This window comes from Protopterus annectens, chromosome 3.part1 (assembly GCF_019279795.1).
Source record: "Protopterus annectens isolate FY-2018-M chromosome 3.part1, PAN1.0, whole genome shotgun sequence".
Classification (NCBI taxonomy): Eukaryota; Metazoa; Chordata; order Ceratodontiformes; family Protopteridae; genus Protopterus; species Protopterus annectens.
In genome coordinates, this window is record NC_056732.1 from 697,204,488 (window position 1) to 697,276,576 (window position 72,089).

The window sequence follows — 72,089 nt, forward strand, 5'->3', positions numbered from 1 at the left end:
GGCATGAAGATTGGGTTATCCAACAAAATCCATCTAATCATCAAAAAAGGCTGAGAAAAGTGCCTAACACTCACCATGGGGGATCTATGGGGAGTTTTAGGCATCTAATCATCTTATTTTTTTAGCCACAAGAGACTTTGAGTCCAGGTATAGGCCTTTATTTCTCTTTATTTTGCTTTTATATATTTTCGTTTTTTTTTTCTTGCTGAGGCAGGATGCTAGTCTGGGAGATGCCACTGAAAAGAATTTTTGAGGAGAATCAGTGTGCTGAGAAGGAGAATATTGTGAATGGGGGTACATGGAATGTGTGCATGTGTGCGTGTGTGGTGGAGGAGGGGGTTCAAATCCAATCAGGAATAAACATATTTACCAGAAGCTAAGGAGACATGTGGTTAGGTGGTAAGAGTGCAGGAAAATAAATTAAAAATAAGCGAAGCAAGTATGTTTAGAAATAAGAATTTTCTAATTGTTATTGATAATCATAATGCAGGATGTGGAGCTAAGGTGGTGATGTCACTGTTTCATAGCCCATTAAAGGTGATTACTCACATGATTAAAGTAAATGGAGCATGGCAATGAATTTTATGGCAGGGTGGTATAAATGGATTGTCGTACAGTTCAACTAGCTCGTGGTCTGCATGAAATAGCACTCAGGGCACACATCACCACACCAGTCTTTTTTTTTCAATTAGTATAAATGGATATGAATGGTTAGATGAGAATCTGTGTGCTCCCAATATGGATGGCATGGAGTTTCTAGACAGGCTCTAGAGGAATTTGAGGGATTTATGGAAGAAGGGATTTGGACAACTTTGCTAGGGAATGTTAGTTTGGTTGCCACAATCAGCTGTAAGCAGTGGTCAGAGAAGGCTCTAAGGTCAACAGAGACCAGGCTGAAGACCTGGAAGTTGACTGGATAAAAAGTACAGCAGTTCAATGAATTACTCTGGGCTCTAGCGCCCCAAGAAGAGGAGGAAATAGGTTGAGTTGAAGAAGTATGTCAGCGCCTGAAAACAGCATGTGTTAGGACTACAGAAAAGATATGTGGCCGAGCCAGGTATGGAAATAAGGTACATAAGGAAAGCTGGTGGTGGAATGCAGAAGTCCAGGAAGTCATCAAAAGAAAAAAGAAGTGCAGGAAGAAGTGGGAAACAGAAAAGATTGACCATGCTAGGAAGGACTACTGGTTGGCTAAGAAAGAAGTTATAATAGCAAAGAATAGGGCATCTGAGGCACTGTACCAACTTCTGGAAAGTGACTCAGTAAGGGGCACAAAGAAACTATATCAGGTTGCAAGGCAAAGACAGAAAGATAACAAAGATAGTCAGACACCCTTCATAAGGGATGCCAGCAACAACCTGCTCACCAGCCCAGAGGGCATCAAAGGCAGATGGAAGGAGTATTTTCAGCAGCTTCTGAATGAAGAAAACCCCACAGAAGCTGTACTGCCCCAGAAACAGCCTACAATTAGAGAAGAAGAGGAGCCCACCCTAGAAGAAGTAAGAACAGCACTAAGGAAGATGAAGTCAGGAAAAGCAGCAGGCTCAGATGAGGTCACAGCAGATATGATAAAGATGCTGGGTGAGATGGGGGGAAATGGCTCCTGAGGGTACTAATAGCAGTGTGGAGAGAAAGGCATATCCCAGATGACTGGAGAATAAGCATACTCATGCCAGTGTACACGAACAAAGGGGACATCCATAACTGTGGGCAGTACGGAGGCATCAAACTCCTGTTACACTGCATGAAAGTTCTGGAGAGGATGACTGATAAATAGATACGCAGAGTAGTAGAATGTAAGATGGAAAATGATCAGTTTGGATTCAGATCAGGATGCAGCACAACTGACCCAAAGTTTGCATTGAGACAGATACTTGAGAAGAAGCTAGAGATGAGGAGAGAGCCCAACTGGGTATTCCTAGATTTGTAGAAAGCATATGACAAGGTCCCAAAAAAGCTGATCTGGGCAGTACTGTGGTGGTTTGAAGTCCCAGAATCATTGGTAGAATTAGTGCAGGCTATGTACAAGGACCCAATGACTCAAGTACTAACAGTATTTGGCCTCACAGAGGGGTTTACAGTGGGTGTGGGTGTACATCAGGGTTCAGCTCTGAGCCCACTGCTGTTCATACTGGTGATGGACTACATTAGCAAACAGGTTGGAGGGGATGGATCAACAAAGTTGCTGAATGCAGACGATGTGGCAGTACAGGCAGACTCTGAGCTAGAAAGGATAGGAGAATGGAATGCAAATCTGATGGCACATGGGATGAAACTAAGCAAAATTAGACAGCGGTGATGGCAGCAAATTGGGGAAATCAGAAGAAGCTGAGAATAGAGATAGAAGGGAATATAGTGGAACAGGTAAACAGCTTCAAGTATCTGGGAGGACTAGTTGAGGAAAAGGGTAGTCTGAATGAAGAGGTCAAAGCTAGAATCAGAGGGGCTGCAGCCAACTGGCATAGAGTATCAGATGTAGTCTATGACAGAAGAATGCCAAAGAAGCTGAAAAGTAAGGTGTACAAGACAGTGGTGCGACCAGTACTACTGTATGGTACAGAAACCTGGGCAGTAAAGGCAGAACAGTTGAAGATGCTAGAGGTGATGGAAATGAAGTGCCTGAGAAAGGTGGTAGGATGCACACTGTGGGACAAACAATGAAATAAGGGCATAAGAGCAGAAGCCAAAGTAGCTCCAATTGCATAAAAGATCAAAGGGAACAGATTATGGTGGTTTGGGCACATGTGTAGAAAAGCAGAAGACAATCTGGTGAGGAAGATTTGGGACAGGAAGAAGGTAATAGGATGTGAGGATGTCCAGCAGAGAGGTAGATGGATTGTGTGAAAGAAGATCTGCAACAGTCAGGCATGAGTGTTGAAGAGGGCAGGAGTGTGGCACTGAATCGAGAGAGACGGCGACAGTTAACATGATACCCCAACCCCATGTAGGAAAATGGGGAAAAGGGGGCTGATGATGATGATGTTAATTTTGTTCTAGACGCCTGTCTAGACAGATTTTCTGAAAAACCTGAATTTCATGCTAGAGCTCAGGAACAACTTCTAGAGTGACTGAGAAATTGGGATGAGTAGATATTTGAATATTTGGAGATGTTTTCATGGATTACAAAAGGTGATTTTTTTTTTCAAGAGATCTGTTAAGTCAGCATAGTAGGATCAGCTTAATACTTACTCCAGGCAGCATGTGTAAGTGGATGGATATTATAGAAATTAAGTAAATAAGTCTGTCAGAATAAGCTCTAGTTTGTATATTAGTGCATGTAGGGTGTGACGGAAGTGTGCAGAGAAGAGATGGTGGTGAGCTTATTATAAAGGTATTTCGACTGGGAAAGGGGAGTCTAGACAGGTATTTTGGGATATTATTGAGTGGAATGAATTATATAGAGAAGTGTTAGGAATATTTTGGTGAGAGGGATGCAAAACTGCATTGAGAGGTAGTTTGATGGGTATTGAGGTTAGGCAGCAGACTAAAAACTAATTTTAAGAAAGGAGGATCAGCTTATGGAGATTCAAAGGAGGGTTAGTTTACGAATAGTTGTTAGGGAATCTGCTAAAATGGTAGTGAAGAGGTTAAGTGCAAAAAATTTTTTTTGGCTATTTCCAAGGTAGATGCTAAGCTACCTGAGAATGAGAATCTTTGGTGACTGAGGGAAGAAAGGGATCCTAGATGGATCTCTTAGTTATTTAAAAGAAGGGACCGATATGGGATTTTAAACATGGTGGATAGTGAAAGGTTAAATGAGACTTTTTAGAGGACAACTTAGGAAGGCATGTTTTGGAATTTTATTCCTTATATGCAGAACAGAAAGGAATGCATATAATCCAGTGGAATTCTAGAGTACAGTCAGGGATGGTAATTTTAGAGGCACACACAGAATTGATTAATAGAAAAATAAGGAAGGATGAGGTGAGGTTGGTAGTAAGAGGAATGAAAGTAAATAAAGCTTTGAGACTTGTGTTTTTCCAGAGGAAATACATAAGTGGGGCAGATAGACTGGAAGGCAAGTTGGCATTTTTGTTAAGTAGTCTAAAGGATTGCAATAAGTTGTCAAGTGAAACCAACTTAGCAATGGTTACTTTATTGCCTAAGTCCCAAGAAATCATTAGCCAGTTTAGGCCAGTTTCACTAATGTTCATATAAAAATCTTATCAAAATTCTGGCTAGATAATTATATAGAGTACATCTCAACATAAAAGAGTAAGGTCAGAATGGTTTTGTACCTGGGACTTGTAAATCTGACACCTAGTCAGGATCCTTATCATGGGACGGGTCTATATTAGAACACTAAACATTTAAAATTTTGAGTGTTCTAATATCGACCCGTTTTCAGCGAACACTGAAAATATCGAAAAAACAGATAACTGAATTTTTTCCTAGGGAAAGAATTCAGTTGTCCATTTCTGTTTCTTCGTTATTTTCAGCACTCTGGTGAAAAGTTACAGTTCAGGTTCAAGTAAGCGTGTGATTGAGTATGGGTTAGGTTAGTTAGGGTAAGGGTGCGGGTTTGGTATGTGTGCGATTGTGTGGGCATGAGGGTTAGGGCAGGTTAGGTGAGTTAGGGTTAGGGCACGGGTTAGGTATGTGTGCAATTGTGTTGACGTGAGGGTTAGGGCGGGTTAGGTGAGTTAAGGTTAGGGCACAGCTCAGATAAGTGTGTGATTGTGTGGATGTGAGGGTTAGGGTGGGGTAGGTGAGTTAGGGTTAGGGCACGGGTGAGGTGAGTGTGCGATAGTGACGGACCTTAGGGTTAGGGTTTGGGTTAAGGTAAGTGGATAGTTAGTGGTGTGTGTATAGTTTAGTGTAGGGTTAAGGGTAAGAGTTGAGGTGTATGTGTGGATTTTTGTTTGTTTGGTGTGCTAGTGTTGTGTGTATGTGTTTTGGAACAGCAAATTTTTTCCCTAGGAAAAAATTTGCTGTTTTGAATTTTCGATGTTTAGTATTTTCGATTGGTAGGGTTCAATATTAGAACACTCGACATTTTGAATGTTCGGTGTTCTAATATAGACCCCATGGGACTTTATGTTAAAGTATTTAGAGAAAAGAGATTGGAGAGTTGGAAGTGAGCAAAACTATTATATGATCGCCCTTCATTTTGAGTTATAGTGAATGTGGATCTTATTGTTAAAAGGAGATAAAAAGAGTCTTGTTTTGCCTCATATTTTATTTATTTTAAGGAATCTACAAACAGTGGACTATCTTCCTGAAGTGCCTGAATGCAGAATTTGTTGGATGAGACTGTTCTGGGTAGAGTCTGGATAGGAGATTATCTTCATTGAAAGCTAATGTGTCAGTTAGTTTGAGAGGCTGGAGTCTCCCAGACATTTTCAGATATGCCATGGCGAGTTATATATTTCAGTTTTTATTATATGGATGGTCAAGTAATGACTACATGATATAGAAGTGATGGGAATGTTGACAGGTTTCCAAACAATCTGTTACAAACATGTAATAGAGAGACAGTAAAGCTGTATGGTAAGGTATAGGGAGAGAGTCCGGAAGAAGAATTTGCATGCATAAAAATAGTTCCAATATCATTCTTAAGACCAAACAAAGAGAATGGGAAGAACTAGGCATTAGAAACTGGCAACAGCTGAAATGTGGTATTGAGGAGGGGGACATGAACAGATCTGAAGACCAACATATAGAATCTGATGTTCAGATGGAAGGTCAGTTAATTTAATAGGTTCGTAGATGTATATTAGGCTAATATGTGCAGGGATCTTTTTAAGCCTGTATGTGCATCTCAAACTTATCTTACACGTTTAGAGCTCATAAGATTATTAGGTTCTCAAGTGCGTATTTGGCTAAATGATCATTTTATAACAGTTAAAAGTAATATAAAGAGAAGGCCATGAGAGGGAAGGAGATTCTTGGGATAAGAACAAGTTAGCGTTGGTAGCAAGGGTAAATAGAAAGTGGGACTATACAGATTATGTGAATTTACCTAGTTTAAATTGAAAAAGTATGCATGGAAAAATGTTCAGAAATTAAACAAGAGACCCAGGTTGTGAAATCAGCAATTAAGGCATTTATATCATTGGTATCAAACCACTTGGAAGTTATTCTTGATAGGGAAGGTTATATCATATCACTGTTGGAGAGCTACAGAGGAAGAAGCTGGGGTTTTGCATATGTTTTGTGGTTTTGTGGGAAGGGATGGAGAGGTATATAATTGCATCTCACCAAGGAGTTAGATGTTTTATTTAATAGGTTGCGGATAAATGAATAGGATAAGTGATAACCAGTATTTTGTATTTTGGGCTACAAAGAATATATTAAACTATAACTGGTGTCTGAATGGGAGAGTGGTATGGTTTCCCTTACATACCAACTTAATCCATTTTATTTAAATTAGAAGAGAGAGTCCTGTTATTTTATAAAGTTGTTTGAACTGTTGCAGCTATACCAGAAATATGGTTAATTTTGTTAAAAGCTTTTAGACTGATAAACAATGTTACATAAATGCTTTCTGCATTTATCTACATATAATTGTATAGACACTGATCTTTACAATATGCTAAAGGTTATAGTTGGATAAGAAGGAAAAGTTTGTGTAATATGTTGAATGGATTATTTTTATTTCATTCCTGTTTTTATTGTTAGATTGTGTGCATTTCATTCCTATTTTGATTGTTATCAAAACTGTTAATAAAATTTAAATTAATAATTCTCAGCAGATTTCTAAGAAAGCTAACTAGATTTCTTTGCTAATGCAGATCCTAATTATTTTGGTGTGCAACTAGAAGATTTAAAATCCAGGATCATATCTGAAGAAAGTTTTTTTTTTTTTTTAATACTTTTACTTCAGTTACTTATTCATTGCAGAACTGTAGCTGAATGCGTAACTCCAAACCAACAGTACAAGAAAGTTATATGAAGAAAGAATTTCAAACCCTAACATCAAGTATTCAAGAAATATTAAAGAACATGGATAAACTTGATGTTAAAGTATATTCAATAAGAGAAGACTTTAACAAACAAATAGACCATCTTTAAAATGAACAGCACAAAAGTAGCTTTAAATAATTTTGAGAAAAACTGAATACAGACTGACTGTCTTCTTAAATAAAATAATCAGATATAAGAAAAAACTGAATGACCTGGAGAATAGGGAATGAAGAAATAATTTAAGGGTATACAGAGTGCCAGAAAGTTTGAAGCTGAAAATATGATCCATTTCCTTCTTGTAGGGCTTCATACATTACTTAACTTACCAAACGCACTATCCCATGACATTGAGGTAGCTCACATGGCTTTATTCAAACCATCAAGGAAAGAAGAAGCCGCACCAATACCTGGCTTAGTTATGCTCATGTCGAGTATTGACAAGGAATTATTCATTTTTTTGGACAAAGAATTAATTGTGAGAACTGCATGGAAACATCAAGAACTTAAAACAACGCCTCAGAATAAACCAAATTAAAAAACAGAAGTTGGCAGCCAAAAGTCTTCACACTAATTTATTATAACACAATTAAGTGCTTTCATCCAGGTAAAAAGAATGAAAGGACGAAAGTGCTTAATTGTGTTACAGTAAATTAGTTTGAAGACTTTTGGTTTCTGACTTCTCTTTTTTATTTTGGCCTTTCTAAACATATACAATTCTTCCCAGATTGTTGAAGGAAGATCATTCCTAACTGCTAAACTTCATAATCTCCGCATGCACTACAATTCCATAGATTGGTCACCTATCCATGTGATGACTGACCCCTCTGTCATACAAGAAGAATTCACTTCAAAACTTTCCTCAATTCAGGATTCATTATTTCCCCTTACAAAAAGAAGGCTTAGAGTACAGGCCTGCCCTTGGCTCACTGTGAAAATCAAAAACAAAAAAGTTCAGAGACAATCTCTGGAAGGCCTGGAAAAGGAAACCACTTTATAACCAACTGCATCAATCCTTCCTATTCCTTAAAAAAGAAGGAAGAATAACAACCGATGTAGGTAAATCCATGTACCTTAGTTAGACACAAGAAATTAAATGGCCTAGACCTAACCACTTCTGGAAAGAAATAAAACAAATGACAGGCTGTAATTTGCTACCATCTAAGAATTATCTGCTACTCAAACCAATCCATCCTTACCAATTGTTATGCACATTATCTACAGTCGATAAATAACACTGCAAATAGCTTTCCTGTTCAAATGCATATAAAGTGAGGCTTCTTCATATACATTGTACCCATCAGTTCCAATGAAGCATCCTTCCACTTCACACCAATAACAAGCAATCAGACTAAATCCTTACTATTAAAGCTTAATAATTCCAGAGCAAAATTGTTCAAGCTACATCTTCTTTTCTTAAGTTTTGATGCTGAATAATTTGCAGCACCCTTTATTCATTCCTTTAACCTCTCTCTTACCTCAACTTCTGTCCCTTCAGCACTCAAACATGCATTCTTAATCCCACTTGCCAAAATCATATCAGCTAATGTTTAAAGCTTTTCTAACAGCCACAGATACCAATTATTGCAACTTGAATGAAAGACACATTACAACAGAATTCTTTGCAGACATGGAAAGGGCCTCTGAAACTTGTTAACCACAGTATCTTTAAAATGAACTAAAAAGACTCAGCTTTGGTGGAAACACCATTCAATGATTTCAAGGTTATATTCAATTTAAACACTTCCATGTTTATCATAACTCCCTTTCCTCTATGGATATACTTAACACAGGAGTTCCACAAGGGTCAGTGATAGACTTACTTCTCTACTCACTCTTTATCAATAAACTACCCCCAGAGCTGCCAAAGGTCAGTCTAGGTATTAATGCAGATAACATACATCTCTCACAATGGAGTACTATATACACTAACTTGCAAAATATGTTGCAGGGAAATTTCATTCAACTATGCAATTGCTCCTCCTCTAAAAAGTTTCTCATTAAGCCTAAGAAAATTAATATTATGGTCTTCTCTACAACTAAAAAAAAATACTTACTATTTCCCCTACTCACGAAAGACATTTGAGTTAATACTATTCTCAGTGCCACCAAACCAAATTACCTACGCCTAAAACTTGATCCAGCACTTTGTTCACATTCCATACTGACACTATACCTAATAAAGGCCTAGCTCCACTGAATCTGTATTATAAGCTAAGTTATCTTCTGCTCCCTAAGGCTTACTTAGCCATTGGCAAAATGTATCACTACCTAAATAGGAGTATAGTCCCCCTTTTCCCATTCTACATTCTGCATATAACATCTATAGGACAAAAACAGCAGAGAATACAATTTGAAAGGTTATTCTTCCTAATGACCCCTTGCTCACTATTGCATGCTCCTTGAAAAAGATAACTGTTTTTTGTTGCCAGCAGGGCTACACTTCTCCTAAGTACTGTTATTTTCAATGTTTTAAAAAAAAACAACAGCCCCCCCCTTTGAAAGTGAAATCATACATTATCTCAAAAGCTCACAAAGTAACTATCCCTCTATTTCTTACCCATGATTCATTACTGTATTGATAAAATAACTTTCTCCAGACTATGACTGGCAACCTTGAATCATTTTCTTCCTGAAATCAAAACCAGGAAACCATCAAAGACTTGAAGGATTCTTAAAGAGCATCTTTTTGAGCATCCATCTGTAACTGCTACCATGACAATGGCTAATATCTTATATAAACTCTGCTTATCAGATACTAGCAGTCTTCAAAGAAATTATGACCTCTGGTTATTGGCTAGGCTTGTAATAGTCTGCAAAGTGACAATCTAGTATTTACCCTTGAACGTATGAAATGCTTCTTTGCATCTGTGTTATTATTTGCTGGTAACCTCTCAGTGAACCTATTGTATATGTACTTAAACCAATTGTATTCTGTGTAATCATTTAAACCAAAATGTATTCTGCATTCATAATTAGATTTGTGGCTTTGCACTATGTAGCAACGTCTGTATACACTAATGTATAAGCCTGGGTAGTGGCTGAAAAATAAAAAAAGAGATAAGAAAGAAAGAAAGAAAGAAAGAAAGAAAGAAAGAAAGAAAGAAAGAAATACAGTACTTGTTAATATTTTTGAGATATTTCACTCAACATCATTAAAACTTTACATAAAAGGTATACTTCAATAAATATATGGACTTGGGAGCTCAAATGGTGAGATGATAAAATTGGCAAGCAAAGGATAGTGGTATTACCGGAGCTGAATTCATCCTCAAGTCTTGATTAGTGCCTTCATGAGGTGGACCTTGTTTTTGCAAAATCACACCAAGATGACACTGCTATATAGAATGTATTGTATGTAGGATATATCATGGACAGAAGTAGGTTAAAAATAAAAAAGGCAGCTGAGTGCACAAGTCCCATGATAAAAAAGTGCCCAATCCTAATATGTGCACTAGTGCCAGGACTAGAGAGAAATGACAATGTGGAATCCCCAAGACATGGAAACATTCCTATAATAAGGTAAAAGGCCAGGCTCAGGGGGAGTATGGACCTTCTGCTGTAGAAGGAAATAGTACTCCAGAAAAAACACAAAAACTGATAGGCCAAAAAAGAGCCAGAAAGATAATACAGTGGACTATTCAGGGTAAGCAAGTATGTATTGGAACTATTATGCAAGAAGCCCAGAATTTCATTATAGAAATTTTTCAAAAAGGTTAAGAGAGAAATTAGAGGAAAGAAAAAAATAGTTGCAGAAAAAAAAAATTGTCAAAAGCTTCAAATGCAAATTTGTGTTTATGGATTGGAAATCAAAATCTAAACCAATGATATTAGAAGTACCAAATAGAGTAACAGAGATAAAACAAATGGAACTGAGATCTTTAGAGAAGGGTAGGAGCAAACTACATAGGAAAGAATGGGAATTGTGAGAACAATACATACAGGGGAGGAATGAGGTCGACAAGAAGGGACTTAAATGAGCTATGTAATGTTTGACTGAAAATGATTGGGTAGATTATAAGTGATGAATAATGCTTGCAACTGGGAGTGTGTCAGTATGGTTTGTGATGTAAAATGCTTGCAACTAGGATTGTGTTGGTGTGGTTAATTTTCATTTCTAAAAATGTATGATTGCTTATGTTGTAAGTGATGGTTTAATAAAGATACTTCCTGTTTAAAAAAAGGGGGCAGGAACTGAATAATTTATATAATGTCGCTTAGGTTATATGATATTTAGCAATATATGTGAAGTATAATGTTTGATAATGTTAATTTAATGCAATTTGATTACTTTTGTATGAATGTAAATTTGCCTATGTCACAAGTGGTAATTCAATAAAGGCATTTAAAAAAATTAATAAAAGAGATCCATGAACAACAGTATATAGACCAAGAAACTTTGGGTCATTTGGAAAAAGAAGTGACTGAGGAAGTATAAAAATATAAAGAACAAAACCTAGAGATTTTTGAAAAGTATTAAAAAAAGTATGGACATGGGAAAGAAAGAAAGAGCATTCTGATATGATGCAATATTTATGTAAAGGAAAAAGCCAAACAAATCAATACAAAAAAGTAGCTCCAATAATAATTGAGGAGAAATAAAGGCATAGGTACCCAGATATGGAAAATCACACAATACAAAAATTAAGATCATAGAGAGGGAATGTAGAACAGAAGATTATGAAGTAGAGGTTAAACAAATAGAAGCTAAAGTTACGGTATACATGTGAAGTGAACGATTTATTGTAGAAGGTCTAACATAGGTTATGTAACAGCATGTTGGAAAAATGAGCCTCCAGAGTAAAGAAAAACATGTAGAACAGGACCCAACTGAAGAAGAAATGTGGACATGGGAAAGAAAAAGAAATTTAATATGGTGCGATACTTATGCAAAGGAGAAAGCAAAACTAATCAATACAAAAAACAGTATCAAAGAGAAATACAGGCAAAGGCATCTGGATATGGAAAATTTCCCAATACAAAAAAAATAAGAATCAAAGGGATAAATTACAAAGGAGGATTAGTAATGTAGAAGTTAAAGAAATAAAAACTGAAGTTATGTATTACCTGCGAAGTGAAGGATTTAGTGTAGAAAATCCAACTCTGGTAACTTCACATCATGATGGAACAATGTGTTTCCTAATTAAGGAGAAACAATTGGAATGGAAAGCATGTGATCACTTGCCACATGAAGATACTCTGGAGCCTTAAGCAGGAAATCAGTGCAAACACTTCAGCTGGAGTTGCACAGCAAGGGAAGAAGCAGGAAACAGTGACAACTCTGACACAGTCAATGGTGTGGATTGCTAGGCAAGTGAGTTCCCATATGAAAAAGCAAAGGATGATGCAGGATGCAGCTGAAGAGAATATGTCACAGGAAACATTTCTGGAACTTTCTTTAGAATGCTCACAGGAAACACAGAACACAGAACAAAAATGTGTCCTCAGTTTAGAAGAAAATGATCTAAGGGAAGAGTTGCTTGATTTAATAGAGATAATAGAGATGGATAGATATATTAAGATCAATGAAAGAACTAGATTACAGAAAATCAGTAATACCCAAAATGTTAGAAGTCTGATTTTACAAATGAACACAGCAATCAAGACTGTTAACAAAAATCCATGTGATATAACAGAAGTAAATAGGATAGATTACTGTACAGCTAGATTAATAACTGATAAAGTCTTACGTCAAAAACACATGGCAATAAGGGAAAGGAAGGGAAGAAATCAAATACCATCATGGAAGCATTGAAGAAAGAAAACGAAGACACGATGTGTCACTGTTACAACAGTATAGAAAATGGAATAGGTCAACAAAAATACTTAGAAAGATAGACGTGATAAAAGCAATGTACAGTATCAGAATAAACCAGGATCTATTGGACAGTATTGCAAACAATAAACTAAAGAAATCAGCACAGGCTGAAAAACTTAAAAAATATACAAATAAATATACAAGAAAAGTATAAAATAAGCAATTAACTGATGATTCAAAAAAGTTTTATAGACAATTGAGAAACAAAACAAAAGGAATAGAAACACCTCCTAAACAAAGAAGAAAGAGACACATTTTGGAGAAATATCTGTGAAGACCCTGTGGATCATAACAAAGATGCTGAATCAGTAAAAGTAAAAGGAACAGTAAAAAGATTTAATGTACAGGATATGAAATGGGATGAAGTAATGGCCAGAGACACACACTGAAACAAAATTAAGTACACTTACTAAATGGAAAACCCCAGGCCCAGATGCAGTATGTAACTTCTGCCTAAAAGTATTTACATCATTACATGAAGATTTAGCCTTGAGTATGAACTACTTTATAAGCAGATCCTTAACAGACACCAATCTGATTAACAACAGGAAAAATAATACTCTTCCTGAAGGGTGAACCTGTAAGCTATCCTGGAAACTATAGACCGACAACTTGCCTTCTGGCAATGTATGAACTATATACTGGATTTGTGGCTGACAGAGTTTATAGTCACTTAGAAGAAAACTCAATCATGGCACTAGAACAAAAGGGTAACAAAAGAAAGTCATAGAACAAAGGATCATTTTTTGTTAAATAAAGTCATAATGGGGAATCACAAAAAGGGGAAGAATTTAAGTATGGCATAGATTATAAAAATGTATTTGACAGCATTCCACATTCATGGATAAAGGAGTGATTACAGATGTGTAAGATACACCTTACATTGATAAATTACATTACAGTGACCATGAAACAGTGGCAAACCACTTTGCAGCTAAGCCATGATAAAGGGCATATTATTTTCCCAGGGATAAAAATTCAAAGGGGGATATTTCAAGGTGACTCTTTGCCACAGTCACTCTTTTGTCTTGCCCTTAACCCTTTGAGATGTCTATTTAACAGTATGGTTATGGTTACAGTTTGGCTCCCAGAAAACAACAAAATGCAAAGGCTTCTCATCTTGCTTTTTGTTTTGGATGTTTTAAAACTATATAGTTTATCAGATGAGAAGCTGAAAGCACAACTGCAAGCAGTCATATTATATAAGAATGTCATTTGGTCTTGATAAATCTGCAAAAGCAATGTTAAAAGCAGGAAAGCTGCAGCACCAAGAAAATATCAGTCTGGGACAGGAATGTGATACAAAGGAACTTGAGCGGATTTACTTCATTAGAATGAAAGACCACAACACCGAAACCCACATCACCGAGACCAGAAGGACGAAACCCCAGAACACCGAAAAGCACAAAATTCAAAATCTCGTTATTACGGGATGTTGATTTAGCGCTTTTGGTGTTCCGCTGTAGGTAAGTATGCATGTATAAGTGTATTTGTGAGGGGTATTGCTGTGTGTAAGTGTGTGTTGTGGCTGTGGTGTGTGTGTGTGAGGGACTGTAATGTGTGGGTGTGAGTTTGCCTTGTGTTTCTGTTTGTGCGATCTCGGAGTTAGAATATTAAAGTGGGGGGTGTTTGGAAGCAGCCCCCCACATGGGGGTGCAGGGGGCTTGTCCCCCTACCTATCTCTAGTGTAGGGTTGTGTGTTTGGTAGTATGGGGCAGTTGTGTGTGTGTTTGTGTGTGTTTTGCAGTTATGCAGTTTTCAGTGTTCTGGGGTTTTGTGATTCTGGTCTCGGTGTTGTGGGTTTTGTTGTGGTCTTTCGTTCTAACAAAGTAGACCCACTTGAGCAGGAGGGAGTATATAATTATTTGGGAATTAATGAAGGATTGACAATAAAACATGAACAAATGTGAACAAAACTCAGTAAGGAATATTTTAGAAAACTAAAAATTAATACTGAAAGCAGCCCTGACATCTAGGAACAAAGACCAAGCTATAAACAGATTTGCTGTTCCTGTTCTAATTTAGAGTTTTGGGGTGCTTGACTGGCCCCAAAAGGTACTGGATTAGTTGGAAGGAAAACAAGGAAAATGTTTCATGTTTATCAAATGATATATAAAAATTAGTGTATGTCAACATTATATATTCCTCATTTTGAAGAAGGTATGGCCCTTCTTGAAATTGATTACATGTATAGATCTGCAGTCATAGGACTGTATATGTAGCTGCTGACCTCACTAGATCCAAACATATTGAAAGCCTTAAAACATGAAGAGAACAAGTCAATGTGGATGAAGCACACCCAGAAAGCTCCAATAGTAGTAGTAGGAGCAATGGGTCTCATAAAGAAGAATTTACAGTCGTATTTAGATATTCTACCAATACATGTAACTCCATATGAATTGCAGAAGGAGTCACTTCTGGGCACAATGCAGGTGATGTGAATAGCACTTATGGCTAACTTCAAAGACTGAAAAAATACTAATTTCACAAATTTTATTAACACTTTAACTTTGGAATAGGGACCATTCTCTTCATGTTACTAGAAACCCAGAATACTTGGAGAAATTAAACTGAGAAGAAAGAAAAGAAAAATGAAGACTGAACACATGAAAGTTTTGTCAGTTAGTATAAATTCATTAGTAGCTGTAATGAAAGGTTGCCTTTAAGTTTCTAAATCAAAACAAAGCAGATACTTCAAGAAACATGTTTATTGGAGAATGATATTGAATATATAAATAACAAGGGAAAATGAATATTTGCTGCTTCATTTACAGAAAAGACAATCCCTGGGATTCAATAAACTCCATGCAGGAATAGCACAAATCCTGCACTGAGTGGTTCGTGTCCATATAGCACAGCAGCACCTTGCATATTCATGAAGGCATGCTGCTGTTTAACCTACAGGGACACAAATTGTGAATGAGTGCAGGGGGCGTGTTCAACAAGTGCATGGACATTTAACACACACCTTGCACTCAGAAAGTGCCATACGGCACTTCCTAATATGATCTGGCATAATATTAGAGAATTTCTCTAATATTTTGCCAGTATTTCAATGTCCACGGACACTGAAATGAAATAAATGAAAATTTCAGTGTCCGCAGACACTGAAACATACACAGCAGGAAAGCAATGCAGAGGGTGTGTGACAGGTTCTGTGACACACACCCTGTATTGTCAAAGTGCTGTACGACACCTCTGCAACCTGCTATAGCAGGAAATGTGTACAAAAGCACAGATAATGGTGGATAAATCCATGAAAAGGGACACATCATACATATTCCCCCTCACAAACTGAGAAAGTTGATAGAAACAGGTCATGCTTTAGCAAGAATTACCAAAGGATAGAAGTCTGAAAGCAAATGCATGTCAATATTCTCTGACAGCAGTCCATTTGGACAAAGGCACAAATAATGGGGGGACAAAATACTAAAAATAGGGACATGTCTGAAATATTGCCTTCATACACTTAGAAAGTTGATAGAAAATAGGATATGTATTAGCAGGAATCTCTGAAGGATAGAAGCCTTAAAGTCAAATGTATGCCATTATGCCCTGATTGCAGTCCTCAATGACTTGTTGACTTGTCAGAACACTACAATAATCACTATATAACATAATAATATAATAATAATATAATACATTTTTCTAGGCTAAGGAATATTTAGGCGTAGCTAAGCAGGTGTGCACGTTATGACCCTCTGCATACCATAGCTTAAACATTCCATAGGAGATAAATACAAATATACGTGAAATTTCTAAGCCAAGATAGTGCATTGGTTAGAGTCTTGGCTTCACATACAGGTGTTCATGGTTTGAGTACCAAGACAGGCAAGTTATCTTTATATGGGAAAGCAGTGTTAAAATTATTTTTTTAAACTTAAATTATGTAGTAATTTAAGTTTAAATTAAATTATGTAGTAACTGTTTTTTGTCAACCAGGGTAGTGTAGCTGGTGTACAATGTAAATATGAGTGCATATAACATGTGAAACCACTTGTGTACACACAAGTGTCCCATACAGTATAGTCACAGCCCTTGTCAATTTAAGGAAAGCACATAGTGGGATGGTCATGTAAAGTACATCATATACACTTAATAAGAGAAGTCAGTCTTCTGTTACATTTAAAAATTTAAAGCAATGGTTAGCAATGGTCAGCTATGCTTAGCAGATGTAACCATTGCTAAGACAGGAATGCTAAGCAGAGGGTAGCTCAGCTAAAAGGATTTGCGCACTGTTAAACACTTCTCAACAACTTGTCCTTTAAGCAGTGTTAAAACCAGCTTAGCAGATTTGCGCACTGCTTAGCACAGTTAACCTTTTCAAAATGGTCCAATGACAGCAAAGGGTGGGAATATTGTACTATTTAAATGGCACAGGTGGAAATACAGCCATAATCTGTTATAGCCCATCTGTGCAAAGTGCAATGGCAATGGTAGGAGAGGGAGTGCGCTTTCGGCACAACGCTGGAGCATTTGGCAGTCTAGGGTCATGGCTGGACTCCAAGTTTAAAACATGAGGAGAGACTGCTGCAGGGCCGGTACCAGGGCTTCCAATACAAAGCAAAAGCCTGGAACTATCTTGCATGTGACCTAACCAGTGCTACTGACATCCCCTGGACTGGTGAGCAGGTACAAAACCACTATGCTGACCTAAAGCATAAGAAGGGGGGTGCTCTTGGACCACTGGAACCAAGATGGATGGGACCAGAATGCTCAAGTAGTGTGTATCACTATCAAGTAGTTTGTAGTAAATACTAGCCTGAGAATGTGATAGACCAATATGCATAATGCGTGTTTTTCTCCCCTACAGCTGCAGCAGAGGGGACTGTGAATGTGACAGCCCATGGTGACAGACTGCTAAGCCTGCACCGACAGACTGGTGAGTACAAATATATTTTGCAGTATATTGTTAAAATAGCTAAGAAGGAGTACATTGCTTACTGCTAGTAGGTATACTGTTATTATGTGAACTGAATAAATAAAAAAGTATGACTGACGAATATCGAAATACAATAAAGACCCTTATGAAAATGTTGTGTTTATTCTGGTATGTTGTTGTAGACATATATAGAATGTATACAGGTTCTTTACAGCAAATATGGTGGTGACAGCATACATTAACTGAGGTTCATCTGTGAACAAGCTGTTAGGAGAAACTGTAGATGGTGTAGTTGTAAAACGAGATATAAATTAAATGTGAAATAGATACTGCACTAAGCTCTGATCCCTGAATAGTAATATGGAAAGTATCAATGTGTGTACCATGCAGCATTGCCTTGTGTTAACCTTTGCTTTCCAGGTTGTAGTATTCCAAAGGAGTAATGCACAGTACAATAACTATCTGTCATGCATGCATCACAAGATTTCAAGTTCAAACTGTCTAACCAAAAGACTGTTAGACAGAAACCATTAAAACAAGAAACAGTAGTTCCCCAGTAGATCAATGTGATGAGAAATAGCTTAGTTGTTAATTTTGCACACCCAGACATGGTTCAAATCCAGGGAGTGGTACTAAGATGTGTGCATATCCACACACAAGGAATCAGGAATTAATGTAAAAACAGTCAGGTAGTGTTAACAGATATTTTCCCTACAGGTTTTACAACTAGGTAAATGTTGCCAGTAGCTCTATGAAGGGTATACTAATAAACTGTATACAACTGTTCAATTGTGCCACCACATGCCTGCAAATGACAGCAGAGTAGGTACATACAATATGCACTCTTCCCGAATCATACCTCTCAACTGTAGAAATATTCATTGAATGTCCAGATATTTGTCTCAGATTTTTGGTCCGTTTTACATAAAGTAGCGGTGTCATGGCAAATCAGTGGCAAACCATTATAGTCTGAAGTTAGAAAATAATGATAGACATACAAGTATCACATATCACATCCATCAGAAAAGCCATGCAAATGCAAAACCTGTTATTGCATCAACTGTCTAAGTTTGTAAGAACAATATCTAAAAATTGTCCATATTTATGGGCCTTTGTCCCACTCTTATGTATGGCTTTGTCCAGACGTCGTGCTCTAAGAAGTTGAGAGGTATGTTTCTGATACATGTCTCTCTAGTGTCACACTGCCACGGCTAGTGATCACTGCTGCAAATAATCCTGGACACAGATAGAAAACCATTTGACATATGCCAGTAGCACACTCACATAATAGCAGTTCAGGGTACCCCTCCTGCGCTAGATTTGTAACCTTGACAAATACGAGTCGCCTCTAGTCATGTACCCAGAGTGGTCACAGTTTGCCTCATACCATTCCAGGCTGACAGTTTAATAGGTATGTTTGTACTACAAAAGCTATGGCCATAGGTAGATGTAAAGTGAGGGCAGACTCACAGAGTATTGAGTAGTAGTTTTGTGGAAAATAGAAACATAAACAGTTGTTAATGGATTGCCTGTCTCTCCCCCACCCTTCATCTGCATCAATAATTATTACTCATATACTACGGGTATATTGTGCTCCAACCCTAATGTTGGGACTTGTGTTATATCATTGCTAATATGTTTGATTGCTTGCATGTTAACATATCTTGTTCAAATACAATTGTTGGTGGCTGTCGCCGTCAATGTTATTGGCATGCTATTCATAGGTTCATAGGTTCATACTAGGCTATCTGCCCTAGGGCATTTATAAGCCTAGCCAGAATGTGTTTGGCTTTCGCCACCCATTTTAAATTTATTTTGCTATGCCCTTTTTCGAGGTTAGTATACTGTGCCTCTGTCTAACAGTGGCACAGAAGTGATACCCGGGGTAAACCTACAATCTCCCATCCACTCATCAAGATTCCTCTTGAAGAGAGTCAATGAGGGACTCTGCCTAACCTGGACTGGGATTTTATTCCAGAGTGAAGGGAGCCTCTGGGTTATGAATCTGTCCCTCCAGCATGTCCTATTTATTTCAGTGCTGAGGTTCAAGACTCTCGAGCGTAGCTCGATGGGATTTGGATTTTCTGAGGTGCAGCATGTCCATTAATTCTGGGTTGGACATGGCTTTATACCAGGCACAGATTGCCTCTGAACAGGCAGTATGCCACTGAGTAGAGCTGGAGTTTCTTTAACCGGGCAGCATATGGCATCTGTTTGAGCCCTTTGATCCTCTTGGTGAGGTACTTTTGGGGTCTTTCCAGTTGCTGCAGGTGTCTGGTAAGGTACATCCCAAAAGGGCATTGTACTCAATTATGGGCCTGATGAGGGATGAGTAAAGAGGCACGATGACCTCCCTGATCTAGATGTGAATCCTTCATGATTAGGTGGGCTATATAAATGTTTTCTAACCACTTTGGCCACGTGGTTGTCAAATGAGAGATTACTATCAACTTGGGTCCCCAGGTCCCTAATTACTTCTTCTGTACTTAATGGATTTCCACCTATGTGGTAATTTGTGGGCACTTTGTTTTTGCCAAAGGGGATGACTATACACTTTTTGGCATTTAGCTTGAGGCCATGGCTCTGGCTCCAGTTGTCTGTTTCTATGAGTCCCTTTTGAAGGATGCTTGTGTCGGCTGGAGAGTCGATTATGGCGCCCAGTTTGCAGTCATCTGCGAACTTGGTCAGCCACAGTCCTTCCGTGTTGGCCTGTACCTCCGAAAAATATATACCGAACAAGAGAGGTCCCAGGACTGAGCCTTGTGGGACACCACTTGTAACTGGTTTGGAGTCTGACATGGCGCCAGCAATTCTAACCATGTGGGTTCTGTCCTTGAGCCAGTTTGCAATCCATCTAGTGACATAGGGGTTTATATTTAAGCTGGTGAGCTTATCTATAATGCCAGTGGGTATTGTATCGAAGGCTTTTGCAAGGTCCAGGTAGGCTGTGTGGACCACCTTCCCCTCGTCAATGGCCTTGGTGACTGTTTCAAAGAAATCAACCAGGTTTAAGAGGCAGGATCTGCCCTTAACAAAGCCGAACTGGGTAGGATCCAGTGTTTGTAGGTCCCCAATATCTTTATTTATGAGGTCCATGATGATCCTTTCCATAGCTTTGCAGACCAAGCTAGTCAGGCTTATAGGGCGATAGTTTCCAGGATCCGTTGAGGCACCACCTTTATGGAGAGGGACCACTGTTGCTGTACGCCACTCTTTGGGCACATATCCTGTAGTAAGGCTGAGATTGAACAGTAGTTTTATGTTTGTGTTTAGCTCTTCTTTGAGTTCATGTAGGGCGCCCGGGACACCATCTGGTCCCATTGATGCTGTGTTTTGCTTTGGAGAGGGCTCTTACCTGAGCATCTGAGATGTCAGGGGCAGCACTCTGCTGGGATAGATATTTGCCCTTTTGGTGGGGAGAGGGGAGAAGTTTGGCTGAACCTGTCAGCTAGGATGTTGGCAATGTCTGTGGGTTCGGTGTATTTTTTGTCATTTTGGACTAATTCTGAGCATATCTGGGAATTACCACCCAGGTTCCTAACATAACTAAAGAAAGCCTTGTGATTATCCTTAGTGTCCTGTGCAATTTTCTCTCGAAGCTGGCCTTAGACAATTTTATGTGTGCCCGTAGTTTTTGGTAGTACTGATCAGTGATGCCTTCCCTTTTTGGGATTTTGCTTTATCATTTAGTAGCTTCCTCCTTCTATTGTATAGTTTGTTTATGGCTGGGGTCCACCAGACAGGACGTCTGCCTTTGGAGGATTGGGTCTTGGTTTTATTTGGGATCGCATGATCCATGCATTCCTGAAGGTGTTCATAGAATGCGTTTATAAAGGATTCTGTGGTCTGGGACGTATTTTCCACAGGCCCGGGGGCTTTGAAGGATTCCACCTCAGTTTTGAGGAGTGTAAAATTTGCTTTAGAGAAGTTTTTCACTGTGGTTTTCTGGGCAGGGGGTGGGGTCGGGATGTGAATATCCAATGAGATTAGTTTATGATCTGATCTTACCAGTGAGGGATACACTTCTGGTCTGGAGCATAGAGTCCCCATGTTGGTGATGATCAGGTCCAGTAGCATACTGATATTCCATTTATGCATGTGTTCTGTTTGCTATGCATCTGTTTAAAATCTGTTTTATGGGGTTAATTGGAACACCCCTGCATGCTGCTATAACTAATCTTGAAATGTGTTGTTCATGAATAACCAACATATTTTGTAAAACCTCAACACCATAGCACATTTGGGAAGGCAGATCCCAGTAGATCCACCTGTCCCACCTCATCTGGCCATGGCACCAGGCCCAAGCACGTCTGGGACCCAACACAGATCTCCCTCGTCTGCTGGTCCTGCATTACCTTTGGGTGGAACTGCTGCAGGGGATGGGGCCTGTCCCCCCTGGGAGCAGGTAGGGACAGAAGGCTATAACCCATAGTCAGGTCTGGGATTTGGTGTGCAGCACCCTTCACTCTGAGTTTGGAGAGCAGTTGCACAAGACTTAGGACCACCTGGTGCACCTCAAGAGGCAGGCCACCCCTCCTGTCCATCCCCTAGCACAGCCACCTTTGGGACCATGAAGGTGCAGGGGTGACTGCCCATGGATGAGGATCTCAGTCCCACTGTAACCATATGGAGGCCCATGAGCTTCGGATTCCCAACCACCCTCCCCGTCAAATGTGTTTACCCCCTCATGTGTCATATACCGCCCCTGTCTGCTGGCTTGTCTCACTTGTCTGTCTCCCTACCCAACCTACCTCCCAGACCTACCTACAATCCTTCCCCAACATCCCACTCTCACCTTAAAAAAAAGAAAAGGGCATCTGTCCCACAAAAAAAATCACCCCATACATAGCTGTCCATTTTGCACACATGTCCACTGGACACATGTAATCCAGTCCAATTGGCTTGACAACACATTTCTGTTGCCCTCACCCCTCTCTCTCTGGAGTTTGAGTGTCCAAATTCACCTCCAAATTCTGTACAAATGCACAACTGTTGCTGTTTAAGAAATGGACAACTATGGACCTTCCCTACACCCATCCTGCACACCCCTAGCTATCTTTCATAGTATTTTTCACTCTGCATGCCCCTTTTTTACCACTTTCCTAAAACCCATTTTTCTTTACTTTTATAGAAATTAGCACAGGTGTAAGCAAGCTTAAGTGAGTTTGCGCGATGCTAAATGAAGCCAATACAGATTAAGCATCTCTACAGTTAACCATGTGTTGATATCGCTTAGCATCACGCAAACCTGCGCAAATCTGCTTAAAGCCGCTTAGAACTGCTTTAATCACTCTGTTTCCATCAGCCACTGTTCTGCCTAGCAACAAAATAACCAACGCTGTTCAATTCTTGAACCCAGGGCCCTGTAGATCATAGTCACAGCAATGTGCCACTACACCATTTGAGCTATAGGAATTGATGATGCTTTTTCAAAGATATCATGCAGAACAGTCATTCAACAGTAGGGAAAAGATTCTGCAGAATCAGTCAGGTTTTGTATATATACATATAAAGATGTGCATATGTATGGAGATGCATATATATGGAAAATATATACATAATATAAATAGAGATACACATATAAAATACATACACACGCACACACACACATATATATATATATATATATATATATATATATATATATATATATATATATATATATATACTCGTCATACACTTCAGAACCATACCTCTCAAACTCTTAGTGCAAGAAATCTGGCTAAAGGCTGTCAAAATGGGGAGACAATGGGCCAAAACTAGGGGCACATTTTAAATATTGCTCTTATAAATGTAAAATGTTGCCAGAGTGACAGGGTTTGTTTCAGCGTACTTGTTCTGAAGGATGTGAGTTCTGAAACTGAAATGTATGTCATTATTTATGGACAGAAATCCTCAAATCATCAGAGTGATTTACCAGGGAAATAAAAATAATGAATCTGTGGAACAGACCACAAATATGAGCAATAAACCTGGACATTCTGAAACAATCCAGCCAGTCGAAAGGTAGGCTCAGAACCTCTTAGTGCAACAAATCTGGACAAAGCCTGACAAAGTGGGGGGAGAAAGCCATGAAAATAGGGACATATCTGAAATACTGTAGTAGATAAGCTAACACAGCTGCTGCAGTAACACCCGTCTGTCTTTCTTACCATATATTAACTGAAATAGCACAAGTCCAACACTCAATTACTTCTCACTAGTTAGTGACTTAAATCCTCACATCATCCCACTGATGTGTCAGAAATACACAACACTTATGTAGGCCACGAAACAGTACATTCTATAAATATCTGGACATAACATCACATTAGGGAAACTACACTCAGCTGCTAAGCATGTCACCAAGTACTGTCCAAACTACAGTCAGACTGACACAACACTAACCCAAATCCACTATGGGAAATTACACATGTATTTGCAAATATATCAGGCACTAAAGGGATGTAACAGCATTGAAAAACAGACACCAGTGTGAAAGTGAATACCCAGAACCAATTTCCCCACAGTCACAGTGACATACCAGTAAGCCAAATGAACAGTAGAGTATAAGGACTGAATGAACCAAAACATCTCATGTTTGCCACTTACACACTACCCCTACATATACTGGCCCAATTCACAGTGTAGAATGACATCTGACCGTGGTATGGGACATGTCTCAGTCTGCCCCTACAAACATATACAGACAATAGACCACCCGAAAATGGAGCAGCATGCACAGTCAGATAGAAAAGTAGCCATAACACATACACCCCCCCCTCCATACACAGGCCAAATAACATTTACGCACTACACTGCTACACAATCCTGACAGTCTGCAAACAATCACCAGAAATACATAGACTTCTCAAGAGTCCCACAGAATTCCAGGCTTTGTCCTCATATATAAGGCCTCTTACACATAAAATGTCTGGCATTCTGATACATCACTGGAATGGTATCAGAAATTAAGGCACTAAATAATGATATACCCTACCTATCAACCTCTTACTGCATGACATCTGGACAAAGCCTGTCATACCTGGGAGACAGATGCCCCAAAACAGGGGCATATGTGAAATATTGCTGTTATAAACTGAGACAGTTGCTGGTGTAACAGGGTTTGCTGTAATTTACTGACTGCAATCCCACAGTATGCTACTGATTTTGCAAAGACAAAAAATGTCTTAAGAGCACACCAAACATGAGAGTCCAAAATCTGGCCATTCTGTGGATAGCCCTACAGTTGAGAGTTATGTCAACCACATAACACTGTCACTGTCAGACTTAAATTCATGCAGAAAAGCCATGTCCATACAAACCCTGTTAAACTAGCATTAATTCAACTGTATAACAGTAATACTTACCTTCTGTCCATATGCCTGGAACATTCGCCCCAAATTTGTTGGGCGGTCTCCACAGTTTTCGTTGTAAGAGCTATTTCCAATTACTTTATGTGATGCTGTTGTTCACACACTTCCATGAAGTCCTCCTCATAGGGAAGGAAAAGAGGCAATGCTTACATGAAGTACTCAATTATAGGAATGTGTTGCTATGCCATTGGCTATAGGAATAACAATACACTTGTTCTGCATGCAATTAACAAGTGGGGGACACCAGTTGTGCACAGGCCATCAGCTGCTCATGAGCATTACCTACAAAAGGCAAGCTGCTGCCTATGCAAAACAGATGTATACCCTACATCTCAGAGAGAGAGACAGACAGACAGACAGACAAACAAACCAAACAACACATATTGGAATCAAACCAACCATACTTGGAAAAAAAAGTATGTCAAACAAGTAAACATGCAATGGAATGCAGTAGGGCGTATTTAATAATGGGAAATAGGAAGTTCAACAAATATGTCTCAACAAGGCTTGCTGTTCTGATATATTGCTGATCAGAACCTATGGCCATAGCATCTGGGTCTGTCTGCAGTGACATAGATCACAGCTCAGGCCCCTGAGTCAAGCCAGGAAAGGATGGCTCACATATGACTATTACTGGAGTGTGTGTGTTGAACAATACTGATTGTGACACTGCTAGGCCAGCTACTGGAATGATGTAGATACCCATATGTTAATTGTGAATACAACTATGATATACATGTTTGTCTCAGGAATGTGAGAGTCCTATACAGAGTATTTGCATAGTAAACTATTGTTGCAGATGTGTGTGTGTTGAGCTGCATTCGACATACTGAGCTTACACCGTTCAACTGTCCAGTGTTATGCACACTGACCATATGTGTGCCTCATATTTGTAGTTGTGTTATGTCTGGCAAATCATTGGCAACCTGTGAAGACTGACATTACAACATCTCCTTCTCTTTCTTTTGGTTGTTCCCATTAGGGGTTGCCACCGTGGATCTTCTGTCTCCATTTCTTCCTCTGCATCTTGTTCTGTCACACCAACCACCTACATGTCCTCTATCACCACATCCATACACCTTATCTTAGGCCTTCCTCTTTTCCTCTTACCTGGCAGCTTCATCCTTACCATCCTTTTCCCAATATACTCAGCATCCTTCCTCAGAACATGTCCAAACCAACATAATCCTGCTACTCTCTGGCTTTGTCTCCAAACCGTTCAACCTGGGTTGACCCTCTAACATACATCTTTCTAATCCTGTCCACCCTCATCACACCCAGTGCAAATCTTAACATCTATAACTCTGCCATGTCCAGCTCTGACTCCTGCCTTTTTGTCAATGCTACTGTCTCCAACTCATGTAACATAGCTGGTCTCACTACCCTCTTGTAGACCTTCCCTCTCACTCTTAATGGTACTCGTCTGTCACAAATCATTCCTGACACTCGTCTCCACCCTCCCCATTCTGCCTGTACTCTCTTCTTCACCTCTCCCCCAGACTCATCATTACTCTGAACTGTTGATCCCAAGTATTTAAACTCATCCACCTTTGCAAACTCTACTCCCTGCATCCTCACCATTCATCTATCCTCCCTCCCATTCACACACATATATTCTGTATTAGTCCTGCTGACTTTTATTCCTCTCCTCTCTAGAGCATATCTCCACCTCTCCAGGGTCTCCTCAACCTATTCCCTACTCTCACTATAGATCACAATGTCATCTGCAAACATCACAGTCAATGGGGACTCCTGTCTGATCTTGTCTGTCAACCTGTCCATCACCACTGCAAATAAGAAAGGGCTCAGAGCTGATCCCTGATGTAATCCCACCTCTACCTTAAACACAGCTGTCACTCCCACTGGAGAACTCACCGCTGTTGCACTATCCTTGTACATATCCTGTAGCACTCTTACATCCTCTAGTACTACACCACTCCTGACCTCCTCATACAATACCACAACTCCTCTCTAGGCACCCTGTCATATGCTTTCTGTAAGTCCACAAAGACACAATGCAACACCTTCTGACCTTCTCTGTACTTCTCCATCAACACTCTCTGAGGAAACATTGCATCTGTAGTGCTCTTTCCTGGCATGAAACCATACTACTGATCACTAATCCTCACCTCCCTTCTTAACCTAGCTTCCACTACTCTTTCCCATAACTTCATGCTGTGACTGATCACTGTTATCTCTGTGTAGTTACTACAGCTCTGCACATCACCCTTATTCTTATAATCAGTACCCAAACACTTTTTCTCCACTCCTCATGCATAATCTCACTTTTCAAGATTTCATTAAACAATCTGGTGAAAAACACCACTGCCTTTTCTCCTAAACAACTCCATGGTTTCACAGGTATGTCATCCGGACCAACAGCCTTTCCTTTCTTAATCCTCTTCATAGCCATCCTTACTTCCTCTGTGATAATCTGTTGCACTTCCTGATTCACCATACCCATATCATCCAACCTTCTCTCGCTCTCTCATTCTCTTCATTCATCAGCCCCTCAAAGTACTCTTTCCATCTTCTCAACGAACTATCCTTGCTTGTTAGTACATCTCCCTCATCATCCTTTATCACCCTTATCTGCTGCACATTCTTCCTAGCTCAGTCCCTCTGTCTGGCCAATTGGTACAGTTCCTTTTCTCCATCCTTAGTGTCCAACCTTTCATACAACTCTTCATACACCTCATCCTTAGCCTTCCCCACCTCTCTCTTTGACATGCACCTCATCTCCTTATACTCTTGTCTGCTTTCTTCATCTCTCTGACAATCCCAGTTCTTTTTCACCAACCTCTTTCTCCGTATACTTCCCTGTACTTCCTCATTCCACCACCAGGTCTCCTTGTCCTCCTTCCTCTGTCCAAATGTCACACCAAGAACCTTTCTAGTCATCTGCTTTACTAGCTCTGCTGTAGTTACCCAGATATTTGGTAACTCTTCACTGTTACCCATTGCCTGTCTTAACTCTTCCCTGAACTCAACCTCACAATCACCCTTTTTCATTTTCCACCAGTTGATCCTTGGTGCTGCCCTCACACTCCTCCTCCTCTTCTTGATCACCAGTGTCATCCCACAGACCAACATTCCATGCTGCCTAACTATGCTTTCCCCTGTCACCACGTTATAGTATTCAATCTCTTTCAAAATGGCCCCCCTGCATAGGATATAATCCACCTGTGTGCATCTTCCTCCACTCTTGTATGTCACCCTATGCTCCTCTGTCTTGTTAAAATATGTATTCACCACAGCCATGTCCGTCCTCTTTGCAAACTCTACCACCATCTCACCTTCTACATTCCTTTGCTTAACACCATACCTACCCATCACTTCCACATCCCCTCTTTTCCCTTCACCAACATGCCCATTAAAATCTGCTCCAATCACCACTCTCTCACCCTTGGGTACAGTCATCACCACTTCATCTAACTCACTCCAAAGTTTTTCTGTCTCACCCATTGCACACGCAACTTGTGAAGCATATGCACTAACAACAGTCATCATTACACCATCAATTTCCAGCTTCATAAACCTCACTCTATCTGACACTCTTTTCACCTCCAAAAATACTCTTGGCATACTGATCCTTCAGGATAACCCCTACACCACTTCTCCTCCCATCTACACCATGATAGAACAATTTGGACCCGACTCCGATACAACTAGCCTTGCATCTGGTCTCTTGCACACACAATATATAAACCTTCCTTCTGTCCATTATATCAGCTAGCTCTGTCCCCATACCAGTCATACTGTTAACATTAAAAGCTCCTACCCTCACTATCACACTCCTAGCCTTTCTCCTCTCTTCCTGCCATATGAGCATCGGACATCCTCCAGGGTATGCCTGTGAATGCCAAGGTTCCTGTGCTATCAAATGACTTACAGCAATATTAAGAATGTGTCATTGATTTTGGCCCATCACCCCCCATGTATGTGTGGTGTCCTCCAGATGTCCTGCTCTAACAGGTTGATAGGAATGACTGAGCAGCAAGAGTGTAAATACAGTGTGCCATACTAACAGAGAACAGAAATGTATATCAGGCATTACCTGTGCACAAGTATGTATGAGTAGGTGTACCTGGCTGCCTCATAACAACAGACATGGGATGAAAACCTCAGGTAAATAAGCTGTACATGTTGAATATGTGTGTAATCTTAGTTTCTGTGCATCCAACAGAGTTAGATTTCTACAGCTACTGGTTGATGCATTGCGCTGACATGGACATAGGTACTAGAATAAGCATGATTATCAGGTGGAAATTGGAGAGGTGTCCAACTGTGGTATGACCTTGTGTCCATGCCTACTACAAGCAGCTATATGACCACCTACGTAGCTGTATGGACTTAGCAATACTTTACTTGAAAAACCTGTCTCCACCAAAGTACAGTAATCCCCTTTGCTGGACATCAGCAATACACAAACCACATAATTGGCCACTATATTGGCTGTACAGGGCAAAGTAGGAGCAGACACCAACTTGGCACCAGGTCAACCTTTGTCTGAATGAGAATATAAGGTCACAGGTGGATTACTCTAAGGCAAACTATGAGTACAAATTGGACACATCCACCAAGGGCACTCACAAGGCCGTCTTCACATATGTCTGCAATCTCAGAGATAACAAGCCAACACACTCTGTAATTATGGTCAGTCACACCACATACACACACACACACACACACACACACACACACACACACACACACACACACACACACACACACACACACACACACACACACACACACCATAGCTATAGCCAACCTGCTGCAGACAGGTTTACGGCAAACATCATCCCCCTGACTCACCATCAGTATAGGTGGATATGCACAGCACCTGCACCCCTCCCCTCATCCTCATGGAGTAGGTGTATACTGCTAATTAAAGTCAACAAAAACAAGTCTCAATGGGACCTGATAACATTCCTGTTTGCATCGCACATGAACTCAGACATATGCTTCCAGCTCCATTACACACTGTATACAAGCAAAGCCTGAGCACCATTGACATCCCATCTGCAAGGAAGATGGCCACTGTCATCCCTCTACACAAACATGAATGATGAATGGTGGTTTATGCAATGTACTGGCCCTCATTGGGGGGAACATGACACATCAGGACCAGGAGTGCAATGCAGGTTCATACTGTGCTGATAGATGACAGGGGTATGATGTGGTTGCAAGTGGTGGCTAACAATAGGCAATATTGATGTGCTGGATCTATAAATAACTTTGGCAATGTCTGAGAACCTGTGATGTGTTTTCCTGTTTATGTCTTCCAGGTGACATGCAGCATCAGCCAGCATATACTGTAGATACACTATGGCTAGACTTATAAATGCCCTAGGGCAGATAGCCTAGTACTATACTATGAAACTATGAAACTATGAGAATGCAGCTATCATTAATGCAATAATCCAGCACCATGTGGTGCTGTTTGGCTGTAGCTGACAAAATCTGTGGGACCAGACTGCCCTGTGGGATGGCTTTGTCCACAGAGCTAACACCTTGGGCCACCATGGCTGCACATACAATCAGGTCAGGCATCGGGCAACTGACATGATATGTCATGTCCGGCAAAGGGCTGCTGCCATGGCCAGGGACCGTACTGTTACAGGTGGGGGTCCAGCCACACAGGCCCCACTCATTTCTGTGAGAGAGAATTGTTTGAGGTCATTGGCTGACTGAGGTCTCCTGGACTACAGCTTAGACTAAGCACCTCATTGGTTCTTTTGAGATTTCTTTCTTAAAAGCTGTCTCAGGTTTCAACTTTCTGTTACCTAAGAAGCTCAGTTGTGAGTGTTCAGCCATTTTACAGTAAGCTGATCGAAGGAAGGACACTCAGCAAACCCGGAGCTACAATATATAACATTAAGTATCCTGTTTTTTGTTTATTTTGTTCTTTATTTCTTTGTTGTTTATAGCACTTTGTGTACTGTGGATTTTTTCTAGCTAGTTTCACTGTGTGTGAGGTATTAACTGGAAATTGTCCACTCTTATTAAGCATCTGTTGGGTTGTTTGTTTATGATAACTTGTTGCAGTTAAACTCTTTTTTCTAGTGGCTCCTTTAGCTGTTTAAAACTTTCATTTAAAGGCTCACTGCTGCTTTTCAGCTGTGAGTAACATTTCTGCAGTTTGTTCTAAGTAGTGGGGATATTTGTAGCATTTCCATATTCAGGCTTGTATTTGGGCCTAGTGTTTGTGGAGGCTGTGTGTCTGAGCACATAATTCAGGGACATCTTGTTTTAGCCAAAGCCATCAGGCATTTCAGTGAGAGAGAATTGTTTGAGGTCATTGGCTGACTGAGGTCTCCTGTACTACAGCTTAGACTAAGCACCTCATTGGTTCTTTTGAGATTTCTTTCTTAAAAGCTGTCTCAGGTTTCAACTTTCTGTTACCTAACAAGCTCAGTTGTGAGTGTTCAGCCATTTTACAGTGAGCTGATCGAAGGAAGGACACTCAGCAAACTCGAGCTACAATATATAACATTAAGTATCCTGTTTGTTTATTTTGTTCTTTATTTCTTTGTTGTTTATAGCACTTTGTGTACTGTGGATTTTTTCTAGCTAGTTTCACTGTGTGTGAGGTATTAACTGGAAATTGTCCACTCTTATTAAGCATCTGTTGGGTTGTTTGTTTATGATAACTTGTTGCAGTTAAACTCTTTTTTCTAGTGGCTCCTTTAGCTGTTTAAAACTTTCATTTAAAGGCTCACTGCTGCTTTTCAGCTGTGAGTAACATTTCTGCAGTTTGTTCTAAGTAGTGGGGATATTTGTAGCATTTCCATATTCAGGCTTGTATTTGGGCCTAGTGTTTGTGGAGGCTGTGTGTCTGAGCACATAATTCAGGGACATCTTGTTTTAGCCAAAGCCATCAGGCATTTCAGTGAGAGAGAATTGTTTGAGGTCATTGGCTGACTGAGGTCTCCTGGGCTACAGCTTAGACTAAGCACCTCATTGGTTCCTTTGAGATTTCTTTCTTAAAAGCTGTCTCAGGTTTCAATTTTCTGTTACCTAAGAAGCTTAGTTGTGAGTGTTCAGCCATTTTACAGTGAGCTGATCGAAGGAAGGACACTCAGCAAACTCGGAGCTACAATATCTAACATTAAGTATATTGTTTTTTGTTTATTTTGTTCTTTATTTCTTTGTTGTTTATAGCACTTTGTGTACTGTGGATTTTTTCTAGCTAGTTTCACTGTGTGTGAGGTATTAACTGGAAATTGTCCACTCTTATTAAGCATCTGTTGGGTTGTTTGTTTATGATAACTTGTTGCAGTTAAACTCTTTTTTCTAGTGGCTCCTTTAGCTGTTTAAAACTTTCATTTAAAGGCTCACTGCTGCTTTTCAGCTGTGAGTAACATTTCTGCTGTTTGTTTCCCACCCTCCCTGTTGGTATAGTGTTTTTATAGTTGGTGGCTTTGCAGTTACCCACCCCTAGTGTAAATTTGATCTGGGACCCTCCTCCCAGTCTAGTGTCATTACCTCATTCTACCCAGTACAGGGAGAGCATTTGAGAAGGCCAATCAGCTTAGTTTCTGCTACTCCTTTCTCTCTTTCCTTTCTCTCTTTCCAAAAAAAAAAAAAAAAAAAATTATCTGCTTTTACTGTATTTGTGCTTTTTCCTACTTTATTTTGCTTGTGCGTCATCTTAAAAGTACTCAATTGTATTTATTACTGCTTGGTGTAACTCATTGTAAGCCTTTTAGTTTAAGCACCTGGGCTTCAGACTAGTTTTACATTAGGAAGGTTTGTGGTCTGCACTGTAGTGGCAGAACAGGTAGCTTACATCCTTCTAAGTTGGGAACTGCTGATTGAGGGCTCAGTGTCTGTTATTCTAAAAGTGTATTAATTCTGGTTTAAGCACTTGGGCTTGAGGCCAGTTATTTTACATTAAGAGAGTTCGTGTTCTGCACTCTTGTGGGAGGAGAGGCTGGACTCTGTCCTTCTGAGCTGGGAATTTCTGGTTAAAGGTTATAGTGCCTGCATATTTGAACTGCTTCTTACTGAAATTGGTACACCTCGTTTGCTATAGTATAGACTAGATCCAGGCCTGCTGAATCTAGCTTTGTTTGTATAACTTGAGCACTAATCCAGGCATTCTTTAAAGTATTCAGTTGTATTTATTACTGCTGGTAGTAACTTGATTAAAGTGTAGCTATCATTTCTAAGTCTTTTGGATTAAGCACTTGGGCTTCAGACCAGTTGTTTTACATTAGGAAGGTTTGTGGCCTGCACTGTGGTGGCAGGACAGGTAGCTTACATCCTTCTGAGTTGGGAACTGCTGATTGAGAGCTCAGTGTCTGTTATTCTAAAAGTGTATTAGTTCTGGTTTAAGCACTTGGGCTTCAGGCCAGTTATTTTACGCTAAGAAGGATTGCGGTTTGCACTCTTGTGGGAGGAGGCTGGACTCTGCCCTTCTGAGCAGGGAATTTCTGGTTAGAGGCTTATAGTGCCTGCATATTCTGTTTCTTAATGAAATTGGTACACCTTGTTTGCTGTAGCATAGACTAGATCCAGGCATGCTGAATCTAGCTTTATTTGTATGCTTGTTGTTTGTTTATTTCCCTGAAACGCTAATTCCACCTAAAACGCGGCCTTTTAGCACTTCTGTGGATCCCTAGTGATATCTGCATTGCTTACTGTACTTATTTCCTTGTTTCACTTGAAAGAAAGTTACTGTTTGTCGTTTTGCATTTAAGTTACCTGTAACACATTGCATTTAAGTTACCTGGCACTTGCTCACTAAAGCAATTATATAAGTCAGCTCTAAAAAATTCAAAGCACTACACCCTCACAAACTCCCCTTGAGTACCTTGTTCCCCATTGGCCCTTTTTTCAATTATAAAGGAATTCCCAATACTATTCTAGCATGTCCAAAGGTCAGTTGTCAATCTCCTCTCGGTCCAGCTGGTGAATCTGGGAATCTTGAGGCAATGTTACAACTGCCTCATGTACACAGACAACCCTCTCCTCCTCCCAACAAATTCCAACACATGTGAAAGATGCAACCATATAGCCAAACTGGAGGCTAAGCTCTCTCAACTCAGTACTGGCGTAACCAGTCAGGAGGAGAAGGAAACCACACTCACTACAATTCCAGTCTCACATAGACCTACCACGACAACAAACCAAACACATAAACACACAAAACATACTGGAGGCTCTAAATAAAATCTGCCTAAGCAGCAGAGACCTCCAAAGCAGACACCCAAGCAACCGCTACCCCAAAACAAAACACATGCAACACATAGCTCACAAAGCCAGTGTGCGAACAGTCACAGCCCTTAAGGCTAAACAACACACCTGATACACTTGTAATAGGTGACTCTATCGTCAGGCACACTGGCGTCCGCTCACCAGGCTGAACAAGAAGAAGGTCACAGTGAGCTGCCTGTCAGGCACTAGGATCCGCCACATAACACAAGCACTCAGGTCACTCCAAGGCAAGTACAAATATGACTCAGTCATTGTCCATGCTGGTGTGAATGACCTGAGACGTACCCCTGGATTACATGAAAAGAGACATAGAGGAGCTCTCTGAGCATGTAGCCCAGGCCGGTATGACCCTGACCTTGAGTAGCATCTTACACTCACCAAGAATGATGCCACAATATGAAGACAAGATGATCAATTTCAACAATTGGCTTAAGTGTTGGTGTCATTCAAAGGGGATCAATGCCTGTCAGCCTGGGATGACATGCTCGACAATCCACGATGCTTAGGGACGGCTTGCCCTGTCACCCTGGGCTTTGATATTGGCAAAGGCTCTTGCTACCCCATAGTGCCTTTTTAGGCAAGGCTCAAAAGACAAACCCACCTCCATAGGTATCACAAGGGATAAGAAACTAAGAGTAATGCTACTCAATGCCAAAAGTCTAAACCTCAAGATGCAGCACTCAAAACTCTCCTTAGCATGGAGAACATCGATATCTGTGCAGTAACAGAAACCTGGTTCAAGGCTCCGAGAGCACCCCAGCACTACCAGGTTATACCTCATACCATGCTTTTCGCCCCAAAACTTGGACGAACCACAAAAGGAGGAGTATCAATATTAACAAAGATACCCACACCTCCAGGTTGGTGGCACAGCACGAAGCATCAGAGACTATCCATGTGCAACTAACAGTGGGTAAAACTGCCTTCCAGTTTATAGCCTGCTACAGACCACCCTCCCAAACACAGGAACCCCACTTGGCCTTCCTGAGAATACTGGAAAATATGAAGGTCTCTCCAAACACCATTATATTGGGTGACTTCAACTACCCAAACATAGACTGGGAGCATTACTCTAGCTCCAAAACCCTAGCCCAAAGGTTCCTAGAATTTATAAACTCAAATGCTATGGAACAACTTGTTACCACTCCACAAGAGGGAAAACATACTGGACCTGATCATCACCAACATGGGGACACTATGCTCCAGACCAGAAGTGTATCCCTCACTGGTAAGATCAGACCATAAACTAATCTCACTGGATATTCACATCCCGACCCCCCGCGCCCTGCCCAGAAAACCACAGTGAAAACTTCTCTAAAGCAAATTTCACATGCCTCAAAACCGGCGAAATCCTTCAAAGCCCCAGGCCTGTGGAAAATGCCCAGACCACAGAATCCTTTATAAACGCATTCTATGAACACCTTCAGGAATGCATGGATCATGCAATCCCAAATAAAACCAAGACCCAATCCTCCAAAGGCAGGCGTCCTGTCTGGTGGACACCAGCCATAAACAAACTATACAATAGAAGGAGGAAGCTACTACATGATAAAGCAAAATCCCAAAAGGGAAGGCATCTCTGATCAGTATTAGCAAAAACTATGGGCACTCATAAAATCGTCTAAGCCAGCTTAGAGAAAAATTGCACAGGACACTAAGGATAATCACAAGGCTTTCTTTAGTTATGTTAGGAACCTGGGTGGGAATTCCCAGATATGCTCAGAATTAGTCCAAAATGACAAAATACACTGGGCCCACAGGCATTGCCAACACCCTGGCTGGCGGGTTCAGTGCAAACTTCTCCCCTCTCCCCACCAAAAGGGCAAATATCTATCCCAACAGAGTGCCCCCTGACATCTCAGATGCTCAGGTAAGAGCCCTCTCCAAAGTAAAAACACAGCATCAATGGGACCAGATGGTGTCCCGGGCTCGTCCTACATGAACTCCAAGAGCAGCTAAACCCAAACATAAAACTACTGTTCAATCTCAGCCTTACTACAGGATATGTACCCGAAGAGTGGCCCTTCTCCACAAAGGTGGTGCCTCAACGGATCCTGGAAACTATCGCCGTAAGCCTGACTAGCTTGATCTGCAAAGCTATGGAAAGAATCATCATGGACCTCAAAGATATTGGGGATTTACAGACACTGGATCCTACCCAGTTTGGCTTTGTTAAGGGCAGATCCTGCCTCTTAAACCTGGTCGATTTCTTTGAAACAGTCACCAAGGCCATTGACGAGGGAAGGTGGTCCACACAGCCTACCTGGACCTCGCAAAAGCCTTTGATACAATACCCCACTGGCATTATAGATAAGCTCACCAGCTTAAATATAAACCCTATGTCACTAGATGGGTTGCAAACTGGCTCAAGGACAGAACCCACATGGTTAGAATTGCTGGAGCCATGTCAGACTCCAAACCAGTTACAAGTGGCGTCCCACAAGGCTCAGTCCTGGGACCTCTCTTGTTCGGTATATATTTCTCGGTGGTACAGGCCAACACTGAAGGACTGTGGCTGACCAAGTTCAGATGACTGCAAACTGGGCGCCATAATCAACTCTCCAGCCGACACAAGCATCCTCCAAAAGGGCCTCATAGAAACAGACAACTGGTGCCAGAGCTATGGCCTCAAGCTAAACGCCAAAAAGTGTATAGTCATCCCTTTGGCAAAACAAAGCGCCCACAAATTACCACATAGGTGGTAATCCATTAAGTACAGAAGAAGTCATTAGGGACCTGGGGACCCAAGTTGATAGCAATCTCTCATTTGACAACCACGTGGCCAAAGTGGTTAGAAAAACATTTTATATAGCCCACCTAATCATGAAGGATTCACATCTAGATCAGGGAGGTCATCGTGGCTCCTTACTTCACCCTCATCAGGCCCATTATTGAGTACCAAGGCCCTTTTGGGATGTACCCTACCAGACACCTGCAGCAACTGGAAAGACCCCAAAAGTACCTCACCAAGAGGATCAAAGGGCTCAAACAGATGCCATATGCTGCCGGTTAAAGAAACTCCAGCTCTACTCAGTGGCATACCGCCTGCTCAGAGGCGATCTGTGCCTGATGTATAAAGCCATGTCCAACCCGGAATTAATGGACATGCTGCACCTCAGAAAATCCAAATCCCATCGAGCTACACTCGAGACTTGAACCTCAGCACTGAAATAAATAGGACATGCTGGAGGGACAGATTCATAACCCAGAGGCTCCCTTCACTCTGGAATAAAATCCCAGTCCAGGTTAGGCAGAGTCCCACATTGACTCTCTTCAAGAGGAATCTTGATGAGTGGATGGGAGATCGTAGGTTTACCCCGGCTATCACTTCTGTGTCACTGTTAGACAGAGGCACAGTATACTAACCTCAAAAAAAGGCATAGCAAAATTAATTTAAAATGGGTGGCGAAAGCCAAACACACTCTGGCTAGGCTTAAAAATGCCCTAGGGCAGATAGCCTAGTATGAACCTATGAACCTATGAACTTATGGCAACAGAGGAGCTCCTTGCCAACCTTGAGGTAGTCCCCACACAATAGCCAACACATGAAACACAATTCGTGGAGATGGGTGGGACCCAGGCAACAGGTGAGGAGCATCCAGGTAAGGCCACATTACACATCAATTTAATCATGTAGCAGTCATACTGTCTTCTATAGAGTATCTAGATGCATATGTTAGTTCAAACTGCATTTGTGGGTGGGGTTTAGTAATGCACACAAGTGCTCATCTATGGTGAGGGACAGCAAATTGTGTACTATCATAACTTCTACTGTACCTGTGTAGAAATGTAGCATTCATCTTGTACAAATGCCAAATATGAGTCTGCTGACAATACCTCTCTCCCACAACTACATAGGTCCCTCTAGTCTGGATGTGGGACAGCAGCCTGAACTCAGTGAGTATGGGATTTTCCTGTTGCAGCTCACCAGTACCCCAGGCATGTTAAGGTCATGCATGTGACCATGCACACAACTGTTACTCTCAGCCATTTTGCAACATCTGCATGTTCACTTGTGGTGGGGTTAACTGCATTGCATCACAGTGGTTATCACAGGGGCTTATTTGCAGGATATGTCACATATCTGTAGCATACCTCACAACCTGTCATTTCAAGAAACCTGGCTAAAGACTGACAAAATGGGGGCACGAAGGCCGAAAACTAGGGACATATTTTATAAAGTAATGCTATACAGTGCATAGAAATGGTATTTGTGATATACAAAAATAAGAGCACAATAAAATATTTCCAAACCCTTCCAACCTTTCATCTGACCTATAACTTGTACAATTCAATTGTAAAATAAAGAAATCTGTTAGGGGAACAATTATGACACATAAAAAACTTACAAGAAGCTAGATGCATACATGTGCACAGGCTGAAGCTAATACTATGTTGAAGTAGCTTTCAATATTATTACAGCATTACGTCTTCTTGGGTACACTCCTGCCATCAATTACAGAGACTCTTTGATTAACAGCAAATAATGGTCAGCTGGCCTACCAGGATTATCCTAAATTTAATAAGTTGCCTACTACAGTAACAGCCATAGTTCAAATACAGCTTAGAAAGCAGCAAAGGGATCTCATTTGTGAAAGGTATCAGCCCAGAGAAGGGTGCACACACATTTCCACAGCATTGCATATACCATGGAACACAGTGCAGTCATCAAATGGTGGTTGAAATATAGGGCAACAGTGACATTGCAAAGAACTGGACATCCCTCCAAATGTGTGGAAAAGACAAGACCCAAACTGGTCAGGGAGGTTGCCAAGATACTTATAGCAACACTACAGGAGTTGCAGGAATCTCTGGCAAGTACCAGCTGTGTATTACATGCGACAACAGTCTCCCGTATTTTCCACATGTCTGACCTATGGGGTAGGTTTGGAAGATGGAAGCCTTCTTACACACAGAACAACATCCCGGTCTGGCGTAATTCTCAAGAAAAATACATCAGGTCACCCAAAAGCATGTGGGGAACTGTGTTATGGTTTAATGAGACCAAGGTTGCACTTTTTGGCCACAATATTAAAAGGTTTGTTTGGCACAATAAGAACACTGCATCACCAAAAGAACACCATCCCCATGGTGAAGCATGGTGATGGCTGTGTCCTGCTTTGGGGTTGCTGCTCATAAGCTGGAAGTGGGCCTTTAGCCAAGGTGGAGGGGATTAGGAAGAGTTCAAAATACCAGTCACTTTTGGCCCAACATCTTCATATGTCTGCTAGAAAGCTGTGGATGGAGAGGATTTACACCTTTCCACACAACAATGACCCATACCATACATCAGAATCCATAAAAGAATGTCTTCATCAGAAGACAATCAATGTTTTGGAATGGCCTAGCCACAGTCAACACATACATCCAGTAGAAAATCTGTGGGTTGCCCTGAAGAGGCCTGTGCAGAAAAGATGCCCTCACAATCTGACAGAGTTGGAGGGCTTCTGCAAGGGAGAGTGTACAAATATTGCTAAATCAAGATGTGCCATGCTAATACACATCTTCCCTAGAGGACTGACTGCTGTTATGAAATCAAAAGGGGCTTTAACAAAGTATTAGTTTAAGGGTGTTCACAGTCATAAACCAGCCTATTGTATGTATTTCAACTTCTACATGTTACCCCTAACCAATGTGTTTGTTCTTCAATTGGATTGCACAGGTTATAGGTCACATTAAAGGTGGTAAATAATATTACATGATTTCTGTGGTCTCATGTTATATATCAGACAAACATGGCATGTTAACAGGGGTGTCTACACTTATCCACTGTAAGCTTAGAAGGTAGTTAGTGTAACCGGTTCTGTTGTAACATACATGTACTTCAGGTTTTGAAGTGTGAAACTCAAAATATGTCATTAATTAGTGACACCAGTCCTCATAGCATCCCAGTAATGTGTCAGACAAACACAGGATTTATGAAAAACAGACCAGAAATATGAGCCACACATGTAGACATTCACTGACACTTTGCACAGTTGAGAGGTATGTCTGTAGGAGTTGCCACTGTGCTATACAGGTGAACAGCAATTATGTGTACATGGGTGCAGTGTGTTCTACTTGAAGGCCCATCACCTACTAATACTACTCATGTATCACATAGGTGTATATAAGTAGTAACATTAAGTGGAAAGGGCTGCACTACATGATGTTGAGGGCCTGTCCAGGGTGCGTATGTAGTAGTCTGACTGTGTTGTGAATGTCACCAGTTAGCTATTGTGAGGTCTGTGTAATGCCTGTCTGCAACATCACCTGTATGTGTGTGCGTGTGTGTTTGTGTGTGTGTGTGTGTGTGTGTGTGTGTGTGTGTGTGTGTGTGTGTGTGTGTGTGTGTGTGTGTGTGGGTGTGTGTGTGTGTGTGGGTGTGTGCATGTGTGGATGTGTAGCAGCAAACGGTATATTCCAGGTATTAATTTACATATGTTGTCTTTCCCCCACAGGTGGACATGGTGGTCATGGTCATTCCTGCTCAGAATCTGATAACAGTGCCTCTGCAGACTCTGGTAACATTGATGGTCATATTCAGGCATAGGTGTTATTGTCAGGGGCTGAATCTGTGCCATCAGTTGTCATCCCACAGTCATCCACAATGTCCCCACACACAATCACAATGCCCACACATGCCCTGTCCCCAGTAGCCACAGATGATGGACATTTGGCAGGAGGTGGCATGGAACAGGCTAGTGTGTTGACTATGGTAGGTGTGAGTGTAGACAATGGTCATAGCCAGAGTTCAGGTGAGGTCCCACACAGGCGGATGGACAGGGGTGCTATGCAGGAGGACTGATGCTTATCAAGCCGCTGTCACAAGTGCCACAGCAGGTGTCACCAGATACATGTTTTGGGCTGTCATGGATGCACAGGCATGTAGTGAATGCAATACCAAATACTCAGAATGTTAGATGCAACTCTTCCTGATTTAAGTGGCAACATACATGACCTTGTTGAGGGCACACACCAAAATACTGAGGTCATGAATAGACGGTGGGGTGATACCTTTGCAATCCTCGACTGTGGCATGTCTGTGCTAGAACATATGGCGGGAGATGGGCATCGGCCACGTGGACGTAGGTCATCACAAACATCAGCTGAGAGTCTACGGGGCTGTGCACCTTCACACTCCCGTAGTGGCAGTGACACCAGCCCAGCTGAAGGGGTGGTTGCTGTCCACATCACAACATAGCAGGCCATGGGCATGTGGTCCTGGCCAGTCCCATTAGGAACATGGATCCAGCAGACAACATTCACCATCAGAAAGCAGTGTTGCATCTGGCCTTGAGCCTGGTGGTGCCAGTGAGACCCCTGGCAGGACCAGTTCACTTGTCTGTGGCCAGAGACAGTGAACTGGACACCCTGTCATGCACAGTCCACAGCTGTCCAGCATACCCCTGTGTAGGGCAGCCACATGGCATGACTGTGTGCATATATACACACACACATCTGTATCACAGGTAGGTCACCTCCAGACACACACAGCATCTCTGCACAGCCCATCTATAGGATACCAATCCAATCACACACACATGGATGTCAACCGTATGGCCTAGCCTAGGCCTTTGGCAAACCCACACCACACCCTGTGCATATGATGATCCTTGTGGCACATCCCTGGCAGCCATACCGTCGATGCAGAGACAGGCTAATATGGGTCTGATGCACAGGGTGACTATAGTACAGTGTAGCTATGTAATACTGTGTAAGTTGGTGTCTGTTTGCATTTGTTATGGTTTCACATAAAGGAGTATGAACCTTATTAAACATGATGCATTGTTGCTTTTAGTACCACTGACTGAATGTAGTCTGGCATGCTGTATTCTGTTTGTGTTCCAGGTGTATGTGTGTCTGTAGGCTGTGCCACTGCAGACATTACAAACATGGAGTATGGCATAGTGGAAATACACCGACAGTTTCATAGCCAAGGTACAGCTTTATATGTACGTTTACTAGGTGTGTATGCATGAAACAGTGTGTGATGGACACTGTTGTCAGACAGTGTGACATTGTGTACATACCCCTTGTCACAGACAGGTCGCCTTCAGAAATGTCACCTCAGTGTTGTGTAGTAACACAGGCTCATTCATATTGAACAGGTTACTGGAGTACTGTCGGTAGGTCCCACACAAGCTCAGCCATTAGATTGACTGCAACAGACTCACATGTCAGCACCTGCTGCCCCTGCCATTTCCTTCCCATACACTCAACCCTGATGCAGATGGTGAGGGCATGCATAGTACTGTGTATGACAGGTTTGTGTTATGTATTCCTGAGTTCACAGGGTGGAACAGGGAGGCAAAATGGTATATCCTTTGCATACACACAGTAAAGACTGACACAGGGCATGTGTATACAGTGACACAGACAGACTTGGCAATAGATATTTTTGTAAACCTATATATCCACTTTAATGTAATATAGTGCTACATGCATATGACATGTTCCACATAGATTATATTCATGGGACATAACCCACCACCTCTTACAACACGTTATGTGGTGAATGCCTTCATGGAAGGTGAGATAACCTGCCAGAAATAGCAACTGGAACCATCTATTGCTCTTACAAGCCTGGGTAACAGAGATTGTATTAGCATGATGCTTCAGTCAGGTATGATATCTGATACTGGTATGTGTGTCAGTACATTAACTGTCACCTATTTGGCAACAATACCACATATATGACCATTGTTAGGGGACACAGACCACGTATAGGTTGCAAATATCCAGATATTCCATAGACATCTGTACAGATGACTGGTATGGCCTGTAGAATGGTTTAACATGCTACATGTAAGGCAGATGCCATTAACACGCTATATAAAGTAATGCCATCGGGAGGTGGTAAGTAGGCGTGTATGGTACACACATCAAAATGATATAACCCACACAGGATCTGATTCTCACCTAAACACACTTGCCAGTATTGTGATTAGAATCCCTACCTATCTCATTATTTCTACTATAGTGTTATGCAGTTATCAGACACACCAAGGAGCTTATATGATTTCACTTTGTCCCAAGGAACTTCTATGGTTAATGACATCAGCAGGCCTTGTAAGTGTACAGGGTGGTGTACAAGAACTTCTAAGGTGAATGACATCAGCAGGTCTTGTAAGTATACAGCATGGTACACAACATGGTACAACCCAAACACACACACACACACACACACACACACACACACACACACACACACACACACACACACACACACACACACACACCTTACTGCCCAGTATTGAGATTAGAACCCCTGCCTATCTAGGGATTTGTACTATAGTATAACACAGTTATTGCATGCGCTTCAGAATTACTGGGCTGATAACTGGCCAAAGGTGCTGATAAGGGGAATGAGATCAGCAGGACTGACAAAGTAGGGCAGTGGGTGGGAAACTTAGCAAAATACTTCTTCTTACAAACATACACACTTGCACAAACACTTATACACCCACACACACATTTTCCATTTCTGAGAGCAGAATCCCTTCCTATCTAGCGATTTGTACTATAGTGTAACACAGTTATTACATGCACTACAGAATTACTGGGCGGAAAACTGGCCAAAGGTGTTGATAAGGGGAATGACATCAGCAGGACAGATAAAGTAGGGAAGTGGGTGGGAAACATATCAAAAGACTTCTTCTTACAAACATACACACTTGCACACACACTTATACACCCACACACACATTTGCCAGATCTGAGAGTAGAATCCCTTCCTATCTAGTGATTTGTACTATAGTGTTACACAGATATCACACGTGCTACAGAGGTTACTGGGCTACTGGACTGATAAAGCAGGGCATTGGGTGGGAATCTTATCAAAACAATTCTTCTTACAAACATACACACACACTTATAAACTCACACACACATTTGCCAGACCTGTGAGTAGAACCGCTGCCTATCTAGTGATTTGTACTATAGTGTTAGACAGTTATTGCACGAGCTGTGGAATTACTAGGCTGACAACTGGCCAAAGGTGCTGATAAGGGGAATGACATCAGCAGGACTGATAAAGTAGGGCAGTGGGTGGAAAACTTATCAAAATGCTTCTTCTTACAAACATACACACTTACACACACACTTATACACCCACACACACATTTGCCAGATCTGAGAGTAGAACCCCTGCCTATTTAGTGATTTGTATTATGCTGTTACACAGTTATTGCATGCACTACAGAGCTTACTGGACTGACAACTGGCAAAAGTGCTGATAAGGGAAATGACATCAGCAGGACTGATAAAGTAAGGCACTGGGAAATTTTGAGGGTGGGAATGGCCTAAAACTGTTTCACCTACAAACACACACTCCCTCACTCTCACAGACAGAACTGTCTCTCACACACACACACACACACACACACACACACACACACACACACACACACACACACACACATGCACACACACACACAGGCAGGTGATGTGGTATTATAAACTCAACCTCAGTGCTATTACACAGTGGGTCTCACCTTTTATGCTGACATATGCAACGGATTACAACTGGTATGCCATTGTCCACAGCAAGAAATCAGTGTATGCCATTCAGGGCATACATGTGTGTGACTCACTCTGTCTGTTTCCCCCCCGTATGTCTCTCTCTCTCTATCACTGTCTGTCTCTCACTTTCCCACATCTATGTGTGTGTATTTGTGTGTATGCTTGACATATGTTGTTATCTGTTGCCCATATATATGTCTGTGTATCTCATGCAACAGATGCAGATATATCACATCTGGGCCACCTACAGCTAACTGAGGATAATCCTGTCTGGTGTGTGTGTGTGTGTGTGTGTGTGTGTGTGTGTGTGTGTGTGTGTGTGGGGGGGGGTAGAGGGGTGACAGTTAAGGTGTACATAGCTGTATGTATGCACAGACATATATACACAATACAGTCATATAATCCAGTGTGGGTTCCAACATGTTCTGTGATTCTCTAAGTGTAGGAGCATGCCCAGCGTGACTTTCTATATTTAGAGTGGGACTCCATTCCAGAGATAGGTGTACTCCAATCCAGGGTTTTTTATGCTACAGCCATACCTCTCAGGAGTACACAGGATTTTCCTCAGGGTACTGGATTTGTTTAGCATGCATTTTCTAACATATCTGTAGTCTGACACTGCAATGTATTGTGTCATTATCTAGTGGCAGACATCAGCAGATCATCACAGCACTTTACCAGAGGAATACTAGTTGTATGAAGCATAGACCAATACTATGAGAGCAGCTATGTACATTCTTGCCCAACAAGGCCATTTGTGAGGTGTGGCTACAGCCAGTTGAGTGATGACATGCTAAACAGTCTAGCAACTCGGTGATATACTGGCTGGGGATCTCCTGCTTGTGTGGTATCTTTCTAACCAGAGATGTCATATCCTTGTGTGGCCATATCTCTCACCTGTACATTTTTTGGCAGGTTGTTCAGGTGTTTGGCTAGAGGTTTCATCCTGTCTCTATAAACTTGTGTTTTTATGGCAAGTTAGTTACATATATTTGAAGAGTGATGTTACAATATAATAACAGACATAACTGTTTCAGACTACATAACTTTCAGACAATTCCGGCAACTGCAAAACCCTCACCCTACCAACTTTCTCAGTATGTAAGGGCAATATTTACAACACATGCCTATCATTGTGCATTTGTTTCACTTTTATTTCTGCCCTTATCCAGACATCTTGCTTTCAGAGGTTGGGAGTTAAGGGTGTGGGTACAGAGTGCATTCTACTGTGCAGGCATTTCCATTATATGTAAAGCAAACATAAAAAAATAGGATTATTGAAAATAACCACTGGCAACAGTTCCAAAAAGCACTATATTCACAAAAGCCTTAGCACCTCAGCAACACAGCATTCAAGATGTCCATTATATGTGTAGTATATTCCACATAGCACTGTGACTTCCAGCTATATCAGTGGCAGAGCAGTGGGTGTCCCTGACATGCATAATAGTTGGCACTGCAGTTATCTGGACATGGCCCTGTCAAAGACAGCACTGTACATAGGGCACTACAAGATGACCATCAGGAGAATGTGCTGGCCAGATCCTGACAGTATTAACCACACATACACATATCCCATTGACCCCTGGATATTGTGGACAGGCAACATGTTTTCATGTGTATTGGGACAGTCCTCCCAATGTTTACTATGCTGCTATTTCCCTGCAAACAAATATGTTACTGCATTTCTGTGGGTATATGAGGGGCACACCTGTCAACTGTACACAGTTGCACAGAATGTGCTGATATTTGCTTTACATTTTGCAACTGCGAGACCTGCTGTGCTATCACTGTGTGAGTCTGTAGGGAGGTAATTCAACATTGTCCCCATTTGTGGGCCTTTGCCAGACATTTCCTTCTGTTTTTTTTACAGCTGACTAGCTGTGTGGGTGTGAGGGTTGGTATGGGACCGCCACACTGGCATCCATGCCTGTGACCTATGACCCCTATTTAGTTGTCCCTACAGATATACACTGCAGTGGGATTTGCCACCTAGGGTACTACTGCATATAGTGGGGAGGCCAGTATTGGGCAGACATTTCCTGGTGTCTCACACAGTTGTCTGCTGCAATCCCAGTAGGCCACCCCATTCTTTTGCATGCATGCAGCATTACCATAGATATGCTACTAAAACATACTAATCCATTAATTTATTGTTAAGAAGACTGACTTACCTTGTACCTGCGGCAGTTGTGAGCATGCTGCTTGACGGCCACCTATGTTGGATGTACACAGTACACTGCTTATACATGGTATGTTACATGTAATGTGATGTGTGTGTCATCCATTTTACTGTGTGTGCAAGTCAAAGAGAGGTGTCAGTCCCTGGGGTCCCTGCAGTGTCAGTGTTTGTGCTATGTGATGCCTCTTTGCCAAGGCCTGACCATACTGGGCATGTCTCAATCTGCCTACAGGAGCAGACTCAGGGGCCTCCTCATCTGAGTCCCGCCCCTGTGCCTGTGGGCACCTTCGCAATGGTGGTGGCTGAGTGGCCCTTCTCCATGCTTTTCCTGCTGCAGCTGTTTCCACAGGATCATACTGTGCAGCATGGCACATACTATGAACACGTGTACACCATCGATGCAGAGACCGGCTAATATAGGTCTGATGCACAGGGTGACTATAATACAGTGTAACTATGTAATACTGTGTAAGGTGGTGTCTGCTTGCATTTGTTATGGTTTTACATAAAGGTGTACGTACCTTATTAACCATGATGCATTGTTGCTGTTAGTACCACTGACAGAATGTAGTCTGACATGCTGTATTCTGTTTGTGTTACAGGTGTCTGTGTGTCTGCAGGTTGTGCCCCTGCAGACATTACCAATATGGAGTATAGCAGAGGGGAAATACACACAGTTTCATAGTCAAGGTACAGCTTTATATGTACTTTTACCAGGTGTCTATGCATGAAACAGTGTGTGATGGACATTGCTGTCAGTTAGTGTGACCTTGTGTACATACCCCTTGTCACAGACACACACACACACACACACACACACACACACACACACACACACACACACACACACACACACACACACATACACACAATCCTTACTGGCCAGTATTGAGATTAGAACCCCTGCCTATCTAGTGATTTGTACTATAGTGTAACCCAGTTATTGCATGCGCTACAAAATTACTGGGATGATAATTGGTCAAAGGTGCTGAGAAGGGGAATGACATCAGCAGGACTGATAAAGTAGGGCAGTGGGTGAGAAACTTATCAAAAGACTTCTTCTTATAAACATACACACTTGCACACACACTTATAAACCCACACACAAATTTTACAGATTTGAAAGCAGAATCCCTTCCTATCTAGGGATTTGTACTATAGTGTAACACAGTTATTGCATGCGGTACAGAATTACTGGGCTGATAACTGTCCAAAGGTGCTGATAAGGGGAATGTCATAAGCAGGACTGATAAAATAGGGCAGTGGGTGGGAAATTTATCAAAAGACTTCTTACAAACATACACACTTGCACACACACTTATACACCCACACACACATTTCCAGATCTGAGAGTAGAATCCCTTCCTATCTAGTGATTTGTACTATAGTGTTACACAGTTATCTCACATGCTACAGAGGTTACTGGGCTAACAACTGGCCAAAGGTGCTGATAAGGGGAATGACATCAATATGACTGATAAAGTAGGGCATTAGGTGGGAAGCTTATCAAAATAACTCTTCTTACAAACATACACACACACTTATACACCCACACACAGACTTGCCAGACCTATGAGTAGAACCCCTGCCTATCTAATGATTTTTACTATAGTGTTACACAGTTATTACACAAGTTGTGGAATTACTAGGTCAACAACTGGCCAAAGGTGCTGATAATATCGGGCGATTTCAATTACCCTACCATTCACTGGGAAAACTACTCGAGTACAAATTTCCAGGACCAGCGCTTCCTGGAATTCATCAACTTAAATGCCCTGGATCAGCTGGTGAACTCCCCTACCAGAGGAGAAAATATATTGGACCTGGTATTCACCAACATGGGCGACAGGTGTTCCACACCAGAGGTCAACCCATCACTGGTTAGATCAGACCATAAACTAATCACTCTGGATGTCCACACCCCACCGCCACCCCAAACTAAGGAAACCACAGTAAAAACGTTTCTAAAGCAAACTTCACCTTACTTAAGACAGAGGTGGTATGTTTCACAGCCCCCACGCTAAAGGATAACGCTGCCCAAGATGCAGAAACCTTTACAAATGTACTCTATGAGCACCTACAAGTATGTATGGATCGTGCCATACCTAGCAAAACCAAGACACACTCCTCTAAGAGAAGGAAACTAGTGTGGTAGACCCCTGCAATAAAAAGGCTATACAATAGAAGGAGGAAACTAGTTAAGAAAAAAAGCAAATCCCAAGAAGGAAAGACATCCCTGATCAATATCAGTAAGAAACTGAGGTCCCTCATGAAACCATCCAAGGCTAACTTCAAAAGAAAAATAGCCAATGATTCAAAAGATAACCACAAATTCTTCTTTAGCTATGTTAAGAATCTAGGTGGCAACTCGCAGATATGCACTGAACTAGTGCAAAATAGCACAAAATATACTGAACCTACTGATATTGCCAACATCCTGGCAGATAGATTCAGTGCAAACTTCACCCCCCTCTCACCTCCAAAAGGGCCCACAACAATACTGGAAAAGTGTAGTGTCCCAAACATCACAGACGCACAGGTAAAAACAGCCCTTTCAAAAGCCAAAAACATAGCATCAATGGGACCAGATGGTGTCCCAGGCTGCGTCTTGCATGAACTACAGAACAAACTAATCCCCTACCTAAACATGCTGTTCAGCCTCACCCTCTCCACAGGATACATGCTCATAGAATGGTGCACAGCAATGGTTATTCCTCTCCACAAAGGAGGGGCCACAACTGACCCTGGTAACTATCGCCCCATAAGCCTGACTAGCCCAGTTTCCAAGGCTATGGAGCGCATCATCATGGAACTCATTAACAAAGACATTGGGAACCTCCAAACACTTGACCTGACACAGTTTGGCATTGTTAAGGGCAGATCATGCCTACTAAACCTGGTTAACTTTTTTGAGACAGTCACCAAGGCCATGGATGAGGGAAAGATGGTTCACACAGCCTACCTTGACCTTGCCAAGGCTTTCAACACCATTCCCCACTTGGGTATTACAGAAGAACTCACCAGCCTGAACATAACCCCCTACGTCATGAGATGGCTTGCCAACTGGCTGACAGACAGAACTCATATGGTAAGAATAGCGAGCTCCAGGTCTGACTCGAAACTAGTCACAAGTGGTGTCCCACAAGGCTCGTCCTGGGACCCCTACTGATCGACATATACTTCTCAGAAGTACAGGCAAACACAGAAGGACTGTGGCTAACCAAGTCCACCAATGACTGCAAACTGGGTGCCATAATTGACTCTCTGGGTGACACGGACATCCTCCAAAAGGGCCTTACTGAGACAGACACATGGTGTCAAAGTCATGGCCTCAAGCTAAATGCAAAAAAATGCATAGTCATCCCGTTTGGGTAAAACAAAACACCCATGAATTACCACATAGGTGGCAGCCCTCTTAATACAGAAGAGGCAATAAGAGATCTGGGCACCCAAGTAGATAGTAATCTCTCATTTGACAATCATATTGCCAAAGTAGTTAGGAAATCCTTCTATGTGGCCCATCTAATTACTAAAGGGTTCACATCTAGAAATAAAGAGGTTATAGTGCCCCTCTACTCGTCACTCATTAGACCCATCATAGACTACAATGCCCCATTTGGGATGTACCTCACAAGACACTTCCAACAGCTGGAAAGACCACAAAAGTACCTCACCAAGAGGATTACTGGTCTCAAACATATGTCCTATGCAACCCAACTGAAAAAACTCCAGCTGTACCCAGTGGCATATCGCTTACTCAGAGGTGATCTCTGCCTGACTTACAAAGCCATGTCCAACTCAAAATTGATGGACATGCTCCACCTAAAGAAATCCAAGTCACTGTGAGCCACATGTTCTTGTGAGCTAAACCTCACCACAACAATAAATAGAACATGCTGGAGGGATAGATTCCTGTCACAGAGACTCCCCATGCATTGAACCAAAATTCCAATTACATCAGGCAGAGCTTCTCACTAATACTCTTCAAGAGAAACCTTGACGAGTGGATGAGTAACAGAAAATATACCCCTGGGATCACTTCATTGGCTCCGCTTGACAGAGGATCAGTTAATTAATCAATTGGGTGGTGAAAGCTGACACACTCTGGGTAGGTTTATAAATGCCCTAGGGCAGATAGCCTAGTACCTACCTATGAACCCATGAACCTATAAGGGGAATGACATAAGCAGGACTGATAAAGTAAGGCAGTGGGTGGGAAAGTTATAAAAATACTTCTTCATACAAACATACACACTTACACACACACTTAAACACCCACAAACACATTTGCCAGATCTGAGAGTAGAATCCCTGCCTATTTAGTGATTTGTATTATACTGTCACACAGTTATTGCATGCACGACAGAGTGTACTGGGCTGACAACTGGCCAAAAGTGCTAATAAGGAAAATGACATCAGCAGGACTGATAAAGTAGGGCACTGGGAAGTGTTGAGGGTAGGAATGGCCTAAAACTGTTTCACGTGCAAACACACACTACCTCACTCTCGCACACACAACTGTCTCTCACACACACACACACACACACACACACACACACACACACACACACACACACACACACACACACACACACACAATACCTGTATTGAGATTAGTCCCCTTACCTATCTAGTTATTTGTAGTATAGTGTTATGCAGTTATCACACATGCTACATCATTTATAGGGGTGATAGGTGTCCAATGGTACTTCTAAGGTGAATGACAGCAGCAGATCTTGTGAGGTAGGGCAATATGAAGTGTACTGAGTAGGAACAGTCTCCTAATTCTTAGACCAATGGACACACACAACACACACACACACACAGGCAGGTGATGTGATATTATAAACCCAACCTAAGTATTATTACACAGTGGGGGTCACCTTTTACGCTGGCATTTGCAACTGTTCACAAATGGTATGCCACTGCCCACAGCAGGACATCACTGTATGCCATTTAGGGTATACATGTGTGTGACTCACTCTGTCTGTGTCCCCTTGTGTGTCTCTCTCTATCACTGTCTGTCTCTCACTTTCCCACATCTATGTGTGTGTGTGTGTGTGTGTCTGTATACTTGATATATGTTGTTATCTGTAGCCCATATATATGTCAGTTTATCTCATGCAACAGATACAGATATATCACATATGGACCACCTACAGCTAGCTGAGGGTAAACCTGTCTGATTTGTGTGTTTGTGTGTGTGTGTGTGTGTGTGTGTGTGTGTGTGTGTGTGTGTGTGTGTGTGTGTGTGTGTGTGTGTGTGCGTGTGTGTGTGTGTCTGTGTGTGTGTGGACAGTTAAGGTGTACATAGCTGTCTGCATGCACAGACATATACACACAATACAGTCATATAGTCCAATATGGGTTCCAACATGTCCTGTGATTCTTTAAGTGTAGGACCATGCCCAGTGTGACTTTCTATATTTGGAGTGGGACTCCATTGCAGAGATAGGTGTACTCCAGTCCAGGGTTTTGTGTGCTACAGCCATATCTCCCAGGAGTGCACAGGATTTTCTTTGGGGTACTGGATTTGTTTAGCAGGCATTTTCTGACATACCTGTAGTCTGACACTGCAATGTATTGTGTCACTATCTAGTGGCAGACATCCTCAGATCATCACAGTGCTTTACGAGAGGAATACTAGTTGTATGAAGCATAGACCAATATAAGGGCAGCTATGTACATTCTTGCCCAACAAGGCCATTTGTGAGGTGTGGCTACAGCCAGTTGAGTGATGACACACTAAACAGTCTAGCAACTTGGTGATATACTAGCTTGGGATCTCCTGCTTGTGTGGTATCTTTCTAACCTGAGATGTCATATCCTTGTGTGGTCATATCTCTCACCTGTACATTTTTTGGCAGATTGTCCGCGTGTTTGGCTAGAGGTTTCATCCTGCCTCTTTAAACTTGTGTTTTTATGGCAAGTTAGTTACATATAATTGAAGAGTGATGTTACAAAATAATGACAGACATAACTATTTCAGACTACATAACTTTCAGACAATTCCTGCTACTGCAAAACCCTTACCCTACCAACTTTCTCAGTATGTAAGGGCAATATTTACAACACATGCCTATCATTGTGCATTTGTTTCACTTTTATTTCTGCCCTTATCCAGACATCTTGCTGTCAGAGGTTGGGAGGTATGTGTGTGGGTACAGAGTGCATTCTACTGTGCAGGCATGTCCATTATATGTAAAGCAAACATTAGAAAAAAGGATTATTGAAAATGACCACTGGCAACAGTACCAAAAAGCACTATATTTACAAAAGCCTTAGCACCTCAGCTACATAACATTCAAGATATCCATTATATGTGTAGTATATTCCACATAGCACTGTGACTTCCAGCTATGTCAGTGGCAGAGCAGTGGGTGTCACTGACATGCATAATAGTTGGCATTGCAGTTATCTGGACATGGCCCTGTCAAAAAAGGCACTGTACATAGGGGACTACAAACGACTGTCAGGAGAATGTGCTGGCCAGATCCTGACAGTATTAATGACACATACACATAGCCCATTGACCCCTGCATATTGTGGACAGGCAACATGCTTTCATGTGTATTGGGACAGCCCTGCCAATGTATGCTATGCTGCTATTGCCCCTGCAAACATGCATGTTACTGCATTTCTGTGGGTATATGAGGGGCACACCTGTCAACTGTACACAGTTGCACAGACTGTGCTGATATTTGCTTTACATTTTGCAACTGTGAGACCTGCTGTGCTATCACTGTGTGAGTCTGTAGGGGTTAATTCAACAATGCCCCCATTTGTGGGCCTTTGCCAGACATTTCCTCCTGGTTTTCTACAGCTAACTAGCTGTGTGGGTGTTAGGGTTGGTATGGGACTGCCACACTGGCATCTATGCCTGTGACCTATATCCCCTAGTTAGTTGTCCCCACACACATACACTGCAGTGGAATTTGTCACCATGGGTACTACTGCATAGTGTGGGGAGGCCCGTATTTGGCAGACATTTCCTGGTGTCTCACATAGCTGTCAGTTGTCTGCTGCTATCCCAGTAGGCCACCCCATTCCCTTGCATGCATGCAGCATTACCATAGATATGCTACTAAAACATACTAATACATTCATTTATTGTTATGGAGACTGACTAACCTTGTGCTTGCAGCAGTTGTGAGGATGGTGCTTGAGGGGCACCTATGTCAGATGCACACAGTACACTGCCTATACATGGTAAGTTACAGGTAATGTGATGTGTGTGCCATCCATTTTACTGTGTGTGCAAGTCAAAGAGACGTGTCAGTCCCTGGGGTCCCTGCAGTGTCAGTGTGTGTGTGTGCTAAGTGATGGCTCTTTGCCAAGGCCTGACCATACTGGGCATGTCTCCATCTGCCTACAGGAACAGGCTCAGGGGACCTTGGCAATGCTGGTGGGCTGTGTGGCCCTTCTCCATGCTGTTCTTGCTGCAGCTGTTTCAGCAGGATCATGTTGTGTAGCATGGCACATACTATGAACATGTGTACACCATCGATGCAGAGACCAGCTAATATGGGTCTGATGTACAGGGTGACTATAGTACAGTGTAGCTATGTAATACTGTGTAAGGTGGTGTCTGCTTGCATTTGTTATGGTTTCTCATAAAGGTGTACGTACCTTATTAACCATGATGCATTGTTGCTGTTAGTACCACTGACTGAATGTAGTCTGACATGCTGTATTCTGTTTGTGTTCCAGGTGTCTGTGTGTCTGCAGGCTGTGCCCCTGCAGACATTACCAATATGGAGTATAGCAGAGTGGAAATACACAGACAGTTTCATAGCCAAGGTACAGCTTTATTTGTACTTTTACCAGGTGTGTATGCATGAAACAGTGTGTGATGGACACTGCTGTCAGGCAGTGTGACTTTGCATATATATACCCCTTGTCACAGACAGGTAGCCTTCAGACATGTCACCTCAGTGTTGTGTAGTAACACAGGCTCATACATATGGAACAGGTTACTGGAGTTCTGTCAGTAGGTCCCACACAAGCTTAGCCATTAGACTGACCGGAACAGACTCACATGTCAGCCCTTGCTGCCCCTGCCATTTCCTTCCCATACATTCAACCCTGATGCAGATGGTGAGGGCATGCATGGTACTGTGTATAACAGGTTTGTGGTATGTATTCCTGAGTTCACAGGGTGGAACAGGGAGACAAAATGGTATATTCTTTGCACACACACAGTAAAGACTTACACAGGGGTTGTGCATACAGTAACACAGACACAGTTGGCCATAGACAAATTTGTAAATCTACATATCCACTTTAATGTACTAGTGCTACATACACATGACATGTCCCACATAGATTATATGCATGGGACATAACCCACTACCTCTTTCAATGGGTAATTTTGTGAATGCCTTCATGGATGGTGAGATAACCTGCCAGAAATAGTAACTGGAGTCATCTATTGCTCCTACAAGCCTGGACAAGTGATAAGGTAACAGATGTTGTATCAGCATGATGCTTCATTCAGGTATGATATCTGATACTGGCATGTGTGTCAGTACTTTGTCACCTATTTAGCAACAATATCACATATATGACCATTGTTAGGGGACACAGACTGCATACAGGTTGCAAACATCCAGATATTCCATAGACATCTGTACAGATGAATGGTATGGTCTGTACAATGGTTTTAACATGCTGCATGTAAGGCAGATGCCATTAACACGCTATATAAAGTAATGCCATCGGGAGATGGTAAGCAGGTGTGTATGGTACACACCTCAAAAGGATATAACCCACACAGAATCTGCTTCTCTCCTAAACACACTTGCCAGTATTGTGATTAGAACCCCTACCTATCTCATTATTTCTACTATAGTGTTATGCAGTTATCAGACACACCAAGGAGCTTATACGATTTCACTTTGTCCCAAGGTACTTATATGGTGAATGATATCAGCAGGCCTTGTAAGTGTACAGGGTGGTACACAAGTGCTTCTAAGGTGAATGACATCAGCAGGCCTTGTAAGTATACAGGGTGGTACACAACATGGTACAACCCAAACACACACACACACACACACACACACACACACACACACACACACACACACACACACACACACACACACACACACACACACAAAACCCTTACTGGCCAGTATTGAGATTAGAGCCCCTGCCTATATAGTGATTTGTGCTATAGTGTAACACAGTTATTGCATGCGCTTCAGACTTACTTAGCTCATAACTGGTCAAAGGTGCTGATAAGGGGAATGACATCAGCAGGACTGATAAAGTAGGGCAGTGGGTAGGAAACTTATCAAAATAATTCTTCTTACAAACATACACACTTGCACAAACACTTATACACCCATGCACACATTTTCCAGATCTGAGAGCAGAATCCCTTCCTATCTAGTGATTTGTACTATAGTGTGACACAGTTATTGCATGCGCTACAGAATTACTGGGCTGATAACTGCCCAAAGGTGCTGATAAGGGGAATGACATCAGCAGGACTGATAAAGTAGGGCAGCGGGTGGGAAACGCATCAAAAGACTTCTTCTTACAAAGATACACAATTGCACACACACTTATACACCCACACACACATTTTCCAGATCTGAGAGTAGAATCCCTTCCTATCTAGTGATTTCTACTATAGTGTTACACAGTTATCACATGAGCTACAAAGGTTACTGGGCTACTGGACTGATAAAGTAGGGCATTGGGTGGGAAGCTTATCAAAATAATTCTTCTTACAAACATACACACACAAATATACACCCACACACAGATTTGCCAGACCTGTCAGTAGAACCCCTGCCTATCTAGTGATTTGTACTATATTGTTACACAGTTATTGGACGAGCTGTGGAATTACTAGGCTAACAACTGGCCAAAGGTGCTGATAAGGGGAATGACATCAGCAGGACTGCTAAAGTAGGGCAGTGGTTGGGAAACTTATCAAAATGCTTCTTCTTACAATCATACACACTTTCACACACACACATATACACTCACACACACATTTGTCAGATCTGAGAGTAGAACCCCTGCCTATTTAGTGATTTTCATTATACTGTTACACAGTTATTGCATGCACTACAGAGCTTACTGGGCTGACAACTGGCCAAAAGAGCTGATAAGGGAAATGACATCAGCAGGACTGATAAAGTAGGGCACTGGGAAGTTTTGAGGGTGGGAATGGCCTAAAACTGTTTCACCTACAAACTCATACTCCCTCACTCTCACACACACTCACACACACACACACACACACACACACACACACACACACACACACACACACACACACACACACACACACGTGATGTGATATTATAAACTTAACCTCAGTACTATTACACAGTGGGGCTCACCTTTTATGCTGGCATATGCAACTGTTTACAACTGGTATGCCACTGTCCATGGCAGGAAATCATTGCATGCCATTCAGGGTATACATGTGTGTGTGACTCACTCTGTCTGTGTCCCCCTGATGTGTCTCTCTCTATCACTGTCTGTCTCTCACTTTCCCACATCTATGTGTGTGTGTATGCTTGACATATGTTGTTATATGTTGCCCATATATATGTCTGTGTATCGCATGCAACAGATGCAGATATATCACATATGGGCCACCTATAGCTAGCTGAGGATAATCCTGTCTGATGTGTGTGTGTGTGTGTGTGTGTGTGTGTGTGTGTGTGTGTGTGTGTGTGTGTGTGTGTGTGTGTGTGTCTCTGTGTGTGGGGGGGCAGGTAAGGTGTACATAGCTGTCTGTATGCACAGACATATATACACAATACAGTTCATATAATCCAATGTGGGTTCCAACATGTTCTGTGATTATTTAAGTGTAGGAGCATGGCCAGTGTGACTTTCTATATTTAGAGTGGGACTCCATTCCAGAGATAGGTCTACTCCAGTCCAGGGTTTTCTGTGCTATAGCCATACCTCTCAGGAGTACACAGGATTTTCCTCGGGGTACTGGATTTGTTTAGCAGGCGTTTTCTGACATATCTGTAGTCTGACACTGCAATGTATTGTGTCATTATCTAGTGGCAGACATCCTCAGATCATCACAGCGCTTTACCAGAGGAATACTAGTTGTATAAAGCACAGACCAATATTATGAGAGCAGCTATGTACATTCTTGCCCAACAAGGCCATTTGTGAGGTGTAGCTACAGCCAGTTGAGTGATGACATGCTAAACAGTCTAGCAACTTGGTGATATACTGTCTGGAGATCTCCTGCTTGTATGGTATCTTTCTAACCTGAGATGTCATATCCTTGTGTGGCCATATCTCTCACCTGTACATTTTTTGGCAGGTTGTTCAGGTGTTTGGCTAGAGGTTTCATCCTGTCTCTGTAAACTTGTGTTTTTATGGCAAGTTAGTTACATATAATTGAAGAGTGATGTTACAAAATAATGACAGACATAACTGTTTCAGACTACATAACTTTCAGACAATTCCCGCTACTGCAAAACCCTCACCCTACCAACGTTCTCAGTATGTAAGGGCAATATTTACAACACATGCCTATCATTGTTCATTTGTTTCACTTTTATTTTTGCTGTTATCCAGACATCTTCCTGTCAGAGGTTGGGAGTTATGGTTGTGGGTACATAGTGCATTCTACTGTGCAGGCATGTCCATTATATGTAAAGCAAACATAAGAAAAAAGGATTATTGAAATGACCACTGGCAACAGTACCAAAAAGCACTATATTTACAAAAGCCTTAGCACCTCAGCTACACAGCATTCAAGATATCCATTATATGTGTAGTATATTCCACATAGCACTGTGACTTCCAGCTATGTCAGTGGCAGAGCATTGGGTGTCACTGACATGCATAATAGTTGGCACTGCAGTTATCTGGACATGGTCCTGTCAAAGATGGCACTGTACATAGGGCACTACAAGACGACTGTCATGAGAATGTGCTGGCCATATCCTGACAGTATTAACCGCACTTACACATAACCCATTGACCCCTGCATATTGTGGACAGGCAACATGTTTTCATGTGTATTGGGACAGCCCTGCCAATGTTTGCTATGCCGCTATTTCCCCTGGAAACATACATGTCACTGCATTTCTGTGGGTATATTGCACACACTGTGCTGATATTTGCTTTACATTTTGCAACTGCGAGACCTGCTGTGCTATCACTGTGTGAGTCTGTAGGGGGGTAATTCAACATTGCCCTCATTTGTGGGCCTTTGCCAGAAATTTCCTTCTGGTTGTCTACAGCTAACTAGCTGGGGGTTGGTATGGGACCACCACACTGGCATCCATGCCTGTGACCTATGACCCCTAGTTAGTTGTCCCCACACACATACACATGGAATTTGCCACCTTGGGTACTACTGCATAGTGTGAGGAGGCCAGTACTGGCAGACATTTCCTGGTGTCTCACATAGTTGTCAGTTGTCTGCTGCTATCCCAGTAGGCCACCCCATTCCCTTGCATGGATGCAGCATTACCATAGATATGCTACTAAAACATACTAATCCATTGATTTATTGTTAAGAAGACTGACTTACCTTGTGCCTGCAGCGGTTGTGAGGACAGTGCTTGAGGGCCACCTATGTTGGATGCACACAGTACACTGCCTATACATGGTATGTTACAGGTAATGTGATGTGTGTGCCATCCATTTTACTGTGTGTGCAAGTCAAAGAGAGGTGTCAGCCCCTGGTGTCCCTGCAGTGTCAGTGTGTGTGCTATGTGATGCCTCTTTGCCAAGGCCTGACCATACTGGGCATGCCTCCGTCTGCCTACAGGAACAGGCTCAAGGGCCTCCTCCTCTGAGTCCCTCCCCTGTGCCGGTGGGGACCTTGGTAATGGTGGTGGGCTGTGTGGCTCTTCTTCATGCTGTTCCTGCTGCAGCTGTTTCTGCAGGATTATATTGTGTAGCATGGCACATACCATGAACAAATGTACACTTGTGGCTGGAGAGTATTGCAAAGCTCTGTCAGATATGTCAAGGCAGCAGAACCATGACTTGAGCATCCCAAACACATGCTCTATAATAATCCTGGTTTGTGCATGTGCCTCATTATGGGGTTCTTATGTGGGTGTTTATGCATTTCTGATGTGTGACATCATCCATGGCTCCAGTGCATAGCCAGCATCCCCACCAGATGGCCATATGGGATGCTCCCACTGGCAAATGCCTGGTACAGCTGTGACGAATGCCAGATGTGGGAGTCATGATAGCTTCCAGGAATGCCAGTAGACACATTCATGATAATGCCTTGGGCATTACACATGACCTGGCAGTTGAAGGAGGGGAATCCCTTGTGGTTTATGTAGACCCTACCCTGTTAACCAGGTGGTGCTTTGATGTGGATGTGTGTGCAGTCTGTCTCACCCAGTACCTCTGGGTTTTCTGCTACACAGTGGAAGAGACGCATATTGATGGTTCTCTACTCACAGGTGTTGGGAAAGTAAATATGCTCATCAGCATGTGGTAGCGTGGCATCCAGTAATGGTGGACTACCCTGGATGCAGATGTCTGTGAGACCCCCATGATGTCCCCAGTAAGTCTTTGGAAAGTACCTCCAGCTAGTATTCTTAAGGCTACACATACCTTGGTATCTACTGGGATGGGTTCCCCTCTGTTGGCTCTAGGTCTGAGTTGAGGCTGGCACAGCTCAATGATTTGCTGAAGTATGTTTCTGTCCACCCTGTAGTGTTCTACTATCTCAAGATCATGTAGCCCCTGGTAAGTTACCCTGGGTTTGAACACTCTTTTCCTCCTCTTCGGTCTGTGGCGGTTGTCAGCATTATCCTACTCACCACCCTCCACCTCTAGCACATAATGATGGATCAAAGAAATGGCAGTCCCTAACATTTCTCTTGTTAAAATTCCCCTCCATGTGTACACCAGTGTTGCAGAGTTTGTGGGAAAAACCAGACCACAAGGTGTTTCCATAGTTTATACTGTGTGCTGCAGATGCTGCCTGTATGATTGGCTGACTATGATGCATTCCACCTGCTAGCTATGTAATTTGTTCTTGATTGCTTTTACTCTGCTATTTTCCTTTTTTTCCTTTTTTCCCTTCCCAGTTCCACCCAATTTAAGCCCTGAGGCACACCACGCAAACCTGGTGCCCAAATGTAGACAGTCCTGCTATTTCAGGGGGTTTTTTTTGTTTGTTTGTTTTAGACCAGGTGCGTGCCACGCAAGCCTGTTTAGCTAATGTAAAAACTAAGAAATGTCCCTCCCTGAATGCTTACATGCTCTTAATTTCATGGAATAAGTCAATACAGTCTCAGACACACCCCCTTACTTAGCTGTGATTAGCTAAGCTTATCTGGGGGGCCATAGAGCTCCAATGTGCTTACACCTTGCATGACACACCCCCTTTCATGTCTGTTGCTCCTCCTGCTTATACGATCATGTTATAGCATCTACATGGTTAGGTGCAATTTGGCACTTAGAAGATTTTTGTGATTCAGCAAATTTCCCCTCATATGCATATCCACTGCCTTAGTCCGTACTTACAGCACTACCCCAGAGCCTTTCCCCTTAACAACCACGGTTCCCTGGTATTGTTTTGATTCTGCATGCCATAGACTATAATGGCAAAATGCAGATTTCCCTTAAAATTGAGTTTTCACATTTTCTTTTTATTTTCAGCATGATCCCATTTGTGAGCCGCTGCCCTATGCTTAAATGGCTGATATCAGCAAAAAAAAAAAAATATTTTTAGAAAGATTAAACACTTTTCCATGCCAATGGCCATATATAAGATTAAAATACATGCTTTTGTTTAAGCTGTCATACCTCCATTTTAATTTTTGCAGAAATGTATTCTGCTAGTAGCCGAATACATTTCTGCAACTAACACTATTCTTGTATGGATGCCTGACTGCTTGCTGAATCATTACTTCACCTCATTTGCATGGTTTTCACCAGCAAATGAGGTAATTAGCATTATGCAGTGGTGTCTGTGCAGGAATAGTGTATGCAGGCTTGTGCACCTCAAAACAGTAGTTTACTGGATTGCTCAGCAGCCATATTCCATGCAGAATCGGCTACACTGTTCCTGCATGGAAAAAAAAAAGCTTATTGAATCCCAGAGAATGTGGGCCCTCACTTTTATGGAGAAAATCAGTAGTTATGCCTAAGGTCTTGTCAACATTCACAAACTGTAAGGGAATTTTATAATTTGTAAATTAAAATATAGTAAAGCATTTTATATTAACAGGCATGTATTGGTTCCAGAAGTTGGAGGTAAAAATAGCAAAACATTGTTTTGCAATTGTATTCACCAATTTAAAAGGTATAATATTAGAGAAGATTTTAATTGCATTCAATAAAAATGCCACAAGTACAGAAAATAAACTATAATACCAACTTCAGCAAAGATTCTTAAACAGTTGGTTGATGATTTAAATCTCAAGGAGATAATGACATTTTCTGAAAAAGGTTCTTTATTTCTTTGACATTACTCACATGCTTTCAGTACACAAACTTGAATACAGAAATTATATTCTTCATGCTTACAAATGAGTGTTGCAAATGTGAGATTCATAGATGACATTTACTCTAATGTGGAAGGCCTTAAAAATAATGAGATATAAATGAGAAATGCTGTAAAGCTGCATATGCTAATGAGGGGGCTTTGCAATTCATAGTCTGACATCCATGAAGTATCGACATCCATTGTTAAAAGTGACGTTTTGTCTTTGATATTGGAGGTGCAATCTGCAACCTTGCCCACAGCCATCCCTTCAGTAGTTTGTTCAAGTATGCACAAGCACTTCCCTGGCTCACAGATGAATTATTTCCCCCAGCAACCCCTTCATTAGTTTGTCTTATGTATGCAGAAGCTCAGAAATAACTCAAAATATATTATTTTGCACACTGATCATTTCTGTAATCTGTCCATTATGCACAAGCACTTCCCTGACATAAAAATGAATTAATTCTCTCAGCAACTCCTTCAGGAGTATTTTCCAAGTATGCACAAGCATCAAAATGAAACATTTTCCCAAGTGACCCCTTTAGTAATATGACTAAGTATGTGCAAGGACCAAACTGAAACATTTACCAAGGCGATCTCCCCTTGAGTTTCTCTATTCTCCTGGAAAACTCTTTCTTACTGGTATAAATTCAGGGCTATTTACATACTTAGTATGCAAATTACCTCATCACAGATTCAAGTCTATAAATTGTGCACTTATGCAAACTTCTAAGACCCCTTGTAAATGTATTAGCTGTCCTCCCTATCATTTATGCATTAAGCACGTTACGCTTTTGTGATGGGAGCATGTTTATAACAACTTCACATTGCCATATTTGTGCTGAAAGTCTGGGATTTGCATATCCACATAGCACCAGTCTTCACAGATTACCACTATGAAAATGCATAGCTCCAGACTATGAATAACAGCCTATATATCTCAAATTTCTTTGAAACAAATATAGATAAGACAATAATTATTCTATATTCTTTGTCAAATGACAATGCACTTTATTTTTATCTTACTGCAAGCATTAGAAAATTTGCCTTAATTGCTAATATAATAGCATGTACTTTGATCAAAAGTGATATTTATGGAATGGATACATAACAAAATGAAAGAATATATGGACAATGATATAGATGACACTAAATTAAAGGATTCTTTGAGGGTATGTCTGTATGAAAAAAATTAAAACCTGGTGTAATAAGAGAATTAAAATGATTGGAAAGAGAAACTATATATAGCTAAATAAAATGTTCAAAAGAGATAAAATCAAAGTGTAAATCAACTTTACTAGAAGTAGCGAAGATAGTAACATAAGTAGAACAACTGGAATTGGGATCTTTAGAAAAGGGTAGGAGCAAGTACATATGAAAAAATGGGAATTGTGGAATCAATACATGCAGAGGAAGAATGAGGTTTAAAGAAGGCAGGATTTGAATGAGCTCTGTAATGTTTGACTGACAATGACTGGATATATTATAAGTGATGTATAATGTTTGCACTACAGTTGTGTTGGCACGTTTGTAATGTATAATGTTTGCAACTGAAATTGTGTCGGTATGGTTTATTTTCATTTATATAAGATTGCTTATGTCACACATGATAGTTTAATAAAGATTTTCTTGTTTAAAAAAGTATTTAAAAAGTTAAAAATGATATTGGTATATTGATATTTAACTCATAAAAATGTAATTACATTAGAGAAGGATAACTTACTTTCATATGATATGACAGCAAAAGATCTACATAGATTAGCTAATAGATCAAAATGAATTATTAAATCAAACCAAATTAAAATGTTATTACACCTACCTGAATCTCTCAGAAAACTTCAGATATAATGTTAATGTTACACACACTTACACAATTTTATGTAAAATTAAATCAAGTTGAATACAGAGCAATACAGGAGAATTGTTAGAAAATATATAATAAATAATATTAATAGTAAATATGCAGCAAGGTAAGGTCTTCATGAAAGGCATACAAATAGGGGAAAAAGATACAAAACTCAAGAATAATAAAGCTCTTGGTTTAGATGACATTGCATCAAAAGTTTTTAAACTGTTTCACTGAGACACAATATATTTATTAAAAAATCATGTTGAAACAACCAAAGGAAGCAACAGGCCACAGCTGTAGAAAAATAAAAGCAATTTATTCCACACAAGACAAAGGTGAGCACTTTCGTGGACTAAGCCACTTCATCAGACAATAAAATCAGAACAAAACCCCCATTTTATACCATTTCAGAACAACTCAATTGATAAAATCCCCACCATCATTTAAAGGCACACAACATAAAAATTATCACTCTCAAGAGATTCACTGTGTCGCCTGAAAAAAGCTTAAAGTCAAATTGCACTTAAAATAAAATTCATAGCATAGAGATGTACAAAAGGGACATATAAATATCTAGGACTAAACATATGTAAGTACAACTACTTAAGCAAATCCCTGCCTAACAAAATAGGCTTAATATTTATTTTATCATTCAGTCCCTTCCCTGTACTAGCTCTAAGTCTCACAATCCATTCAAGTTCTTTGACCTCAACTCTCAATTTCATATTTCCACCTCTGCCATTGTCTATGACCCTATCTATAACCATAAAAACAAATCTATGTGTGTCTCCATGCCTCTCAACATGTCTCGCCAAAGCATTTGTTTCCACTAACCTCCCTATGTCATAACAATGCTCTTTCATTCTATCCCTAATTCTCTTGGTGGTCATACAAATATAGAATGACATAGAGGCCAGACAATGGACCAAGGAGACAATGTTGACACTATTACAATTTGCTGAGAGTTTAAATTTAAACACTCTATTCATATCTGGATGCTTGAATTCTCCACTGGTAACTATATATGCACAGAAATTACATCCATTGCAAGGGAGAGTACCACAGTCACTCACAGCACAAACCTGTGCCACCCTCAGTTGTAACCGAGATCCACATAATATTCTCTTCAAGTTCTTTTAATTTTTAAAACTGTACTTCAGGGTTTCCCCCACTAAACATTTAACCTCATCATCAGCACATAAAATATTCCATTCCTGTGGTAGATTTCCTGTAAAGCCTTGACATTATTGGAATAAGTAACTGACGTCCTCATACATTGAGCAGTATCCCTTACCATAGATGATGGCAATACAACATCAGAAAAATAAGGTATCCCCTCATTATTCCTACTATCCAGAACTTCTGCTAGAATACCTTGAAGCTCATTATCAGCATAACCCCTCTGTAGGAATCTTGTTCTAAGCTCATCGGGCTCACCCTCAAACTTATCTTGGTTCACTGTTAATCTAGATGTTCTGTGTCCTTGCCCCCTAACAATGTTCTTGAAAATATGCTGGGGGTGCATACTTGTTCTATGCAAGTAACTGCTCCTAAAGCAATCCTTCCTATGTATCTCATTCTCAAAACAGCCATCAGACCTCTGGTTCACCTTCACATCCAGGAAATCAACCCAATCAAATGAACTCTTCATCGTAAATCTCAGAAAAGGGGTACTTCCATTCAGATGTGAAAAGAAGGGTGCAAAAGTAGATTCATCCCCCTCCCATAAAAGGAAAAGGCCGTCTACAAACCTCCTGTAGAACTTCAGGTGCTTGCCATACTCTGCTATGATATGTGCCTTCTCCCAGAAGGCCATGACAATATTGGCATAGCCATTGGCACAAGATGTGCCCATGGCTATGCCATCCAACTGCTTGTACAATACACCCTCAAACATAAACAGATTATTCTCAAGAATGAGCTCCATGAGTAATGAAAGGAAGTCAGTGCATTGCCTATCATACATACCATCCCCTACCAAATACTCTCTAAAATACTCAACTCCCACCTCAATGAAATAAGACAATGAAAATGAAATGTGTTTACATCCATATGGTGAATTTAATTTCTCCAATGTCCACATTCAACGATATTCGACATGGCAGAAGATGATGTCAGACATCCAGGCTATTCACTTTAATGTGCCATGAATATTTTACTGCCACAGCACATGTTTTTACTGTTTTGCAGTGTGGCAAGTCACCCTGAATCTCCCCATGTGGGGACTGCAACCCAACCACCCCCTGCTAATTAAACAGACTGACTAAAGTCCCTGTCACTCTACCCCATATTGTATAGACTTCTTAGGGGAGACTTATGCCTGACCTATGGAGCAATCCAAGACCCAAACCTAATAAATTTGCTGCATATCTGCAAATCAAATGGGACTAGAGCTACCCATTCAAGGGACCTAAACATGGCCTGTGACTTAGAGAGAACATGCTGGAGGACAGCTTTATCTCCCAGTGGCTGCCCCATCTTTGGAACAGTCTACCAATTCATGTGAAACAGAGCACCTCTATGACATTGTTCAAGAGAAACCTGGACGAGCGGATGGGGCACCTTAAATTATTATTGGGGATGGAGTCCACAACCATCATGGACATGGGCCATCATCACTAAATGCAATTTTGAGTATTTGCTAGCATTTCTACGTTATTACATTAGGATGAAACAGCTAGGCTTAAAATGACCTCCGGGTTGATAGCCTAGCAGTCTGCTATGGTCCTCTATCTCTCTTTATATATATATATATATATCTATATATATATATATATATATATGTGTGTGTGTGTGTGTGTGTGTGTGTGTGTGTGAGTGTAATGGATTGTATCATCAGCATGAATTATAGTGCAATAACAGAAACTTTATTTCTATATTCAAACAGAAGAATGGTATGTTTTTTTTTAACAAAATGGACTAATGCTAATTAAAATTATATGACCAAACAAATATGTTTTTCAGACTACACCATTATTTGCAGATAAAGAAATGTTTAAGAAATAAAATATCTTAATGACATTTGGTGATATCCCTAACGAAAACAATAATGGCTTATGTAAATCAGGTTAGAACCTGGGACAGAGGAGGAAAAGAATTCTCTAATACTGAGCATTATGTAAGAACATCTGTTATATGGCAATTTTACATTGGTTGATTAATCTTTATGGGGCTAAATGAAAAATAATACATAGTAGATTAGATTATTCTCATCTAAAAACAATTTGTTTTCTTTAAGATAGTAGATAAAATGTTATGGATATTAAATAATTATTCAGATAGTCACTTTATAAAATAAACATCAAATTAAAATAAACATAATGATAAAATGTTTAGACATGCTATCCATAAACATACTTCATTCAAATGGATGTTCTCTATTTTCCATTTGCTTATATGCCAGGATGTATAGATAATTCTGTTATTAGTAAAATGCAAGCATTAAACGAAAATGATCATATTTTTGGTCCAGTTGTTTAAAAGGAAACTATTTTATCAACAGATAGTATAATGAAACTATTTGAATTAGAACAGTGTATTTCAATATATAAGACAAAAGAATGTAGAGAATACATTTACGGTAAGATATTGACAACAAAGTTACAAAAAGTGCAATATTTCAATGAATATTAACAAGGGTGGTGGTACAACACAATCCTTATTCCAGCTGTACAAACTAATTTTAGAAATAGAAACAATTCCAATGATAGAAATTGGAATTTTATAACTCAATAAAAAATTAATGCTGTTAATAGTGATAACAATAAAATGTTCACATGGAAATATATTCACAGACTATATGTAACACTTTATCTTCTTCTTCTTTCGGCTTTTCCCAGTTAGGGGTCGCCACAGTGGATCACCTGTCCACTCATGATTGGCACTGGAGTTTTACAGTGTTGAGTTGCCAGCCTGGTGCCCAACCTTCCACAGAAGGCGCACACACACTCATACCTAGGGCCAATTTAGAGTGTCCAATCCACCTACAGCATGTCTAAGTTAATAAAATGTATAAAACTGTAGAAATCATCCATTGGAGAAGTAAACAAAGAAAGGAAAATGCTGATTGCCAACGTATGCTTTATTACTGTGAAAACTGATACACATGTTCATAGGTGTGTACTAGGCTACCAACCCCAAAGGCATTTTTAAGCCTAGCCATGCATCTCAAATCTGTGATGAGTTTTGGTGTCCTGGATAAGTGTAAGCAGGGGTTTGAGAGATTAAACATTTACAAGCAGGGGCCTGGGAGATGAACCATTTATAGGCTGCCTGTATCCATTGGAGACATAGACACCAAACCAGGATGAATTTCCTGTTCTCAATCCAACTGTCCAAGTTACACTTGAATTGGATCAGGGAGGAACTCTGATTCACATGGATGTGAAGCCTGTTCCACAGAAGGGGTAGTCTCTGGGATACAAACCTGTTTCTCCAGCAGGTCCTATTTATATCACACACAAGGTTTAAGTCTTTAGAGTGGGTAATTTTGATGCAATTGTTTTTGCAGATATGTAGGAGTTCCATCAGGGTGGGGTCTGACAATGCATTTTTATTTCAGACATAGATCTCCACTGAATAGTCTGTAGGAAACAGAATAGAGGGTCAGGGCCTTGAGGTGGTCTCCACAGGACGTTACTTATGCCCTGTATTCTTTTAGTGGGGAAGCCTTGTGGACATTCCAATTGTTGCAAGTGCCTGGTTAGGTACATACCAAAAGGGGGGCATTATTCTCAATGATAGGTCGGATGAATGCCAAATAAAGTGGAATAATGACCTCCTTGGACATAAACTCCATACCTTTGTTTATAAGTTGTACAACATGGAATGATTTCCTCACTACTGTAGACACATGAAGATCAAAGGCTAGATTACTGCCTGTGTGTTTTCCCACATCCCCGATTACTGGGTAAGCTCTTAGGATGTGTTGTCAATATGATACTTACCAAAGGTGGATGACTTCTTGAGACATACTACTATGCATTTCTTGGCATTTAGTTTCAGTCAATGGTTCTAACAGCAGTTATTAGTCTGTGTTAGTCCTACATTGATAATGCTTGTGTCAGTGGGGGATTCTGTGACTGCTCCTAATTTGCAATCATCTGCAAATGTATCCACCCAGAGACCATTGACATTGGCCTTGACTTCAGAAAAGTAAATGCCAAAAAGGAGCAGTCCCAGGACCTATTCCTGAGGGACTCCACTTGGGACTGGCATCTTTTGCAGAGGTGGACTCCCCAATTCTAACTTCCTGGGTCCTGTCAGTGAGCCATCTTGCTCTCAACTGGGTAACATAAGGGTTTATAGCTAACCTCTTGAGTTTGTCAACAATGCCCAAGTGGGATATTATGTAAAATGCCTTTTCCAAGTCAAGACAGGCAGTGAGAACCATTTTGCCCTCATCCATTGCTTTTCTCACCTTCTCAAAGAAGTCCACCAGGTGGAGAAGGCATGACCTGCCCTTGAAGAAACCAGATTGTGCTGGTTCATTGTCTGGATGTTTCCTCTGTCATTGTTGATTATTTACATGATAATCTTTTCCATAGCTTTGCATATGAAACTAGTGAGACTTATGGGTCTGTAATTTCCAGGGGCTGTATATAGCCCACCTTTGTGCAGAGAGATGACTGTTGCTGTTCTCCATTTATGAGACATGAAGCCTCTTAGGATGCTACAGTTGAATACCAATTCATGTTTCATGCTATTTAGAAGGCATCCTGGGATATTGTTTGGGCCCTTGATGCAGTGATCTGGCCTTAGAGAGAGTATTAAGGACTTGTTCCCTAGTGATAGTAGGAATGTTATACTTAATGGTCATTTTTAACGGGAGATTAAGGAGAGATATAGGTAAAGTTGGAGCTGAATTTGTTGGCCAGTAGGTTTGTTATATCTTCTGGGTCAGTATAGGTGGCACCATTAACAATGAGTTCTGCACAATTGTATATTGCCTTTGAGGTTGCAGACATAGGTAAAGAATGCCTTGTGGGTCTCCTTGGCATGGGAGGCCAAATGTACCTCAAAATCTGGCTTTGGTAGACTTTATTTGTTCTCTGTATTGTGTGTTTAGTTTGATGAGACTGCCATGATTTTCTTTCTTCTGTTATACTGATGTTGTGGTTCTACCAGGGTAGCTTATTTTTTGAGTTAGTTCTGTTCTTTTTTCTGGTGGGAACATCTGCCTCTATGCAGCTATTAACATGATTGTGTAAGGTTTCTGTGAACCATTCTGCATAGGCAGCAGTGTTCTCAGAGTTTATAGGGGCTTGAAATTTTGCCAGTTTTTTTACTTAATAGTAGGAAGTTAGCCTTTGAGTAGCTCCTGAATATTTCAGGGTTAGCTAGGGTTTCAGGATTTATTTTTCCTTCAAAAGAAACCATTTTGTGGTCTGACCTTACCAGAGTAGAAATTACACAAGGGGAATGCAGCACTCTCCCATATTAGTGAGGACCAGATCCAGTATGTTTGCATGCCTGGTTGATGTACTCACAATCTGGTCCAGGGAGTTTATGTTTTCAAAATCCTGGAATTTCAGTGCCTGTAGATTTAGTGTTGTATATGATTCCTAGTTAATAATTTGGGAAATTAAAGTCACCCATGAATATGGTTGGACGGTGAGTGTTTCCAAAAGATTAAATACGTGTCATGGGTCTCCTGTGTCATACAGTGGGATCCATAGCTTGCAAGGAAATGGTATGAGATTTTGTTTATGGTGATTTGAATATGGAGAAGCTCAAGCACATGGTCCTTTTTTGACCAGCCTTGAGGTATACTTAAATTTTATGTAAATTGAGACACATCCAGCGTTAGTCCTTGTCTGTGTAGTAGCTGGTCTAAATGTGTGGAAGGTATTACAGTCTTGAACTGCTGGTGTTCTCTCCATGGCTTTAAACCATGTCTAAGTGATCACACAGACATCAGCATTCTCTAGGGCTAGGAGAGCTTTTAGCCAGTGAAGTTTTTTGTTTAGATTCCTGGAACTGAGCAATAACACTTTTAGATTTTCTAGGTTTAGATTTGCTATGTCAGAAGTCCTTTCTGTTGGGCATTGCCTATAAAAAGGCAGTACACAGGAGAGTACAATGGTTTAGTTAATATTCAGAAGTCTAGAGGGATAAGGTGCAGCCCCAACCTGGCAAAGCACTGTAGTCTATTGAACATCTCCTTCCATGCTGACAAATATTGCACCCCCTTAGAATGACATCAGAAACTAAGCAAATTATTAAAGTCAGTCATCTTCTTTTTGTATTATGGTATCATCCTTGGAGAAGGTAAAGTGCTGCTCAATGCTAGGCACATACCAGCCTGGGACACATATTTTCAGAACTCCATAATATCTCTCTTCATATAATCTAGGGAGGTAAATCTCAGGTCATTTACACTCATTAGGACTATGACTGAGTCATACTGGTACTTGTGGCTCAATGACTTGAGTGCACATGTATTTGACATTTACTTACCAGGAAAGTCCAACTGGGTAGGAAACTCATTTTCAGCGGAGGCCCGAGGAGAAAAGCTCCAAAAATACAGATAAGAGAAGATAATACTTAACAATAAAAGTTTTAACAACAGTGGTACAGTAAATGATATTGATAAAATGAAAGAAGACGATACATAAAATATTCTCATTTACATAGTAACAAGAGGCAAAAGATACAAAGTAAACATCTAATTTTTTCACATATTGTCCAATTTCTACAGACTTTTGCAAGAATACCTGAAGTGTATAGGTTCATATTGTACTATACTTCTCATTGATGTAAACAGACCTTGAATTGCATTAGTGGAGTAGAGTTTGCCGGAGATAAACTACTTTGTAATAATAGAGGTAGGTAAAATTTCTGAACTACACAAAGATATTTCCATTTACATAGTGATAAGAAAGGTGCCAAAATTTATAAAGTACATAGA